General features: G+C 41.2%; 6 protein-coding genes across 8 annotated transcripts in view; 3 read left to right on the forward strand and 3 right to left on the reverse strand.

Moving 5' to 3' along the window:
• Positions 1–4,132: 4,132 nt before the first annotated feature.
• Positions 4,133–4,829, reverse strand: defbl2 (defensin, beta-like 2). The gene is made up of 3 exons (XM_085363679.1): positions 4,652–4,829; positions 4,261–4,372; positions 4,133–4,154 (listed from the first exon to the last, which is right to left on the reverse strand). The coding sequence occupies exons 1-3, from the start codon at positions 4,827–4,829 to the stop codon at positions 4,133–4,135; spliced, it is 312 nt and encodes a 103-aa protein (XP_085219805.1).
• A 960-nt stretch (positions 4,830–5,789) lies between these two features.
• On the forward strand, positions 5,790–9,081 carry spag7 (sperm associated antigen 7). The gene is made up of 7 exons (XM_085363680.1): positions 5,790–5,874; positions 6,848–6,915; positions 7,023–7,111; positions 7,228–7,312; positions 7,398–7,487; positions 7,862–8,018; positions 8,106–9,081. The coding sequence occupies exons 1-7, from the start codon at positions 5,790–5,792 to the stop codon at positions 8,219–8,221; spliced, it is 690 nt and encodes a 229-aa protein (XP_085219806.1). The 3' UTR covers positions 8,222–9,081.
• Positions 9,082–10,820: 1,739 nt separating this feature from the next.
• On the forward strand, positions 10,821–17,294 carry chrdl2 (chordin-like 2). Its single transcript, XM_085363681.1, has 11 exons — positions 10,821–10,887; positions 11,321–11,433; positions 11,526–11,619; positions 11,729–11,874; positions 12,537–12,630; positions 12,811–12,872; positions 13,406–13,568; positions 13,691–13,879; positions 13,974–14,147; positions 16,416–16,508; positions 16,630–17,294. The coding sequence occupies exons 1-11, from the start codon at positions 10,821–10,823 to the stop codon at positions 16,761–16,763; spliced, it is 1,329 nt and encodes a 442-aa protein (XP_085219807.1). The 3' UTR covers positions 16,764–17,294.
• Positions 17,295–32,949: 15,655 nt separating this feature from the next.
• Positions 32,950–38,646, reverse strand: xrra1 (X-ray radiation resistance associated 1). Its single transcript, XM_085363682.1, has 17 exons — positions 38,535–38,646; positions 37,722–37,867; positions 37,568–37,639; positions 37,404–37,476; positions 37,202–37,299; positions 36,893–37,041; positions 35,430–35,534; positions 35,102–35,211; positions 34,975–35,024; positions 34,797–34,886; positions 34,624–34,717; positions 34,423–34,538; positions 33,899–34,033; positions 33,652–33,781; positions 33,398–33,513; positions 33,197–33,302; positions 32,950–33,104 (listed from the first exon to the last, which is right to left on the reverse strand). Exons 1-17 carry the CDS (start codon positions 38,644–38,646, stop codon positions 32,950–32,952), a joined length of 1,857 nt encoding a protein of 618 aa, XP_085219808.1.
• Positions 38,647–39,290: 644 nt separating this feature from the next.
• Positions 39,291–40,985, forward strand: LOC146624094 (sialidase-3-like). The gene is made up of 3 exons (XM_085363683.1): positions 39,291–39,349; positions 39,531–39,770; positions 39,885–40,985. The coding sequence occupies exons 2-3, from the start codon at positions 39,546–39,548 to the stop codon at positions 40,884–40,886; spliced, it is 1,227 nt and encodes a 408-aa protein (XP_085219809.1). The 5' UTR covers positions 39,291–39,349; positions 39,531–39,545; the 3' UTR covers positions 40,887–40,985.
• Positions 40,986–47,138: 6,153 nt separating this feature from the next.
• The window catches only part of LOC146624095 (voltage-gated potassium channel subunit beta-3), a 14,345-nt gene continuing 533 nt past the window's right edge, over positions 47,139–60,950 (reverse strand). For all 3 annotated transcript variants that reach the window (XM_085363687.1, XM_085363686.1, XM_085363685.1), the window contains 13 exons: positions 51,983–52,026; positions 51,851–51,888; positions 51,500–51,579; positions 51,188–51,232; positions 50,715–50,759; positions 50,569–50,612; positions 48,757–48,843; positions 48,518–48,603; positions 48,282–48,402; positions 48,097–48,191; positions 47,865–47,985; positions 47,342–47,430; positions 47,139–47,228 (listed from right to left, as the gene is read on the reverse strand). In XM_085363687.1, the coding sequence (XP_085219813.1) occupies positions 47,139–47,228; positions 47,342–47,430; positions 47,865–47,985; positions 48,097–48,191; positions 48,282–48,402; positions 48,518–48,603; positions 48,757–48,843; positions 50,569–50,612; positions 50,715–50,759; positions 51,188–51,232; positions 51,500–51,579; positions 51,851–51,888; positions 51,983–52,026 (985 nt within the window). The remainder of the gene's footprint in view (positions 47,229–47,341; positions 47,431–47,864; positions 47,986–48,096; positions 48,192–48,281; positions 48,403–48,517; positions 48,604–48,756; positions 48,844–50,568; positions 50,613–50,714; positions 50,760–51,187; positions 51,233–51,499; positions 51,580–51,850; positions 51,889–51,982; positions 52,027–60,950) is intronic.

Raw genomic sequence — 60,950 nt, forward strand, 5'->3', positions numbered from 1 at the left:
TTAAGCTTAACAACCGATATATGGAGCCACTGCCTCTTCTCTCTCCCTCCCTCTCCTGCTGCTACTTCAATCATGAAACTGATTAATGATCAGCTGATCGGCTTTTCTGTCATGACTCCGTCTCTCTTGTTTGTTTTTGGCCCACTTTGCACCAGAAAGATGAAACCAGCGGCTGAACAACAGCAGCACGTTTAAGCTTGATAAGCTGTTGTTAGAATTTATTTAATATTACTTTCTACACCAGGATCCTTTTCCACGCAACTGACGGCTGGTAACAGTGCAGGGGCGGATCTAGCAAAGTTTAGCCAGGGGGGCCGATAGGGCATTAACAGGGAAAAGGGGGCAAAAGACATACTTTTCTTTCTTATTCTCATTTAAAATGATTAAATAATAAGTATTAAATAATTATCTGAATCTTACACCCAAAGTTTTAATTTTATGTAAAATGAATAGAAGTTCATTACTGTATATAGTAACTATTAAGTCTAATATACCCTAGTAAGCTATAGTACTTTTTCCTTTGGTAAAGGTACCATCTGTGCAGTCTGCAATTCTGTTGAAGAAAGATGTTGAATCTATTTAATATTTCTTGGAAAATAATTGATTTCTGTGCATTTTTTTTCCACACTGCATCAAATTAAGGTTGATTACGTCGATTAAGCATCATGAGGTGGAGCGTGAGGGGTGGTTCCCTATTTTTTTTTTTTTTTGTTGCTGGGAGTTGGAACCCTATTAGTTAGGTTGCTTAATATTTACGCTAAGTACTCTTTAAAATACCAGAATAGGGAGGATGGTGTAGGCTTAAGTTTATTAGACTGATCAGTATTGCTGAATTATGAAATATTTTGGGTGCAGTGTATTTTTTGCATACAGGTATAACAGAATAGCCTTAGTGTTGTTGTTGTTGTTTTAAAATTTGAGTATGAACTTATACAAAATGCAGCAAGATATTAAAAAAACAGTTTTATTGATTAAAAAACACTATATCTGTTACGTTCCCCTGAGGGGTCTAGGTGGTGAGGGGGAAGTAACAAAAAGTGTCCGGGTCAGAAAAAGGAGTCAAGGAGGCAAAAGGGTTAAATTAAAGAGTTTTATTAAAGTAGCTCAACTAAAAGAGACGGACAAGCCGCTATCACCATTTAAGGAAAACAAACAAGATTCAACCGTTGGTCAATACAGTAAAAAATAAGTCAAAAAGAGAGCAGCTCACTAGCTGCAACCACACAAATGGCACTCTGGCCCAGAGCTCACCTTTCCCTGGGCTTAAATACTTTTACACAGCTGACTCACATCAGTCAGGATATCAGGATTCATATCGGTATTGGCAGATATCCAAATTTATGGTATCGGTATCGGTGGTATCGTGCCATCTCTAGTAAGTTTTCCAGCAGTTTGTTCTTAATTGCCACAGTCAGGCTGAAATATTGATTTTAAGGATGCTTTCAATCAAACTGACATAAAGTCTGTCTAAAACTTTGTGGCCAACTCCAAAGTCGCTTAACATCCTATAAAGAAACTGTGATTCTTTGATTATTTTCTTGCAAACTGAGTCAACATTAATCACAGAGTTAAACTTGTCATCAATATATGTTCCCAAATACTTCAAGCTATTAATGACTTCTGCAGACTGACCAGAAAGTGAAAGACCTGTTACGGTGCATGTGTAATAAGACCAGCTCTTTTGTTTTGTTGTTATTAATAAACAAATGACGTGATTTACACCATTTTTCCAACATATGTACCTGAAAGAAATAGTTAATGTTAGAGTTCCTATAAAAGAGATCAACAATAGCAGTATCATCAGGATATTAAAGTTCATGGCAATTAGAAAAAGACTGAACAAGTATGGCTTGTGTGGAAGGGTTGCTGGGGGAAAGCATATTCCCTCCAGAAAAACATGACATCAGAGGCTTAGGTTTGCAAAATTGCATCTGAACCAACCACAAGATAAAAACCAAAGTGCAGATGTTTAGCCATAACGCACCAGGCAATGCTTGGCAAAAAACCCAAACATAGGATATCAGAAGCCTCATAGCAGTTATCAAGCACGGTGGTGGATAGGTGAGGATGTGGGCTTGTTTTGCAAGGACTATGCATCCAAGCATAGCAGCAAAACTACAACAGAACGGCTGAAAAAAGTCCAGATCTCGACCCAACTGAAATGAGAGCTTTGCATTAACAAATACCAACAAACCTCAATGAACTGAAGCTGCTCTAAAGAGGAGTGGCTCAAAAATTCTTTCACAATGATGTCAGCGTCTGATAAAGTCAGCAGAAAACAAGTTATTACTTCAGCTTATTGCTGCTAAAGGTGCTTCTGCAAGCTACTGAATTATGTGATGTAATTAGTCTTTCATAGGACTCCATTGAGTCCTGTGTTCTCATTCTTCATATTTAGCAATGCTGCAATTTAGTTCACGCACTCTCTGATCAGCATTCCCGCACTGACTACTCTTTGAGTAATTCTGTGAGTTTCTTCTTAACTGCATATTGTTTAAACTTCATTTCACTTTAATCATTAATGAAACAGCACCTGCATGCTTAAATAAAACAAACCAAGACTGGCACCAATAACCATACCGTGTTCAAAGTCACTTTCTTCCCTCATTCTGATGCTCAGGTTCTCTTGACCATGTCTGCATACCTAGATGCAATTAGTTGCTTCCATGTGATTGGCTAATTAACAAGCAGTTGAACTGGCCTATCCAACAAAGTTGCCAGTGAGTGTTTTATTCATGTTGTTAAAAATAAATGTATTTCAACTTCAAAGACACTGCAGGAATTTGAATTGTTAAAATCAGATTTCAGCTCTCTGACTTCTTCACTACATTGCTCATTCCTCCCATTATCACGTGATTAATGAGTGTCAGTTTTTTGTTTTGTTTTTAAAAAAACAAGTGTCAGGTTTTTAAAAGTACCTCAATACTCCCAGCAGTCCATTGTGAAACACAACTTTCTGTTTTAAGCTGTTGTTGTCAGCTTTATGAAGACAGACGGACGTATAAACAGGTCTGGCTGGGGGGTGGGTTCCCTTTTGTAGTTTGATCACGCTGTGCTGTCTGAATAGTTCACCCCAGATGACAATGCAGGGCACAATACAGTGGCTCATGTTTACAAATATCATCCATGCCTTTAACACCTACAACCCCAAAGCAGTTATTGACCACCTTCGGATCATGGCTCATTTGACTCTACATCATGACCATATGGATAAGTTAATGTTTCAATCAGCTAGTTGCTAAATATCAGTGTTGCAAAATATATGATGGCAGCCTTTTTGCAGTGGATTAGTGGTGAGTGCTTAAACATAACAGTTTAACGTTTTCGTAAAATGAAATCGATAATGAAAACCACAGAGCCAATCAGCAAGAACATCTGACCTTACGATCAGAGAGAGGCAGATAACATGACAATGAATTTGCTTTGCAGTCGTGACTGGTGGATCCTGACATTGCCTGTCTGTTCTAGACAATGTTGTCCAGACAGACAGAATGGTGAGATAACATAAACACAGACAAGAGACATAACACTTCATTCACAAAAGCTCTATTCCATCCATCACAGCTATTTGGGTCAGTCACTTGACCATTATTGTCTCCTGTCAGTACAGGGCTGGGGTGACAGCATGCCAGACTCAACCCAGACTGCTTTCTATGCTTTTATTTTCCCAAGGTCAAGCCAAGTTGGCGTAATTGGTGGAATATGGAAATTAATTGTATATTTTAAATGGTTTTCAGATGTAAATTATGTTTAGACTGACTGGGAGCATCCCAACTTAATGGCATCAACAAACCAAACATCAGCACATTTATTTTAATGCATTTATTGTCAACACTGCAGACCAGAGAGGTAAAGGTGACAGCTCAAACAGTTCTGTTGTAAAGAATGCGAGGTACATGGCAGATACACACCTAAGAGCTGCAAATGAGCTTTGTCTAGCTACAGAAAGTCCACTTCAAAAGCACTCATTGTCAGATCCCACAGGATGCTGGGAGGCCAAGAGGGGTCGAATGACAGTAAAGTTGTCATAGTTTCATCCAGGAGCGTTACTATGACCACAGCTGCCTGTACTGAATATGTCAGAACTGATGATGTGATAACTTTCAGGCAGCATTAGGCAAGTGGAGCGCTGCTAGTATCTCATAGCACAGCACCTGGAAAAATAGAAGAGTAAAACTTCAGTTAAACTTGCAATTAGAGATAATTTCTTATGGGTTTGTACCTTTAGCAAAAGCACTATAACAATCGTTCCACGCCTACCTGTATCTTCGGGGGCAGCCGTGATGACCAACAATGTATTCTTGAGCATAGCAGAACCGTCTGCAGAGTCCTCTATACCCACAAGTCCAGTACTGCGTTTCTGGATCAGTTCCTGTAGATAATTATTTAAAAATGACATTCCAGCATCCCTGATGAATGTTGGCTTACTGGCATTTCCATAAGCTATGGTGGCAACGAATCCTTCAGATATTTACAGCACCTAAAATGTATCTGACATAGAAAGTTGTATCGTTTTATGATGTCTTACTTCTCCTCAGTTCAAACACAAACAGGCCCAGTACACTTACGGTGTAGTTTGAGCATATGCGACACTTTGATTTGCTTCATTTCAGTCTCTTACTGTGACAAAGCGGATGCATTCAATCCTTACCCTCCCCAGCTGCGAGCATCAGGAGAAGCACGAGGAGAACCAAGCTCAGTCCCTTCATGTTTGGGTACCAATGAGCTTTCAGACACTGCCGCTGACGCGCTGGTGCTGCATTTATACAGCAGTTGAAGCACGGGGGAGGAGTCCGGCGTGCTCTGTCCAAATCACAATAGCAGAGCATCACTGAGTGATGAGAGTCTGAGGGCTGAAGGTCAGGACTGTCGGTTCACTCAGCATAATCAACAGCTGCAGCCTCTTGAGAATTTGAAGTTTCTTTTTGTTTATTATTCAAAAGAACCATCCCTGTAACTGTCTGTCAATATGCAAAACACAAACTAGTTCTTATAGGATATGCCCCTATGGCAGAGCAGAGCAGTTAATTTAGACGAGAGTGGACTCTTTCAAAAGAAAATGTAGCATTTAAAGGTAAAGGACTATCTAATATATTTGTATTACAGAAGGTAAGCAGAACAGTTCTGTCTGTCCTGCTGCACGTTCAAGCCTCTGTGCACGTACTGCTCTCCCCACCTCTGAATATGGCAGTAGTTCATGTGTTACTGCTGATGCTGGGAAACTCCAAACTGCACAAAACATGCTGGTCCAGTGACGCAGGGAATGATTGTTAACAAAACAATAACAGAGACATATATATATATAATTGGACAGCATGCCCTCTACTGCTCATGCAAAGTTATTTGCTGGCATGTTTGGCCCTCCCAAACAACACAAACAAAACAAATATTTATATACACATATAAACCTAGAAACTGGGCCAATCAAATGAGAAATGGGCTTCGGCTACAATTTTTCAAATTGAAAATAAAATTAAAAAAAAAAGAATGAGCATGAGAAGCCCAGCAGCATTACGATTGTCTGCAACAAGATGAAGCACAGAGCAATTTATGTATTTCAACGCGCTTACTGTTTTTGGTCTGGTAAATGTAATTGCGATTTAGAGAAACAGAAGTCTAAATCGATTCCACTACAGTTGTGCAGTACAACCTTCTGGTAGAAGGTGGCGCTGTGTAATTGAAATGCGGATATTTTGCCCCGGCGAAGACGGCTCAGTTCATCCGCGCCTGCGCAGCCTGTACAGCTGCAGCTAAAAACAGCCTTTACAGGTCTGCGCTATCATTTCAAGATGGCGGACCTCCTCGGTTCAATCCTAAACTCGATGGAAAAACCTCCTACAGTCGGCGACCAGGAAAGCCGACGAAAGGCACGAGGTACATATTGTATCGCCTAAACAGCGAATAGCGTCAAGCTAGTCTGAATCCGTTTAAATGAACGTGACGCGGGATTTAAACGTATGTGAAAATTGAAAGAAGAGGCGAACCAGGCATTTCTTGAGCTGCCATTGGTCAGTTCAGCTTTCAGTAAACGGCGGCTGACCTGGTTGAAGAGTTAGCACCGCCTCAACACAACATGCTGCAGACTGTCGCAGACAAGTCTGAGCTACGGGCAGCTGCTGAAACGCAAACCTGCCGAGAACAGTCCGTCTTTGCCATCTGATTAAGTTACCTCTGAGCTTTCACAATGCTCGGCTTTCAAATGCAGTTTCCTGAAAACCCAAGTTATTCGAATTCACGGTCATTAACCGGTCATTAACCCTTTCTGTCTCCCAACATCTTATCAAAATCTTAACTATTAGGTCTGGGAATGTGCTTCCTACCTTGGTTCCCTTTAATTGATAAATACTGTGTAGGCTGCTTAAAGCTTACAGTTACAGTCAGCAGCTATAACAAAAGCACATGTACTAAGAACTGCAGTAACTCTTAAGTTTCATATGGCTCCAGTAAAAATGGGATATTTGTTTGTGTAGATGCACTTTTAATGCTTTCAAGAGTCCTGCTCAAAACACTGGCAACACTGAGTGGAGTGTTGGTACAAATAAACAACAAAGAAATGTCTTTTCAGTTGTAGTGAGGACATGGGCACAACCAAATCTCTTTAATTAACTTTAGAGAGTGTGCATCTGTATAAAACATCACAGACATGCAACAGATAATAGGATCTGATGCCTGGTGATTTTGGGATTACAGGAAGCCCGTTGTTTTACTATCCTTGGGTCATTAAGGAAAACGACCAGTTTTTGCAGTAGGACTAGATGTTCTGTGTTTAACAGCGGGGCACTCTGAAAGTTTTCAGTACTAAAATGCCTGAGTAAACACATTAAAAATCAGTTGTTGTTCTTTGAAGAGCAAGCAGCAAGGCTCAAGAAGATGGAAGAAGAGGAGAAAAGAAAGAAAGCAGAGTTCAGGAAAAAGGTGAGACCTTTAAGTGTCTTATCTAAGACAAAATGAATTTGTGATGCAGAGCTTTTCTGACCGCCCTAAATTAATCCTGCTATTTATCACATGCATCTTTTATTCAGATGGAGAAAGAGGTGTCAGATTTCATCCAAGACAGTTCACAACAGAAAAGAAAATACAATCCCATGGGGAAGATTGAAAGGAGTATATTGTACATACTATTTTTCTTTCATTACTAAAAAGTAAAACAAGCATTTATCTGCCTTGAAACACATTTCTCCCCCACTTGTCGATACTATTAAGATTTCATCTCTTCCTGTCTCTCAGACATGATGTTGCAGAGGTGGCTGGTTTGACGTCTTTTTCTTTTGGGGAGGATGAAGAGAGCCGTTATGTCATGCTTTTCAAGAAGGTACGAGTGCTTTGAAATCCAGTGTTGGATCTGAAAACAATCTTTTTAGTTTTATATGACTGATGGGAAAATGTTGTTGTGGCAGGAGTTTGCTCCATCAGATGAGGAGCTGGAAGCCTATCGCAAGGGAGAAGAGTGGGACCCCAAACTGGCCGAACAGCGGCGCAGACTAAAAGTAAGACTGGTGTTCCTCTGTTTATATTTATATATATATATATATATATATATATATAATTTTTATTTTTTTTTCTTCTTGTCTAATGTTATAATTCCTATATTTAAATATTTAGAAACTAAACAAATGTACCTTCTAAGAAGCTTCCAAAAAACACTTCCATACATATGCAAAGTTTGAAACAGTGATAATGGTAGTTGCTACTTATGCTACTTCTGTGTTAAAGTGGAAGAGTGGAGGCACTTTATGGCTCTGAGGTAAAGAAATTAAGTTGAATTTAAAAAAAAATTAACTTCTTGATCACATTTCACTTTGGTGCTTGATGATGATTACCTTGAATTTCTCACCATGTTGCCCTTTCTTGTCACTTCTAGGAACAGGCTGCACTGGAAGAAGCAGCATCCAGTCAGACAGAAAAGTCACAAATATGCCCCAACTCTAACTACAGAGACAAGTACAGTCACCTGATTGGCACTTCAGCTGCAAAAGATGCTGCACATACACTTGAGGCCAACAGGGCTTATGGCTGTGGTGAGTGTAGAGGCCGGCTTACAGAAATGAAACACTTTGCTTTGTGTCATTCTCTTTGGTCATTGTGTTGGTTGTTTTCTGTCCCAGTGCCGGTGGCCAACAAGAGGGACACTCGCTCCATAGAAGAAGCCATGAATGCAATCAGAGCAAAGAAACGGCAGAAGCGCGAGGACGACACGGGGGCGCACGGCAGCAGCTCTTGAGTCTCCGGCACGTGTGCCGTCTGTCTGTCTGCTGTTTGCGTGTGCGAGCACGTAAGTGCGTTTATGTGTGTCTCATTCATCCTATAATGCAATATCCTGTACTTCAGATGTACAAACGTTTAATTTATGTATCAACAAGCAAGTGTTTTCTCATGCTTTGTGACCAAGACTGTGCTAAAATTATAAAAACTTGCTCAGTGGAGGATCTTCAGGTGTGCTGGTGTCTGAGAACTGGGTTGTTAAACACATTTAACATTTGCCTCACACTCACATGTGAACTGTATAGTATAAACATGTTATATGAGTGTTCAGATGCATAAAACCATAACGGCAGAATATTTTTAGCAGATTTAAGCACGGCTGCGCAGGATGAACTTTAAAAATCCAGCTGTTAGGTAGTTAAAATTGAACTCTGCACTGACAGTGTCCAAAATGTCCAGTACAGTTTTTTTTTTAAAGCCGTAATCTCATATTTTAACAAGGTTTTGGTTTGGTTTGTTGAATTTTTCTTTTCAGTCACATTGTAAAGATGGAAGCATACCATTTTTGTCTGTCACATGAGGAAACCCTCTTTTAGAAATCTTTCTGTAAACCTGCACTGACTGTGTATTCTTTAACTCCAGTGTAAATGTTTTATTAAAAAGCCATGTGATTGCTTACAAAAGGCATCATAATAGGAGTCGGAGTACCAGACTTCTTCTTAGGATGTTGTGCTCTCAGTTTTGTTTTCTGGTTTGTTTGGGTTTGTTTTTTTTTTTGTTTTTTTTTTAAATTTCATGTCTTTTGTTTGTTACAAACAAGAATTCATGCAGGTGTTCCCAGCATCTTAGTGTCTCTTTTAACATGGTTGTATCGTTTTATCCCCAATGTATTAATAAATGGAGAAAAGTATTAGTTCTTTGTATGTTTGATCCCGTCTCTATTCTCTCAGCAGGGCGAAAAGCTCTCACTCAATACAGCTACATGCATAAACATCTTATAATCAAATCAGCAACTGTGATACATCACTGTCCAATCATAATGGCAGTTACAGTGTATCTACTTGCACTAAATTCCTTTTTTACATTTTCTCTATTGATGTCTTGTTTTATATCACACACGCTGCCTTGGCTTGAGGTCAGGGGCTGCTGCTCTGACATCCTCCGGTAATGTCTTTCTCTGCAGTTCATCTTGTAATCGGAAGGTTGCCGGTTCAAGCCCCAACTCTGACAGTCTCGGTCGTTGTGTCCTTGGGCAAGACACTTCACCCGTTGCCTACTGGTGGTGGTCAGAGGACCCAGTGGCGCCAGTGTCCGGCAGCCTCGTCTCTGTCAGTGCACCCCAGGGCTGCTGTGGCTACAATGTAGCTGCCATCACCAGTGTGTGAATGAGTGGATGACTGAATGTGTAAAGCGCTTTGGGGTCCTTAGGGACTAGTAAAGCGCTATATAAATACAGGCCATTTTTTACAGTTGTGAATTTATTGTTTCCTTGATCATTGCAGCCACGAACTACAATACTCCTTCCACGGTTGGTATGAGGTTTTGGCGTTTACTATGTCTTCTGTTGCAAAACTGACATGTAAAGCGATGCTTTGATTTACTGTTTTTCTTTCATATAACTAAATGCTAAAACAAAAAAAGAGTTGTGCAGATATTTTGCTGTTACCAGTGGGTTCTTCTGATAAATCTTTCAGAAGTATGTAGATTTTGCCAGGAAATATAGTTTTTGTATGTAAACTTAATGGCCACTCCACTTGTTCAGCCTTTTGATAATATAAACATCTAATTAGCCAATCACATGACAGCTGCCCAGTGATTTTAAAAATGTGGACAAGATGGACCTGTCGCATTAGAATGAGTAGGAAAAGTAATTTAAGTGACTTTGAACTGTTGATCTGCTTGGAAGTTTTGCCCAGCCATCTCTGACGATTACACAGAATGGTCTGGAAGAAGTAAATATCCAGTGAACAGCAGTAGCTTTAACACGTGACTCCCAAGCAGCTTTTGGAAAGATCATTTGCACAGAGGGTCACTTTTACTGATTCGTTTAATAAAAAAAATACAAACATCTTTGTTTTATCACTTTATGAATAATCAAAGCATAAATCCTGGTTCATAACCTCTTTGCTACAACTCCAGCACACTGTTAAAGATTAAAACAGTTTAATCCACATTTTAAACGGCGCCTGTCTCAAACAGCTAAAGAAACGCTTTTAGGGAATTCCTATTAACGCTGATACAAATACATGAGTGCAAGGTTAAATTATTTAAGTGCTTTTATTGCCGTAATTTTGGTACTTTCTACTTTCTAAAGAGAGGAACTGACACTTTTTCTTGAAACAGTGACATTCTTCCACTTCTGTAACGCGGTCGCTGTTTAAGCTGTTTCACTTGTGATACGTCCACTCTAATGCCATCCCTGTTTGTCTCCTGAAGAAGGCGCCATAGATTATCCAACAAAAAAAAAGTAGGATTTTTTTTAAAATTCCTGTTTCACACTGTCCTGCAGTTTCTGTCCCGCAGAAACACATATTTATTGCGCATTGAAGAGTCAGTCGGGCACATGTAAAAAAAAAAAAAAAAAAAAAAAAAAAAAAAAAAAAGAAGCAAGAAAAGAAATGAAGTCCATGTTTTTGTTCATTTTCATTATTTGGTTTGCAGCTGCAGAGCTAAAACCCCGGAAAGGTAAGAGCAGACTGTTGATGCTTATTCTTTCCTGATCAAACGTGTCTTTGAGGGGGGCTTTAAATGTTAAGGAGGGGGAGAAAAGCATGAAAATGCGACTCAAATGAGAAAAGTTTGCTCGGATTCCGCGACTCGTATATTAGGATTAACGTGTTTGCTGCACAGTTTTCTTTCTCTTTTGCTGTCACAGAAGTCAGCAGAAGTTAAATCATGACTTCTGTTTCTCTAAATAGTCTTAGGGAACAGTCCGCTGTTTGGCATCTGATACGTTTTCCACGTTTTAACCCAGTTTACACAACTCAAAGGTGACAGTTGCTTTGGAAAATGTTTTATGCAGTACTGAAGTAGTGTGAATGTCTTTATTTTCTGCCGATCCGTTTATCTGCGCCATATGCGTTTCTCAGTAGCTCATCTTTTTTTGTTTAACTCTCAGGGTCCGGTTTGGTGTGTACTTTCAAAGACAAGACATATATCCCAGGAGACAGCTGGCATCCTTATCTAGAGCCTTTTGGGTACATGTTCTGCATACGCTGCGTCTGCACAGAGGTAAAGTTGATACATTAAAGGGATATTACACCAAAAGAAGCCAAAGTTGCTTAAATAGCAGCCTATAAATTCTGGGATTTGCTCTCTTTTAGACAGGCCATGTGAAATGTAACACAATCAAGTGCCCTGTCCTGCCATGTGAAAACCCTGTAGCTGAGCCTCAGCAATGCTGTCCGAGATGCACAGGTAGACTGACTCGTCACACACTGTCAGCTTAAGCTTTTGAGAAAAACTACTTCTGTTGTGGTTTTTAAAGCATCCCGTCCTGCTTGGTGTGTTCTCCCCCCTCTCCCAGACGAGCCGAGGATTCCTGCAGGGCTGAGGGCTTCGGTGAAATCCTGCAGGTATAATGGGAGCATTTATCAGCCCGGGGAGACATTCACCAAACACAACCTCTTCCCATCCAAGCAAAGCAATCAGTGTGTTATGTGCACATGCTCTGTGAGTTCAGTCTAATTTGATACTTTCATTTCTTAGTTTCTGAATAAAGAGTTTTCATTTTTCAGAGAGAGTTTGATTGTAAAAAGGATGTAAAATGCAAAAGAAATAGGAGAATATTCAGAACCTTTGCAATGTAATTCATATTGAAATGTTAGATATGTAAAGAAAAATCATTATATACATGTGTGGGGTGTGTTTTTTTAAAGTATAGTGTTATTGCATGTATGAGAAGAAGTAGCTGCCAGTGTTATGCAGTTGTAAGTGAAATGCATTGCTGTCTTGCTTTGGCTGTGACATGCACATAATACAAAGTGTACTTTACAATATAGAGCAGCATGACAAGCTAATGTTTAAGCTTTTAAGTGCTTTTTGCTTAAAATGTTGTACAAAAACAGAATAAACAGCAATTATTTAACCAGTGAATAACTTACAGGTACAGGTTTAAAAACAGTGAAAAAAGCTTTCGGCACATTTCTTTGCCGTGCTGTATCTGAACAAAGGGCAATTTGTTTTTTTGGTAGCGATATGATGTGCTGTTAAAATACATTTTGCTATCACAGCATGGTTATTATTATAATATTATCTAATTCATTCCACTTTTTACAATAGATAGTTCTCGAATGTCATTTTTTTCTTAATATTGGATTTTTTTCTTATGACAGGATGGAAACATCTTCTGTGCTCTGAAAACCTGCCAACCTATCACCTGTTCCTCCCCGGCGTCTGTTCCAGATACCTGCTGTTTGCTGTGTAAAGGTAGTCAATCTTCTCTAAGCTGACAAAATGCCTTTATTCAGTTTCCAAGATGGAATTCACGAAGCAGTAAGGAGCACTATTTTAGGATTTTCACATATAGGTTAGGGGCTGAGCAATGTAGCTGGTTAATAAGAGTGTTTTTTTTTTATATTGATCTACATTCCCCTTTTTTTCTCTTAGATCATGGCGTCAGTGGGTCCTCATCAACTGAGGATGGAAACCATCAGCTAAACAGAGGAGTTGTATGTATTTTGCTGATTGCTTTCGTGGGAAATTTGCCTGCATTTGAAAATTATATTTAAATTTAGTTTAAGACTGCAAAGTGGTCTCACCAGTTTAGTAGCTGCAGTTTAATTATAGGGCTTGAAATCTAACAGGATCTGGTAAGCTGTCCTCGTCCGTGTCACCGTGATCACGACAAAAGTCGGAGCAAGCAGGCTGATTTTTTCCCCCTTATGCAGTTATCCGCCCAACTTGGCATCATATTGTTCAGATTCTTTGTGAATCACCCATTTGCTGTGATTGTTAGTGACAAAGGCACAATCTGTGGTTCATTTGGCCCAATCACTGCGCAGCACTGAGCTGCACTGTCATCCTATTTAAAGGGGAAAAAATGAGCTAAAAGCAGTGACTCAGATGTCTTTAGCAATGTTATTAACTTTAATGATTTGGGGCATATTCTGATGTTCCTTCAGTTTTCACTTTGGGGGCAAAGCAAGTAACTCCAGTAGCTAAATACATGAAGGATAACTGCATTGTCTTCTGTTTTACATAGAGGCATTCGGTTGATCAGTGCTCTGGAGAACAGAGCAGGGTGCGGTCCAACCGCGCCACTGCACCCAGGACCTCTCCTAGAGGCCCGAGTCTCAGTAAACTCAACCTTAAAGGGGCTTCAGAGACCACCGTGAAGATTTTGTTGCAGAGGAAACACCAAAGAGGTGAGACTTTGTCAAAACAGAAAGATCATTTGTAGGCATTTTATTTTATGTACATGCTTCTCACAACTTTACAATCGTTTCCATATGTAGCGCAACACTCAAATGTTTTCCATTTCTCTCAGCGTGTTTATACAATGGCAAGACATACTCTCATGGAGACATGTGGCACCCAGTTTTGGGTAAAGTCCTGGAATGCATCCTGTGCACTTGTACTGACGGGATATCGGACTGCAAACGCATCACATGTCCTACCCAGTACCCTTGCCAACATCCTATGAAATCAGCGGGAAAGTGCTGCAAGACTTGTCCAGGTAGTCAAACAATACTTTGGCTGTTTATACAGATCTGATGTTGATGGACTGTAAACATCATCCATTCAACCGCTCTCCTAATTGTTTTCCCCAGAGACTAAAGCTGAAAGTAACCAGACCCAGTGCTATCTCGGACATAAAAATAACCTCTTGGTGTATAAAGTTGAATCAGCTCTGAATGTTGACTCACCCAACGCAGTTAGGATCATTGCTGTTGAAAGACAAAGTACTGCTGAAGTTGAAGTACAAGTATGGAACACTATAGAAGGTACTGCACCCGCTCCTCTGAGCTATATTATAGGAAAAGTTAACTTTTTTTTCAAACGTGCTCATTTTTTCTTGCCGAGTATTAGATGAGAAGATTGTGAGCATGTACAGGTTTCCTGACTGTTCAGTATCATCACTCACTTAGCATACAGAGTGGCTTTCATTCATTTTAGAGGTGCTGGTCAGCAGATTCTCTTACCTGAGCCAAGCTATTTTCTTCATATTTCCAGTCTTTATGAGAGTGTAACTTAACTCCCTCCAATAGACTGTACATAAAAGCTGCACCACTGCTCCAGCTCTCAGACCTGAACCTCCAGCAGAAGTGCCTTAAATCTAAATTATTAATAACAACTTCTCTGATTTGTACCAAAAACACATGAAAATCTATGAGAAAAAGAGGGTCTACCTTGTGGTTCAAGCTACCACGTGAGGATGGAGTGCCTTCAGCTTTGGTTTAAAAACAAGACAGCAATAGAAGAAATCCTGAACTTGAGGCTTTAAATTGGTAGTTCACAAACCCTAAAGTAGCTTTATGGTGGTTACATCCATCTTTGATATACAGCTTAGTCGTACCTTTATATTAAAGATATAGTGTGTGTCACGACTGTCGTTCTTCTCACCTAACACTTGACAACAGAGCAAAAAAGAATAGAAAGCCAATTAGAACAAAGTGGGAATGCTGTGTAAAATGCAAACAAAAACATCATGCTGTGATTTGTCTCATAAACCCATATTTTATTCACAATAGATCACAGAAAGCATCTAAAAGTGAAAACTGAGAAAATGTACAGTTTTAAGATCAAAATATATTCTTGATGGTCGCAACATGCCTCAAAAAAAGTTGGGACAGGGTAATGTTTGCCAGTGTGTACCACCTCTCTTCTTTTAACGACAGCCAATAAATGTGTGGACTTTTAAGAGAGGAATCTTGTCCCATTATTGTCCAATATAAAATTATTGCTAAAACAGTCTTCTTTGTTGTATTTTTAATTTCGTGACACGCCAAATGTTTTCAGTTGGTGAAAGGTCTGGACTGCAGTGGAGTATGCGGTTTAGCATTGTTTTGCCGAGATGCAAGCCTGATGGTGCCTTTCAAGCTGCCAAACTCATAGCCACTAATGCACCTCTATACCTCTATACTTCAGAGATGCAGGCTTTTGAACTTTTGGACAACAAACCGAGCTCCTCCTGTGTAGTTCTAAGGATGCGGCATCCATGTTTTCCAAGACAAATTTCTGATTTTGATTCATCTGACCTCAGGACAGTTGTCCACTTTGCCTCGAGAGTTTTAGCCCAGAGAAGACAGCGATGTGTCTCGATCATGTTCACATGTGGTTTCCTCTTTGCATGACAGAGCTTTGACTTGCATTTGTTGATGGCACAGTGAACTGAGCTCACGAAGTGATTAATGCAATACCGAAGATCATAGGCTTCCAGTACTGATTTTTGGCCTTTTCCTTTGAGCACGGAAATTTCTTCACATTCTCAGAATCTTTTGGTGATATTATGTACTAAGATGATGGAATCTTTTAATTTTATACCAAGAAAAATGATTCTGAACTTGCTCCACTATTTGCAGTTTTTGCAGATTAGTGACTACCTTCAGTTCAATTAGTTGTTTTTATGTAGCACCAAGGTAAAAATGCTGCAATATTAGAAAGACACTCCTACACGTCCCCCTATGGCAAGTGCTTGGAGACAGTGGCAAGGAAAAACTCCCACTGAGCAGGAAACAGGAAGGGACATCCATCTCTTGTGATTGGTTGGAAGTGAGGGGAGGGAGAGAGAAACAGAGTTTCATAACTATTAATGATTAAATGCAGAGTGTTGTATAAACACACAGGGAATGAAAAGAGATGACTACGTCTTAGAAACTCTGCCTTGGCTAGATGCTCTTTTTACCCAGGCACGTTACTAACCTGTTGCCAATGAATCTAATTAGCTGCAAAACGTTCCTCCAGCTGTTTCCTTTTAGTACAACTTACTTTTCCCACCTATTGTTGCTCCTGTTCCAAGTTTTTTGAGACGTGTTGCTACCATCGAATTTAAAAATAAGCTTACTTTTGTAAAATAGTCACATGTTTAAACGTTTAATGTTTTTTCTATCGTTCTATGAAAAATACATCATTTAATTCCGTTTTTATTTATTTTTGTTCCCCTCAACTCTTCTGAAATTGGGGTTATAGTTTCCAAAATGTGAAAAGCAAGACAAACATACAGCACGGCTGCACCTCTGTGTGATTCTCCTCTGAGTCCTTTATTCTTACAGGCGTTTTGCAATTAATGGAAATTGGCGACATTCAAAGGAAAGACATTTTGGATCATCCAGAGAACTGCACGTTGCTCACAACACTCGATGAAGGTTTGTTTTTTGAAGCGACTGATTTATGTGGCAGATTTTGAAATCATTATTTTAGACTTATCTTACTGTGATTTTGTGTGTGTGTGTATCAGGTTTACATCAGTTCTCATTTATTTTTCAGAGACATGGAGAAAATTTAAAGAGGAAGGAGAAAATCTGAGTAAAGCTCCTCAGACCACGATTTGTGAAGATGGCATTCGGGAGATTGTGACTTTCCTAAATCCTAAGCAAACCGAAGGCCTGTGTTCACCCTAATTGTCGCTATATGTATCATTATTCAGAATAACTACTTGGATGTGCAAGTCAAATATATTATCTATACTGTTTTTAATCCATCATTGACCATCATGTTTAATCATCACATATTTTTAGTTTTAAACTGTTAGGTTGCACAGTCTGTAGCAGTGCGCTCGACAGCTGACTTGCTTATGATGTGTACTTGTAATAATTCAAAAACTATCATGAATTTAGCTAGGTGCTGTAATTATAAACAAAATGTGAACATGTGAATAAGAAATGTAGATTTCTTAGCAGCTTCATTCAGTTGTAATTTTGGGACGAAGGCTTCAAAGACTGTTTTGGCATTCACTCAGTGGGATCAGTATTTGTGGAAGAAGGGAAAGGCTTTGCTTAAGTACATGAAAGGAACTTGTATTTTAATATAAGTTGGGATAGAAGCCACATTTTGTTTGTTTGTGTGGTCATCAAAGTATTTATTGTAAATACAGCAAGTTTTTGTCACCTTATTTAAAGGGTATTGTTTCCTATATGATTTCTGTGTATACACATGTGACTGCTTGAATGTTTTTCTTATTTTTCTTGAAGTAGTTTCAGGCATTACATGGGAGTAAATGCACAGCTTTTTACAATTGTGCCTTTTCTGTTGTTAGCTAAAGACCTATTGTAGCTTCTTTTTGTATGCAGCTGCACAGTTTGTTGTAATATCCTGATATTTTACTGCTCCACATACCTTTTGTGTATTTTACAGTGGCGGATGTAGTTGAATGCACTCTGTACCACCCCTCATGGGTATAAATACCTTAAAGTTTTCTCTGATTTGTGTCCTGCTGTTATGTATGAAATGATGCATTTCAGTCACAGTAGGAATCAGGATTTCTACTTGAGGCAGGGTGTCTAACTGTTTTTGAGAATGATTTGCTGATTCATCAGTGGTCTGCACGCCAGCTACAGCAGTGCAGTCCTAAGACCTTCATCGCCTGGAGGCTACCAATAAATCGAGCTCCGGAAGGCCGGATAAACTGTGTTCCAGCTGGAAATTAAATGTTATCAGAGGCGTGGAAATCAAAAGCAGAAGCTCAAACTAAACCTTAAACTCATATTTTCTGATCAGCCACAACATTCAAACTACCCATATAGTTTGTATATTTGTGCCACCAAATACAACTCAGACACATTAAGACATAAACTCTGAAAAACCACTGAAGGTTGGTTTCAAGGAATTGAGATGTTAGTGCCCTGAAAACATGTTTGCCTTCTTCCATAGTCTTAGGTTTTTGGTTTTTTTTTTGCATATTTATCATACTTTACACGTATCTCTGAGCATTAAAAAATGTAATAGTAGACAAAGATCATTCAGGTAAATAAGAGAAAAAAAGCGATGCAAACCTGCCTGGCCCTGTGTAAAAAACAAAAATGGCCCTCCTTGTTAATTAACCGTGATTAACCACATTTTTTGTGGAAACCAGAGTTCAGTTTAACTAGCCACACACATGCCTGATTAATGCCAGATCGGCTGAATCAAGAAATCACTTAAAGAGAACCTATCTGACAAAGTAAGGTAGGCTAAAAGAGTTAAAACAAACAAACAAAAAAACACATGCCACAAAAGAAAGAAACAGCTGAGAAACAAAGTTACTGACATCTGTCAGTCTGGAAAGAGCTACAAGGTCATTTCTAAGGCTTTGGGACTCAAATAAACCACAGTGAGAGCCAACCTTCTGATTAGTAGATGACCTGCTCTGCCTCCTGAGCTACAGCCACCATAACGATCACAGCTTTTTATGTATGGGTGTAGGAACAGCTCTTTTCCAGATACTTTGGACCAATCCCACAACAAACTGACAGTTTTTACAATTGGATTTGTGAATGTGTTTCTCAAATTTGTCATCATTATATTGTGTCCTTACCAAAAACATCCCTTGCTTGTGAAGGTCGCAATAATTTCATAATTTTGAACCTCTAATTCTGAAACATGCTTAAAAATAAAGGTTAGCTCCCATACTGATGTCAATTTCTTAAAATCCCAGAGCAATGGTGGCTACTAAATGTATAAAATAGTGGTCAAAAGATTCTGACACTTTCACTGAAATATACATAAAATTTCCATTTATCTGAATTTAATATTTTTTGTTGACAATATCATCCTGTCATCTCATTTAAGTGATCCCAAATTAACATTGAGTTACCCTCTACTTTTTGCCCTTCAGCTGTATAAGGCTGATGGGTATTGTTGTCACTCCACCAGGTCATCGGGCAGCTGGGTGGGCTGGCAGGCGGTGTGGCCGAGAATGAGGAGCCATGGAGTTCGAAATTGATACCAAAGGTGTATCTACCAAAACTCAAATTTGAGACTGAATCCTTTCTCCTAATAACAATTAATAATAACAACAACAATAAACCAAAATGACAACAATTAATTTGTTGCACTATATGTCCACTTAATAGTAAAATCCTCCACTCCAGTAACTTCTTTCTTAAAATTATTATACAAATGTATTTGCCAAAAATCATCTTGATGAGCCGCAAGACTGATGATATTCTGTGGATGGACAAGACAAAAGCAAACCTTTTTGGAAGCTTTGAGTCCCATTACATCTGAATTCATAAAAAGAACACCAACAGTCAAGCACGGTGGTGGTAGTGTGATGATCTAGGGCTGCTTTGCTGTTTAACAACCTTGAAGACTTGCTGTAATCGATGGAACCATGAATTCTGCTTTTTATCCATCAGATCAGACCCTGAAGCTTAAGCACAATCAGGCTATGAAGCCCGACAATGATCCAAAACACACCAGCAATTCCACCTCTGAATGGCTAAAAACCACAAATAAAAGAAAAAACCCAAACAAATAAAGGTTTTGCAGCGGCCTAGTTAATGTCCAGATCATAATCAGATTGAAATGTTTTGGCATGACCTTAAAAAGGCCCTTCATGCTCAAAAACCCCCCAGTGTGCCTGAATTAAAACAAGTCTGCATTCTTCCACAGTGATGTGAAAGACTCATTGCCAGTTATTGTAAATGTTTGATTGCAGTTCTTTATTTGTGCCAAGGCCAGCACAACCAGTTATTTGGTTAAGGGGCAATTATTTTCTTCCCTTAAGAAATGAAATCATTATTTAAAAACTGCAGCGTTAACTGTCTTGAACTGTCAGCCCCTCCAAGTAAGTGATGCATATGCACCTTGTGTTTAATATCCTAGACAAACTAAGGGCTCATTGAATTTATCACTGTAATGTTTGTAAAGTTATAAATAGGGCTTAATGGTTTGAACAAGCATAACTGAAGTTACATCCAAACCAGCAAGAACAAAGGGTTTATTATTCAGGGAATAACTCTCTAATAAATAATTCTCATGAATAGAAAGGAGTTTTTAGGGGTTTAATCAATGCCAGGAGAGGAATATTCAAATAAAATTGTTAGACTTTTCACAGTGTGCCAAAATTTTGCAGGAGGTCGGTGATGCTTTGAAGCTCTAAGAGATTTTGCATTGTTGCCTAGAACTGGGGGGAAAAGGGCCCTATTAGCAAGTCAGCATACTAATTTTTTCTTGTAATCTTCTAAGATTCATAGTGAATAACTTAAAGGAATATGAGGAGAAATTCAAAATATTGTGTGAAATTAATCACAGTAAATCTTACATATTAATCCCATATTACACAGATGTGGGCCAGAGGAAATTATGGCTTATTAAAACACAATAATAGGAATAAATAAATAAATGAATTATTAATACCATTTATTTCTATAGCACCTTTCTAATCCAAAGATACAAGGTGCTTCACAGAATTTCCAATGATCAGTGGAATTAAAACATAGAATGAGTCAAATAAGACTGAATCATAACCAACATGGACGTAGCCACTGTGAAGTCTTCTTTGGTTTGTTGAAGCCTCAGTGTTAGTGTTTTGTTTTCTTTAGAATAAAAAGTTACCATATTGGACAAATGAGTGGAGTATGCTCTCCATGCTGGTGACCTGTCCTCTGTGCACCCTGCCTCTCGCCCCTTGGTAGCTGTAATAGGCTCCAGTCCCCCTGCAACCCTGAACTGGATAAGAGGAAGAGAATGGATGGATGGATGGATGGATGGATGGCGCGGAGTAGTTATGGGTTGACGCTCTCAGTCAAACTGCAGTCTTAAATTGTATGGGTGCAATGCACAGACACACACACTTGCTCATTAGTGCTAAAAAACAGAAAAACAAAAAAATTAGAATTTTATTGACCGAGGATGAAAAGAAAAAACTTTTTGGACAGGCTGGGAGATTTCAGTGACTTCACCTACAGAGGATGATGTTGTGCTAGCACACCTGTCAGGCAAAGTGATCACCCCTAACTTCAAGCCTCACTATATGAATGAAAAAAAAACCAGCCTGTGTTATAGACCATCAATGGAGGATTAATCAGGTGTTTAACATTGATTAATTGTCTTTTTTCCAGAAGGAAAAAAGAAAAAGAACAAAGAACAAAGAAAAAAAAGAAAGAAAAAAGGTGGATTTTGAGACAGGGCCTTCCTGCTTTGAGGCAACAGTGCTAACCACCACAGTGCCATGCTGGTGTGCTGTTTACCACACTGGGTTTTTTCAAATGGTCTTTAGTTGGCCATTTTAACATGGCAGCCTATGGAAGGAATCACTTTTGTTGCTGGAAATACTTTTTTAAATCATTTTAAAATGCAAAAATGGTGCAGGCACACCAACAACACAGTTGCTATTTATTTCTGGATCCACGCTTCAGTTCTTGGTTTAATGAAGAACAGATAGTCAAATAATTAGAATTTATGTCTGTTGTTATAATCTGATGAATGACTGCAAGTATCTGTTTTTATAAAAATGGGGTAAAGGACATCAATGCAACAACAAAACCACCTTTTAGTGAGAACACCGTATACAGTGTAACCTGCTCGTGGAAATAATGAGCTACAAAGCAGATCTGTGGGAGCAGCAAAGGTTTATTTTGCTCAGCAGCACTGTGTGCAGTCTTTCTACAGGGCAGCTTGATCAACAGGTGTCAAATTATTACTGCCGGTTCCCATGCTTCAGTCAGAGTGCAATTGCTGATTTGGTAGACTGCATGGGCGCTTCAGAATAATATTGCTTCCCTTCTCTGTGAACCCCCGACATGCTCTCTCTGTCCCCTCCCCTCAGACAATGACTCAATTGTGTTGCTGTCCATCTCTCACTAAAGGCATGAAACAATATTTTGAAAGCAACGCACTTCCCTTGTGTGCCTTCATTACTCTCACAAAAAAACCTGTCATATTTTTGTGTTAGCTGTTAGACCTGACAGCTAACAACAGTCTGTCTCTAAGTTGCCCAATCAGGCTGTTCCAATGAAAAGTGTGAGAAAGGGGTGTTCTACTTTGATGCTGCCAACTCAAATTAGCAGCATTAAACTTAAACGAACGTTTCCATGTGCCCTCCCTTCCTTTGAGCAAGTCAGTTGAGTTGCAAGTTACTTTTTACCTCTAAAAGACGCGCTGCAGCCTAGTCAGTATCAGATGTTGTGATATGTTTTTATTTTTAATGGAAATCCTATCAGTCCACTTTTTGTGGATGTTTGAATTCGTCTCGTGGGTTAATTCAGCTATGCATGCTTAGTCTTGGCTCTTGCAATTGTAACAGCTGGGGGCAGTCAGTAGGTATAAATCATGCAGTCGGTCAGCTCCCTGTGTATGTGTACTCCACCCTGCTGCCCATGCAGCCCCGATTCAGTGAGAAGGGAAGAAAATGTGAGATTCGGGGTCACGACTCGGCCCAGGATTGGAGTCACTTCTTGGCCAAAATTGTGATTATTAACAAATCTGATTCGCTGTTGCTTAAAAATGTGAGTTCCTTTGTGAGAACAGTTGGTGCACGTTGCAGAAAAGGCTGCATGTTTGTGCAGAGTAACTATATGTGAGCTTTTTAAGCTTGCAGTGTTGACAAAAAGAGCAGCTTAGTAGAGGTGATTACATTTACAAAAAATCAAATATAGCATCTTGTAAATGGCTGCAGGAACTAAATCCTCACAGATGCGTATGGTGTTTTTGAGGAACTGAAGCATTGCAAATCAATCAGGCAGTCTTTTGATTCAAAGGGAGCCAAATTGTGTTGAGTTAATTAAGTCTGATAGATGTGTTTGCTTTCATAGCTGATTAAGGTGCTCAGCAGAGTCCCTGAGTTTATGCTTCTTCAAAATACTTCCGAAATCTATCAAGGGCTCTGTTTTTTACACCCTTAACCCTCCTGTTAATTAAGTTGGCCCTGATCATTTTAGCCGATGCTTGGAGTCGGGCCAAAAAAATACGGACAGTATGAGGCTACATGTCACGAACGCTTAAATCTTCATTCCTTTACCCCTGAACGACGAGGGTTAAAGGTCAGAAATATTAATGCATGCCTGCAATGGCAATAAACTATTAAAGACAGATCGCAGCGGGGCGGAATACCCCACCACCCCCCACCTCGAAATAAGTGTCAACTTTACAGTTATGATCTATAATTAACAATGGCCTCTTTTCAAATGTCAGCCAGAATATCTGAAGCCTTTCCAGGATTACATGATAAGTGTGTTACAGTTCAATTGTCCATCAAAGGAAATAATGAATAGGTTCAGTCCGCAGTGAGCTCATTTGGCACTTGAGTAATGAGGAGTGTTGATGAGGTATTCAGGCCTATTCTTTCCGAGCCAAATCTGGTGTTTGAGTCTCCACAGGGTTCTCCTCAAAGCTTAACTGTTGGCCCTCAGTTTGAGAGTCAAACAAACCTTACCCAAACATTTCTCAGGCTTGATTGCTGTGACGACTGCTCCAGATGTGAAGCTGTGCCGCGTTGAGACGTACAGAAAAGAGACGTATAAATATGTAAACAGATGTGCCGTGCCTAAGACATCAGCGCCTTTCTTCGCCATGTCTTTTGTTATTTTTCTTTTTGCGTTTGGACAGAGTATCCGACTCCCCTGCCAGACTCTGTTATATCACCAAGAGCGCGGATGAAATGTGTTTTCAGTTATTAACTCAACTCATCAGTTTTTCATCGTAACATCAAAGAGGTTACAGAAGAAGTCGCTTTTATGTGTTTATTCTGCGGTTAATGTTAATGTGAGGAAAAATCCAATGAAAACAGAGAGAAACAGGGTTCTCTATTGGCTTTGGTCTGCAATCTAAAGTAAAACTAGCTTTGTGTGTATTACAATAAGCTATGTGGACTATGTCTCCAGTCTTGAACATAGACATATGTTTTCCAGCTCCTTATTTATAAAGTTGGACCCTGCTATAGGAGTGTTGCATGAGTCACAGTGCTGAATAATGGTTTTTAGTTTGTTCTGGGCCTTAGGGCAGCATCTCACTCAAACCACTGTGTGAAACTGGCTTTTGAGACCACCCTCCCTTTTAAGCTAGCTTCATGCCTGGCTTCCACTTTTAAAGAGAGCTTAAACAGCATGTAGGAGGGACTTTAACATAGAGATGAAGGTATACCTTCATCTATATATATATATATATATATGTATATATATATATATATATATATATATATATATATATATATATATATATATATATATATATATATATATATATATATATATATACATATATATATATATTAGGGGTGCAACGATATTCGTATCGATATTGAACTGTTCGATACAGTGATTTCGGTTAGGTACGCATATGTATCGAACAATACAAAATTTGTAATTTATTTTATCAACTTTCCTTCTGACGATGCTGTCTGTGTTGAGCGCTCAGTGAATCTGCGTTCGACTACTCCGCCTAGGCTGCACTGTCGAGCGCAGATCCACTGAGCGCTCAACACAGACAGCATCGTCAGAAGGAAGAGCGCAGGGCAAGCTAGCGAGACAGAAGTTAAGCTCTCCTTGCAACATGGCAAATTGAGCCTCCCCCACCCTCATTCAGATCTGGCGTTTGGAACTATTTTGGTTTTCATGTGACGTATGACCCTGAAGGTAAGCGCGTCATGGACTAAAGTAAAACAGTATGTTGGATGTGCCACGCAATGCTTAATTACATGGGTGGGAACTAGTGTGTTAGCGCAGTTAGCTTGTTAACGTGTTGGCCGTCCAGCCCCACGCACGGGCGATCCGCGGTAGCTCGTTAACGGAGATTTGCCGTGTTGTGGCGTTAACGTCATTTCAACGAGATTTACGCTGACAGCACTAGTGGGAACGCAACGAATATGACTGCACATTTACTCCGACATCATCCTAGTGCAAAGACAAGTGGAAGCAGACAAAAACAACAAGCATGCTACTAACTTTAGCCGAGTCATTTAGACAGCTGTTAGCACATGATTCTCCTTATGGGGACCTGATATGTTTAATATGCTGCTGAGAATATAGCCCAGAAGAAGCGTATAGTATAGCTTTTATTTTGGAAAGAGCTATTTCTCTGTAATAAACTCTCTTTTCCAAAGATGAGTGATTCCTCAATCAGATACAGGGCTTGCAAAATCGCCTGCCCAACGTCCCGGGGCTAGCGATTTTTCCAGTCGGGCTACCAAAATCTATCTCCGCCCTGCCCATCGGCTTATCGTAGGAAGGAAAAATATATGTCAATGCTTTTGCATTCTTTCGGAAATGTAGCTGGGTAATTATGTCATTGGCATCGGTGAGCCACTGTCAATATGTGACATATTGAAATCGCGTTTGAATTTGCGCTTGTTTTTTGCTTTCACTTTGCAATCGTGCGAACTGTGTATAGAGAGCGACAGCACTGATCTGTGAGTGATGATAATTTGCGCACCAATTCCTCTGACATCGTCTTATTAATCGTTAGCTTACTATGCAAACATGACAAGTGAACTCACCCGCAGCAAGCTTAAACATGTGAGAGGTTGATCGCGCAGAGAATCGCTGACCGTTATGTGTGTGTGTGTGTGTGTGTGTGTGTGTGTGTGTGTGTAAAAGCAGCAGGATATATATTTCAGTTATGCTGAGCCAAATAAGACAGGTCAGGGTGAAGAAGTGACAGCCAAAGAAAAGCTTACCACAAAACGGAAAAGTTATGACAAATGAGACTATAAGGCAAAAAGAAAGTGCAGCTTTATGGTTTCATGGACAAAATAATTTCTGTGGCTGCAATATGACGAGCTAAATAACCAGGGGTGCACATAAGTGGTCCGCAGGTGCGCATTCGCTGTCAAAATAAAAAACGCGCACAAGATAAGAAGTTGCAATGCGTGTTTGTGTCACGGGGTGGAGAGGGACAAGTTACCTAAGATATTTTTATTGTGCATGTTTGGTTGTGTTTTACTTTCTTTAATATTGTATAGTGTTGTATTCTTATGGGTTTTATTGCATGTTTTATGGTATTCATCGGTGACTTGTCCTGGAAAGTCTCCGCCCCTCCTTGATTATGAACCCAACACACCTGTGAGGTCCCGGAGGCCAATAAGAGTGATGGGAGACGAGAGAGAAGACACTGATGGTGGAGTGAGGACTGGGAGAGTGAACGGTATCAGGCGGTGGCGGCGGCCACAAGCCCAGACGGGCTGGTGCTGCTTGGTTTGCCACAGGAAAGCGGTGGCAGAGTTGAGAGCTCTGCCCATTCGGGAAACCGGAACAGAAACATTGATAGGGCGGCGAGACGCCGCCGGGTTTTCCCTTGGCGGCTCCACTGCTCAATCCGTCTGGAGGAAGGTTTCCTTCCTTCGCACAAAACCACTGTGGAAGTAGAATCAGCCTTCCGCCTCCGTTACATAATTGGCGTCGTCGACAGGATCCGGTCAAGAGCAGTTGGGGTAGCTGAGGGAATAGCAACTTTGATGATGTATGTGTATTCTGGTGCCCCGGTATTTTTGAAGTTTAAAGGGTTAGACAAAAGAAGAAGGATGGATTGTTGGAGCCAAAGCCAAGGACCCCTGAGCAGATGGGTATGGATAATGTGCGCAGGTATGAGTGTTGCCCACAAGAAGAGTAAATGAGGAACTTTCGACCGAGGTTGCCATGGGAGGTCAGCTGCAGGGTTGCGGGAAGTGGGGTTATGGGTTGCTGCTAGGCAGCAGTGCTTGGGATGAAGCACGAAGCCCAGGTTAGGCCTGGAAGTATCCCCACAGTGGCAGCGAGGTGCAGCTTAGGACCTAATGGTTTCCGGGTAGCTATGCTATGGAATGCGAAATGGTTCGCTTGTTGTGGAACTGGACAGAATGGCGCACTTTGTATTTTTCCTTGGGGGCCGAACAAAAAAGAAAGAAACCAGACTCCAAGAAGGTTGCAGGACCGCAAGTTGGGCCTTAGCAGGGACTGCTAATATTTTAGTGTGGGGGGATGTCACGGGGTGGAGAGGGACAAGTTACCTAAGATATTTTTATTGTGCATGTTTGGTTGTGTTTTACTTTCTTTAATATTGTATAGTGTTGTATTCTTATGGGTTTTATTGCATGTTTTATGGTATTCATCGGTGACTTGTCCTGGAAAGTCTCCGCCCCTCCTTGATTATGAACCCAACACACCTGTGAGGTCCCGGAGGCCAATAAGAGTGATGGGAGACGAGAGAGAAGACACTGATGGTGGAGTGAGGACTGGGAGAGTGAACGGTATCAGGCGGTGGCGGCGGCCACAAGCCCAGACGGGCTGGTGCTGCTTGGTTTGCCACAGGAAAGCGGTGGCAGAGTTGAGAGCTCTGCCCATTCGGGAAACCGGAACAGAAACATTGATAGGGTGGCGAGACGCCGCCGGGTTTTCCCTTGGCGGCTCCACTGCTCAATCCGTCTGGAGGAAGGTTTCCTTCATTCGCACAAAACCACTGTGGAAGTAGAATCAGCCTTCCGCCTCCGTTACATTTGCGTACATAAGATTTTCTGGAGGAGGACCGACATTTGTTTAGAACTCTTAAAGATGTCGAAGAAGCTCCTTTAAGCAATTACTGTGATGTTCCTCCACCTCCAAAGAAATGTCAGGAGTCCGAACCACAAAAGAAGCACGTATTTTCGGAAAAGTAGTTGCAGGAGGTGAGCTGGCTTCAAACAAATGATGAACGCACAGAGATGTGGTGCGGAATGTGCCGTGAAAATTTAATAAATGACAAATTAAAAAGGCATGAACATTTTTTTCTGTATCGAAAAAATATCGAACCGAACCGTGAATTTTGTGTATCGTTGCACCCCTAATATATAGGTATACTATCATGCAGAACTAAAAGTCCAAGCATCTAGACTGCTCTGGCGTCTATTTACTGTTGTGCAAAAAACAGAAGGTGTAGACATTCCCAAAACTCTACATGTTAAGACCTATTACAAAAAGATTTAGTCCTTTATAGGTTCTAAAATTAATTAAAGAAAATCTCAGATGAACATCAATATGAATCAATATTTATTTGTCACAAACTAAGTGAAAAAGAAGGCGCTCTGTGGGAAAAACAAAGTAGGCCTACAGCCAGTTATTCAGTAGCCTGTAGCCTTTAGCAATAACTAAAAGGAATTGTTTTCCATGCAATTTTATCAGTTCCTCACATCGTTTTAGAGTCATTTGTACCACTTTTCTTTGTGGGTGTTTATTTATGCACAGCTTTCTTAAGGTCCTGCCACAGCATTTTAGTCAGGTTGAGGTCTGAGCTTTGATTCGACTATTGCAACATCTTGGTTCTTTTCTTTCGTTTCCTTTGTAGAGTTGCTGCTGTGCTTGAGATTTTTGTCCTGTTGCAGTCTGAGTCAAGTTTTAGTTGTTGACAGATAACAGATCGCCTCACGTTTGACCCTCGAATGCTCTGGTATACAGAAGAGCTCGCGGTTGACTCAATGACTGCAAGATGCCCAGGTCCTGTGGCTGCAAAACAAGCCCAAATTTTCAGTCCTCCGCCACTGTGTTTGACAGTTAGTATGAGGTGTTTGTGCTGACTTGCTGTGTTTGCTTTTCACCAGATGTGAGAGTACTTTGTTTTTCATGTGGCTGCATATGTGGTAGAAAATAAAGAGAAGCATAAGAGGTCCTCTTTTAAGCACCCCCATGAGGCGTCTACAAGTAAATCAATTATATATGACAACAAAAAATAATGCTCATGATATCACATTGATGTCATCGAGGTTATTTATGCTGGGAATGTGGGGTTTAAGTGCAAACTGGGTAAATTGCATTTTGGGAAGTGTAGGATCCAGAGGTTTTGAAGCCATTCGTACCACAGGGCCTTTACAGCTTTGTGTCCTGCATCTGTCATTATTTATTGACATAGCTGATAAATATAAAAACATCTGTTAGTATAAAACATCCCTTTGTATTGCATTCTTGGGGTATTTTGGGGTACTGTTTATGTCTATATAAAGCAACTGCTCACACTGAAACTGTGTTGGCAGATTCAAGCACAACTGGCTGTGATTAATTACTCATCGACTGATCAGACTCAAAGGGGAATTTGTAGTTGCTTTGGTAGTTATCCTTCTGACTTTTTCCTGATAACAGATTCTTTTAGAATTGCAGAAGGAGCCTGAGGTAACAGCATGAAGCCAGGATTCATCGCCTGCACAACGGTAATGCGGGAAAAGAAATGATCAGATTCATCTGCTTTATTAATTACATAATCTAAAATTTGCACATGTTGGCACAAACACAAACAAAGAAAAGGAAGGTGTATGTCCCAAAAGAGCTGGTGAAAAAAGTGGAAGGTTTACCAACTAAGTGCATCTGAGTTATTTTTTCACAATCTCGTGAAGAGTTCTTGGAGAGATCTCCAAGTTTGTGATGAGGTCAGTAAACGCCTAGAGTGTACTTGGAATAGACAGCCATCAGAGGGACTGATTATTCCCAAAAATGTGGAAAACTAACATGTGTAACAAACCTCTTGCACAAGAGTACATGTCTATTTTTCTTCCAGCATTAAAGAATTACAACATGACAGCACTGGACTGCAAGTACTAATCATTATCATTTCTAAATTACTTTGTAACAGCAATCTGGTCAAACAAAATAAGTTCATGCTAGGACTTCCTGGCTGCAGAACAAAATCCATAATGTTAGTGAAAGCAACAACAAGTCTCAGGGCACTTTAATGGAGTCGCACCCAAGCCTGGATAGGGAGTAAAAGTGCAGTTTGAGAGTCAATAATGAAAACAATCTGATCATTTATAATCTATTTAGCATCGAGGATTTTCAGCAGCTGTTGTGTCCAATACTGTGGAATATCGCTGCAGCTCAGACAAGCTCGGCTGTGTGGAGCTGAGCTCCACTGGACTGGAAAAGAGTATTTCTGTAGAAGGGTGTCTCTGCCATTTGGCACAGGCTCCTCATTACCAGCAAAAATATAGTTAAGGATGAAAAGACCTGAACAAGGCCATCAGACTGGAGACCAGGTGTTTGCCTGATAGCACTGAGCAGCACTGTACCGATTGTTTTCACTGTGTCAAACTGTTCATCCATCAAGACTAACTTTTTAGTGAAAAAATAATAGAACACTGCTTTAAACTAATTACAATGCTGAAAGTTGTTTATCGCTAAGATTTGTGTGACACCACAATGACAGCGATTCTCATGCTAGAGCTCAGTGATTGATTTCATTAAAACATATCACTGGAACCCAATGCTGACTCTTCCACACACAAAACTAAAAGAGTTCCTTCTGCATGCACTCCATTGCTATGGTGAGCAGCTACTGTAATTTTTTTCACTGTTTTTATTATTAGGCATGTTTCCCGGGGGCAAGGTTTCAGAAATTCACAGTAGTTATACAACACAACCACAACACCATGTTAAAGCAGCGCACGCCCAATCATGCAGACACCCCGGTTTCAATAACTAAGCACTATCTTCTGTTGTCAAAGGAGCTTGCAAAGAAAAGCGTCTGGACTTCTTTAAGTTACTTGAAGACGTTTCACCTCTCATCCGAGAAGCTTCCACCAGCGAGGGAGGATAAGAAGGACAGACGCAACAACATTGTCATCCCCTATGTAGCCGGTGTATCAGAAAAACTCAGGAGGGTTTTCTCCAAGCATGACATCCCGGTGCATTTCAGACCCAGCAACACGCTCAGACAAAAACTGGTTCACCCGAAAGACAAAACGCCAAAACACAGACTTAACAATGTGGTGTATGCTGTACAGTGCAGCGAGGAATGCCCAGACCTCTACATTGGAGAGACCAAGCAGCCACTTCACAAGCGCATGGCACAACACAGAAGAGCCACCTCCACGGGACAAGACTCAGCAGTCCATCTGCATCTTAAGGATAAAGGACACTCTTTCAAGGATGCCAATGTTCACATTTTGGACAGAGAGGACAGATGGTTTGAAAGAGGAGTGAAAGAAGCCATCTATGTCCACTGTGAGCGACCATCTTTGAACAGAGGCGGGGGTTTACGACACCAACTCTCTGCCATCTATAATCCAGTTTTGAGATCCCTTCCCAGACGCCTTAACGCCCACTCACATCCTGGGCCATCTGATCTCAGGAATTCGCATGATAAGGTGGGGCCAGGTTTCACAATGAACTCACCCGAAACTCTGGCTGATTGGGACCCACACCCAATTTCACACCTTGGCTCAGGCGATTAGAGGACCATCAGGGGGTCCTTTTGTCCCTCTGTGGGGGGATACTCCCACTAGGTTTATATCTGGGACTCTCCACCATTTGACCTTAGAACTGAAGAAGCTTCTCGGATGAGAGGTGAAACGTCTTCAAGTAACTTAAAGAAGTCCAGACGCTTTTCTTTGCAAGCTCCTTTGACTACGATGACCTGGATGACTGAGAACCTTCACAGACATACTATCTTCTGTTGTGTTTACATTTTTGATCAAACTGAAAAAGACAGTGAAATGCAGAATTAAATTATAACCAAGCTGCTTTTATCCTAAAGATCCTGGAGCAGCATGTTAACCCTCAGAGTACATCTTACTTGTGGTTCCCACTGTTTCCGGGAGCATAATGAGAGGCAGAACCAGGCTCCAGGTTTGGGTTTGGAAGGCAGACTCTCTCTGTTCTAACATTAGGCTTCAAAATTTCCTTCTATGGCTGGATCAGGTGACTCTGATCCATTGTTTGTGCTGCATTAGGCCCATTCTGCCTGTTCTTCGTCTCTTCTGTGTCTTCCCCTCCCGAGATCAACACCTCAGCTGTTCCTCGGCTCGTTCCATAAAAGTTTATCACCTTTTTCCCTACAACCTCCTCGCATGTTGAATCTGGGTCCCGTCTTAAACCGAACCCCCTGCCAGAGCACGCTTTTTTGTTTAGCGTAAGAAATGCATAAATGTTTTATGATTCAATCCATACAGGAGCAGAAAAATGTCCCGACATGAATGTAAAAACCCAGAATCCCTGCACCCAGTATCTTCAGAGTGCCAAGTGATTTATTCCACAGGGGCTGAACATGCATTCCACATCTGCACGCTGCACTCGAGACAAATAATCAAAATCATATGATGGACAAGACCATGAAATCAAAAAGGGAATGAGCAACGAAAACAAACAACTACCACTCTCAACTTGTAGTAATACCGCACATTGGCATCGAAACCTAAATCATTCTGCACTGCAGAAGTCTGTTCAAAGTTACGAAAAGATAATAATCAGCCACATAATCATTTTTGAAAATCTCATATATGTGTGAATGTGTGTGTGAATGGGTGGATGACTGGATATGTAAAGCGCTTTGGGGTCCTTAGGGACTAGTAAAGCGCTATATAAATACAGGCCATTTACCATATAAAAGGTGAGTGAGAGGGTGATGCACAATACCCATGGAGAATAGCTGATTGGGAACCATTAGAGGGTGTACAACATTTTCAAATACAGCAGGGCTTGATGTGGACTTTGTTGCACTGTTAATCTACCCCAGTGTTCCTTCAACAGAACAGGGTGTTTGCATATAAATGTGCACAAACAGTCTAAAACACCTCTCCTCACCCAAAACAAAACAAAAAGAGAGAAAAAGCTCTCTCTACTTTCTGTTTTTGCAATGAGCTCTACTGACAAACTCCTAATGAATACAATGCATTCATCCTGGATGGATTCTGGTCACAGCCGTGGCGGCACAGCTGCTCAGAACTGTCAGGCTTACGGGGAGCAGACAGTGGCACACTTTTTTAGTTACAATTAGACACACTTGCATCTGCTACAGCTTTGTGAACTCTGCACTTCAACTCTAGAGCTGATAGTCGAGGAAAACATTGCTCGATTTACTTATTTCTACTCACAGTAATACAAAGAAAACATTTCAAGCCAAAGAAAATCTGCTCGGCTAATTATTTGGATGTGACTGTTAAACAGATGGAGATTCAACTCAGATTTGGTCAGAGTCTCTGTCAGACTTGATGGCGGCTTCTTGCTCCATTGTTTTCGCGTGGACCATCTTATATGTTCTTTTCATGTCCCTCATCAGCGAGAGAGCTTCCTTATATTCTTGCTTACTGACACCTCTGCTTTGTAGGGTAGTGGCTGGACAGAAAACAGAGTGTTATTTAAAGAAAGAGGGCTTTACAGGGGAAATATGTTGACATTCACTGCGTATAAGTAGGAAATGTGCATACCTAAAGGGACCACTTTTACTGTTTTACTCTCTCTGATTTCTTTGATCATGTCCTCTACCCTTTCAGTCAGCTGCTTCACAGGTTTCAGAGGTGGCAGCTCCTTAATCTGTGTGCAGTAATTAATAAAAACGTAGTTAAAGTCGCTCGGTTTATTGCAATTTACGAGCCTGCAAATGAAGTTTGCGTGGCTAAACATCAAACCCTTTTCTCTCGCTCCCTGTACGGCGTCTGGATGCTGTCGAGCTTTGGTTTCGAGTCCCTGTAAACATGGAGATTCTTCAGTGTGTGCTCCAGCATCCGAACAGCTGTTTGAATTCCTGCACAAAGAAAGGAAGAGAGAAAGAAAGCATCAGTATTCTCCACGGTCCCGCTGTATAGCCAAACTTTACTGGCTTTGAAACAATTGACAAAAAAACGAAATGGCTGCAGATGAAAATACATTCCTCCTTCCTCACCATTGAGCTTGAGCACACGAGGGTTCGGTTCGACATCCATCAAGAAATCAAACTGCTTTCTCTCCTTGCTGTCTGCAGTTTCTTTGTCTTCAGGAAGAAGACCAAATTCAAACTCAGGTCCATCTGCTGCCTGAGCATGAAATAACACTGACTACGTTAAAATGCTGCGGCATTAACTAACATTTAAAAAACTTGGTAAAATGATGGATTTTTATATCCCAATGAGGAAAACTACTGAAGAACATACCTGAGTAAGAAAGAAGGGTTTTCTTTTTTCATGGAAGGTGTGGTTTCTGCTGTTTTTGCCTTCATTTTTGCCAGCCTGGCTTTGTGGATTCAGCAGTATTAGCTTCTTTGACACCTTTGGTATTTTTTCATCCACCTCCAATATGAAAACATTGAAAACATAATGATTCATTCACTGAAATGGAACTTTACAGTGATTAATACAAAAGCAAAAAGCTTGATAACACACACCAGACTTATTTTTATCCATTTCTGAGCAATCAATCATTAAGTTGGCCTTGAAGACCTTAGTGGATGCAAATCCACTTTTAATGGATTGTTAGCATGACCCCACTCTACGCCCTTACAGAGTTTTATCAGAATTCATAAAAAACGATCAAGTTTAGAGGCAAACGCTACCAAAAATATGACCACCTTGGAGTCAATCACACGTCCTTTCTGCAAAATCACTAAACCTAAGACTCCAGCCTGGACATTGATACAGCAAAATTCAACGGATCGTGATCAAACACAAAAAAGTCCAACCTTCCATTTTGGTTCAGTGGACACTTTCAGCGGGCGCTTCACAACCTCCGGTGTTTTCTTCTGCTTTATTGTTATTCCAAGTCTCTCCTGCATGTAGGCCAGCAAGGGAGGATCTCCTGTATTTAAACAAAGACATGATGAGGTTGTTTCTGAAGCCCCGAACACCTATTTTAAAATGATTCTTTACAGGAGGAATATTACCTCTCCTCCGCGTGGTTATGGGGTTGAACTGAATATCAATTTCACGAAGCATCGGGAAAAGAGTGGCAGCCATCAGTGCTTCCTCCTTAGCAACCTGATGAGAAACCACCGGTGTGTCACGCTACCTCGTTTCCCAAAAATAGTGGATTTATTTATAAAAAGCAGCAGCACACCTTGTTGTCAGCTAGGTTGAGGTACTGCAGCGCTGGAAGAGGTAAACTGGATTCTTTGCGGTTCTGCTCCCAGTTGTGTTTGCGAAAGATCTAGAGTGACCACGAGACACACAAGTTTAATGGGAGAATAACACCGAGCTACAGTGATGACACATCTAAAAGATCATGGACGAATTACCTCTGAGATTCTTGTCAAATACTGATCGGAAGGCTCCGAGTGAGCGAGTGCTGGATCGGGAGAGATATTTTTAAAGGAAATTTTGGACACACATGTGAATTACACAAAGCTGATGCCGAGTATTTACCCTCTTCCTCCTCTTCTTCAGTGGCAGTCTGCACAGGTTTGGAAAAACCCACCAGTTGCATGAACGGTATTTCAGAAATGCAGTTCCCCTGTAGGCTTAAATGCTTTAGCCTGTAATCAACAATTAAAAATGCTTAATGAGCGTTTCCACTAATTTGCTGTGCCTTGTGATAAAGGAGTCCATGTTAAGAAACACTTTTATTTAAAAGTGCAATTTCTCACTTGCACTGTGACGCACAAAGGCTGGCAATATGCATGCAGACTTTTTAAAAGTGCATTTATAATGAATATTTTGTATGCAAAAAGTCTTTACAGGAAAACTTACAGACCTCGTTAGGTTTTTAAGGCTGCTGAAGACTCCAGAGGTCAGTTCATTATCATCAAGCATCAGGACTTCTAGAGCTTGAAAGCATGTGTCTTCATCTTTAGCCGGCCTACACGTAAACGAAGAAATGCTAAATGTGTGTGATGATACAATTAAAGTGAAATAAGATTTTATGTATCTATTTTCATCAGTGACTTTGGTAAACCATTCAACCCCTCATTTACACAAATCAGCCAATCACAGGGCAGCAGCTCGCTGCCTCTAGCCATGTGGTCATGGTCAAGACAACCTGCTGAAGTTCAATACGAGCATCAGAATGTTTACAGAGGTTGACCTCAAAGAGAGAAAACATCCCTTGACTGGCAGGTCTCTGGGAGAAAGTGCTGTTGATGGTGGAGGTCAAAGGAGAATATCCAGACTGCTTCGAGCTGATAAGAAGGCAAGGGCAACTCAAATATCCACTCTTTACAACCAAGCTCCTGTGAGCTAAGAGCAGGAAAAAAGGGCTGTAAGTTAAACAAGTTCACCAAAACTGGACAATAGAAGACTGGAAAAAACATGAAAGCATTGATCCAACCTGCCTTGTATCAGTGGTTCAGGCAACTGCAGGTGGTGTAATGGGACATTTTCTTGGCACACTACCTTAGTCTAAATGTCACAGCCTACTTGAGTATTGCTGCAGAGCATTTTCATCCCTTTATGACCACAGTACCCATCTTGTGGTGGCTGTCTCCAACAGGATATGCCCTGTCTCCATCTCCATCTGTACCATGGAGCTTTAAGGCAGTTCTGTAGTCAAAACACTGTCCAAACTGGTACTAGCAAGGTGTACCTAACAAAGTGGCCTGTGAGTGCAGGTTTACCGGCTCAGAAGTGTGAATTTGGAGCATTTGTGCTCCCCCTTTTGGTGGGTTTGAAAACTACATTTGTGAATGTTTCAGGAATGAAATGTGTCATGAAATCATAACCAAGGTACTGGATAACTTCATGGATCATGATAATCATAACACTTAAAACATGCTGAGTTAACACAGATTTTAAAAGATAGCCATAAATTATTTCATCTTGGAATATTTTACTAATTATTTATGGGAGCTGGATTCAGCCAGTTTAATGACTACCACTATTGGATTTGTAAATTTGTAAATCAGGCAGCTTTTTATACCTAAAGTTTGTTTTGTTGTCAGTCATTTAACACAAAGCAGGGCAGAACTGTGTGTGTATGTGTGTCTGTGTGTGTGTGAGGTGGGGATAGAAGACCAAGACTACACTCGCAAATTCTGTTTTTGCCCAGTACCAATGTGCACATACTTCTGAAGTTTATTCATTTGAAGCTTTTCAGTATAAACGTACATCAAAGTGGGCAGGAAAAACGAGCAAATTCATCATCTGAACTGATGGACGGCTAACGTCTCTTGATCGTGGATGAAACGTGGTAAAAAATAGATTGCTATTTCAGGCACTTACAGCTGAGTGGGGTCTTGGTGTGAGGAGCCCAGATTAGGAGGGAGACGCTGAAGCTGATTTGCAGTTAGATGAAGGACCTTAAGACGTGGGAGCCGACCGAGAGAATCAATAGCATCAGGTGATAAGCAGTTGTAGGACAAATCCAGAACCTGCGAGGATTAAAATGCACTGTTCGGGTGAACTTAACCACATTCAAAAGAAGAAGGAGAGAAGAAGAAGAAGAAAAATGGCACACATTTAACTCTTCCTCTGAATGTCAGCATCTCTTTTGCACATTCACAGTTACAAAGCACCGCCGAGTCATCTTACCTCGAGAAGAGGGAAGGCAGCAGCATCAAACATCAAGTCGCTAACCTCATTTAATGACAGGTTGAGTTCTCTTAGAGACACAAAACTACTGAAAGATCCTGCAGCAAAAACAATGGACAGCCTCTGATATGACTTCATGAAAGAGGCACACACAGCGATGCTAGAATGAAATCTGCAGGATAATGTATACATGCATATTCACCTAGAGAGAGGGAGTTAATAGATGCGTTGATGTAAGCCACGTTATCAAACACCTCGAGTTCTTCTGGTTTGACCTGTGACCCCCAGTATAAAGGAACTAATCACAAATGATTTTAACCAACAGGCTGATAAAGGTAAGTAAAAGTAGGAAAAGGTGGCTCTTACAGAGCTTAGTTTCTGCTCGCTGATGTCCAGAGAACAGAGCTCAGAGGGTCTGTCAACATGATGCAACTGGAGCTGAAAAAGAAAATAAAAAAATATCACTGTTTTTCTAACTTTTGTCAGATAAGCGTTTGTGTGTTGAATTCAAGGTTCATACCAGGAAAGCTCTGTCTAATGTGACTCCATGAGAAGTATCAGCCAGCTCGCTCTCACATTTTTTATAAGCTGCTTTTGTTCTCCTACGTTGATGCCTGTATTTTTGCTCCTCTGCCTCCCTGTAAGCTGCAAGCCAGTGCCCAGCACCTATAAAAGCAAAGATGGATGACTAAAACCACGCCAGCAGGTGTTTTCACACAGGTAAACACTCTTCATTATTGGTTAGTCTCTTCATTCTGGATCTGTCAGTTCTTTTCTCACTGAGCAGTGCATCTGCTCACTAATGCAAATATCTTATGAACCAGTGACATGGCAACAACCCAGTATATTTTGGCTTAGACATGTCAAGATGACCTGCTGAAGTTTAAACTGAGGATCAGAAAGGTGATTTAAGTGGCATAATTGTTGATTCCAGATGGGCTGGTCTGATTACGGATATGTGGGCATGTATGTTCAAAATTAAACTATGATTTTTGCCAACTATGATTTCTCTCAACTAAACCCTCCATTCATACACCTGTATACAGACAGACACATACAGTTTAATACAGTGTAGACAGCTCAGTAGACCAAGCACAAATATTATTTAGGGTATGGCCCAAATTCCATTCATAAAAGTGCCCTTTGGTACTGCTTGAACTTCTGGGCCCCTTTTGATAAATAATATTTACTTTGTACTGTACATAGCAGTAGCTCACATTACAGCATTTACAACATTAGAGTAACCAGCTAACTTGGTTTTGGTGCTGTTCGTTTTCACTATATTTATTTCACTAATATAAGCTAGTTACAACCTTGCTTTATTTCAACATACCGTCTCGTCTTCTGTGGTGTGAAGTCCCGGCAGGGAAACAATTTACAGGATAGCTCCGCCCTGCGTCAGCGGTGTAGGACTCTGAAGTCATCCTGACTGCAGCCAAATCCATTTATCACCACACTATGTCAAAAAAACTGCTACAATGTGTTTGATCCCGAGCTTCAGTGTAGCTCTCTGTATCTTAGCAACAGCACGTAAGACGAGTACCGCTTCTCCCGTCCAGCAGGGGGCAGTAACATTTCTTTTCTAAGCTAAAGGCGGAAGAGACCGGTGAGTTTAGGTGTTCAAAGATTAACTAAAATGGCAAGATAATACTCCGCCGGGCCAACCTGAGGCATTCAAAGACATTAAAAAATCACGTTTACAACCAGGAAATGCTTTATTTTGTGTATTGTTTGGCAAATAATTACTCTCGGAAGATTTTAAGCCTGACCTGTGTTTGTTTAAACCGGCTAGTTAGCTAGCTTCTGTGTAGGGCGTCCCTGCGGGGGAAGGCCGTTTTAGAGCGGCGTAGGTAGTGACAGCCATAACTGATATGTAGTCATTATTGCGGTAGTGCTAGTAAGAAAAACACAATCAAATACGAAGGTGGATATATTCATTTGCATAAAGTCGACGTTTAGTTTAGCTGAGAAGCGAACGCGGAAGGGAGCGTAAAAGTCTCTCTCGGTCTCAGGTACGGCTTCGTTTCTGATGAACCAACAGCATCAGTGTCGTGAACATCAGAGGTCTCTGGTTTCGCGTGCGATTATAGACGGTATGATGTTCAGACAAAGATCACGAGTGGGACCTGTGAAGAGCGATCAGTGAAGGTAAGGGCTTTGCTGTGCATGCACGGTGCGAGCTGTTTGTGGCAATGCAGCGGTCTGTGTTTATAGGGAGCTGCTGGAGTGTGAACTCTTCACCGAGTCTGTGCTTTGAAGGTTGTTATAACAAGACTATAAAAGAAGCTGAGGCTCTGTCATGCATTTTAGGACATTTTATTGCTCACAGGAGCTCTGATCCACCATGGGAAACACGTCGTCGAAGGGAGACAGCGGAGAAGAACCTCCTAAAACAACTTTGTTTGAAAGGGAGCCAAGTGGGATAACATACAGAATCCCTGCTCTCGTCTATCTGAGGCACTGTCACACCTTCCTCGCCTTTGCAGAGAAGAGATCCTCACCCTGTGACAATGACGCCAAAATTTTCGTTATGAGGAGAGGCACCCTGAAAGAGGATGGATCCATGCAGGTTACCATTGCCACATGATCACTTTGATTTTCATAGTTGAAGTTAACATGATTTGTTGTCCTCTTTTCAAATGTTGCCTTTGTCATGTTTCTGGGATTTTGTTTTTTTTTCCAGTGGTCGTCCAGTCAGGAGCTGTCTTCGGTGTGCCTGCCAAACCACCGCACTATGAATCCTTGCCCGGTGTATGAAAAAAACACCAAAACGCTCTATTTGTTTTTCATCTGTGTGTGGGGCACAACCACGGAAGCGAAGCAGATCCTGACAGGTAAGAACAAGACTCGTCTTTGCTACGTCAGCAGCCGAGACGACGGCCAGACTTGGAGCCAAGTGACAGACTTAACTGACAGCGTGATCGGCGAGGCCATTCACAAGTGGGCCACATTCGCCGTGGGCCCCGGCCACGGTGTTCAGCTTGAGAACGGCCGACTGATCATCCCTGCGTACGCCTACTACATTCCTTACAGATGCTGCTCCTTCCCCATCCCTTGCACAGTCTACCCACGTGCACTGTCAGTATATAGCGAGGACTTTGGACAGACGTGGCACATAGGTAAGATGCTGCGGAAGAAGTCGTGCGAATGTGAAATGGCCGAGATCATAGACCACGAGGGCAGGAGCCACCTCTACTGCAATGCTCGTAATGCCGGGGGCCACAGGTGTGAGGCTCTCAGTGAAAACAGCGGCGTCTACTTCGACAAGCCCCACATGGCCCCGGAGCTGGTGGAAACGCGCTACGGATGTCAGGGAAGCATCATCGGCTTTCCCGCGCCGGAATTTGTCCCAAACGACGACGCGGAAAGCAAAGCCTGCGGCACGTCGCTCCTGTCACCAGACACGCAAACCTGGCTCCTCTTCATGCACCCGACGAGCAAGTCCAGAAGAAGGGACATGGGTGTGTATTTGAACCGATCCCCCCTGCACTCATCCGGATGGGACAGACCCAGGATCATCCACAGGGGGCCCAGCGGCTACTCGGACCTGGCTTACAACGGGGACAAGGATCAGTTTTCGTGCCTGATGGAGTGCGGGAAAGAGAGTGAACTCGAGCAGATTGCCTTCGTGTCGTTCTCCCTTAATGATGTCATGCAGACAGGCGGCAGGAAAGAAAAGCGTTGAGCGGTCTAACTGTGGTCGCTTTTATTTCTGTGTTAGCAAACGAAGCTCTCTGACATTCCCCCACAGCCTAAAAACAAAAAAAGGAAAAAAAAAATAGAGAGAAAAACAAAACAAAAAGCCACTAAATATGCTGTGCAGTAACATCCGTCTGTGTTTACTATTGTTCCACATTCTGGAGATGATAATGCATGCATGAGTCGTGTGTTTCGCTGTCTCCTTGTTTACATAAGAAAAAAAGTTATTATAAGATTAAATATTATTAATATGCAACAAGCTGCATAAGGAAGAACACTATTCTGAATAGGCTAGGTGGTTTGTTTCAGGCATGCTGTGCTGGACTGTCACTTAGGGAAAAAAAACTGGCTTTGCGTGTAGCATGTTTGATAAGCACTTCATCCCCGTTTGCATCTTATTAAACTGCCAGTGTTTTCTGAGCAGCAGAGACAATTTGCCTACCTCTTTTTATTTTCATACGAAGATCATAGCAGGCCTTGGAAAGAGTTTCCTCCATGCTCAGTCTCTCCTTTTTTACACGTCATGTGCTCTGATTCACGTATGCCTTCTCCACTGTTTGGAACGTGGCCTGTCAGTGCTTCCCCCCCCCCTGCAGGGTCACAGTCGGTGCCATAAAGGTGGCAATAAAACTGGAGGGAAAAGATGCATCCAGCTGACCAACTTCATCTAAGTTTTTCTTGGTTGTTTGTTTTTAAAACGTGATAGATTAAGGCTACTTTTTACCGCACACATATTTTTTTATGACATTAATTTTCAAAAGCAATACAGCACTCCGTTATTGTTGATTTCCGGCGCATTGAGCATGACTTTCTTTTCCCAGCGTAAACTGCGTCGCTATGACCAGATACATCTGGCTCGCTATTGGTTCGCTAATGACGGCATGTGACATCAGATGAGGACTCGCTATTTATGAAGCCACTAGGAATTTGCACATGCGGAATATTGTACCGTGTGACTTTAATGTCCCTCTTTGCCTGTTGTTGTGCGGCAGACAAGAAAAAAACATTTAAAATAAGAAGCCCCGAGGTGGCATTAGTTTAGGTGTGTTTCTGTTGTGGAAAGTGACAAAAAAAAACCCTGCATGAAACGTGTATTTTAGTAAAATAAAGGTAACCTGTGATCACCTGGCTTCCTTTTTTTTCTCTTTTTTTCCTTGTGACAATGTAAAGTAATTGAAGAGCTTGTAAAAGCTGACTCAGAGCAGGAAAAGTAAAAGAGATGGTTGTGTGCGTGTTGTTTTTTTTTTTTTTAAGCAGTTATAAAAAACACTTCAGATGCATTCCCATGGCAGCAAACAGAGGCTGAAGGGCTCCAGCTCGCTGAAATGATGTCGAGGACTTCTGTTGTGAAGCGGCCTGTGGGGAGTTTAATGTGATTCAGCAGATGTGCAAACAGAGGGGGAGGAATTAAGGACAAGCGGGAGCTCTTTATTTCCCCCTCCACTCTCCCAACTTTCCTAAGTAATACATTTCTACTAATATGGGAGTTTCTGATATATATATATATATATATATATATATATATATATATATATATATATATATATATATATATATATATATATATATATATATATATATATATATATATATATATATATATATATATATATATATATATATGCATGCACTTGCATAACCTGAAAGCCAAACACGTGAAAATACAGCAATAAAAAGGAAGTCCACAGTAGCTTAGTCCACTTCATCCATTTATTGTATGGTAGCAGGTGGGGTCAGATTAAAGGAGTCGAGATTTAACTGGCTTGGCACAGTGGAGACAGCATACATTAGGAGGATGAGGGTTGTATGTGTCCTTGAAGCAAACGATCTGCATGGACTCTTTTTGAAATGTGCGAAGGAGGTTATTCTATTGGAATAAGTGCATGTGAAACGCTGTCCTGTCCTTGTCTTGGCGAGCCCACTGCAATAACTACAAAGTGTTCGAATTATCAGCAAAGATCCAAATCAACATTATTTTTTAGCTTGTCTTCTTGTTTCTGACTTCCATATGGTGTCTGTGTAAAACAAATCTTTAAAAACGGTCCCTAAATTAATAAGAACAAAAATGATTTTATGTCTTAGATACTGCAGGGCACTGTAGTATTATCAAATGTTTCTACTTCAAACAGCGTATAGTTCTTCTTTCTGAATATTTTAAGCAGCAGATTGTTGCACATTTTCATGCTGTGCTAAGTAGCAGGAAGCCATCCTTATTGTAACAAAGAGATATCACCCAGTGGTCTGTAACACAGCAATAACCTTCATGAGGATTTGGCTGCAGAGGCGAGCCTTACGAGAAACACTGAGCTGGGCTCATTCTCAGCACTCTGATGGAGGCTGAAGGATTTCAGGCTCTTTATTGACACAAATGCAGTAAATGTAGTCGGTGCACGAGTGCTCAGCTCGTGCTGACATGGGTTGCTTTGCTCCACTGCATTATTACATTTGTATTAGGATTTTAGTCAACACAGCAGAAGCTACAGGTTACCTGGGATTTCATCACCGGGTCTGACCTCTAATATAATCGGCTCACTGTAGGACCAAAACAACAGCATCTGGGTAAGGTATGAAATGTGCTTTATTAGATGTGGGGGCTTGTAGATCTCCAATGTGCTTCTGAACATCTTTCTCTCTGTTTTTTCTTCTTTCTTTATAACCTTATCCCCAACTTGTTTCACCGCACAGAGGATGAATCACGTGGCAAGACCTGTTTCCTTCTTCTGTGTTGGCGGTGAGGACGTCAATATTTTTCAGCACATGTGTTTCATCTGTCGCTCTGAGGGCACCTGGGAATCCAGTAAGAGAAGGCCTACCGGTGCTGGCGTCACAGATGTTTTCTGCTCGCTGTAAACATGTGTGGCGTCCCAGCGGGCACGGCACAGAGCGCCGGACACACGGCTGAGTTATTGTTCTCGTACCATCCATCTGAAAGAGTCAGGGGTGAAGAGCTGGCACACATTTAACAGGATGTAAGCAGGGAAATAAATGCAAGGCTTCTTAACTCGCACCTTTCTTGAATTTGTGAGCTTTTTAGTGTTTTAAATCCACCTGCGATTTAGTGCTAACCAAACCCCCAAATGTAATTGTACAATAACACTACAAGGTGCAAATTTCTCCTTTGGATGTGCAGCTGAATATTTGTGTGGCTCATACTGTAAGCCAGCGCTTGCAAAGTGATTAATCAGATGTGGACTTTTGTTACAAATATAGTCTGTTATTGCACGCAACAAAGCTGCCTGTCACAAACGTCACCATCGTCAACATACAAGAAAAGGAAAAGTTTGATCAACTCATTGCGTTTCTTCGCAAGAAGCGCTAAGGAAAAGAAGGAGCTGATTAGTGTAAATCCACATAAGCACAAACAGTCTTAATGCCAGATTTCACAGAGGGACGTTTTTCCCCCTCTCAGAAAGAACAGTCTGAAGATCCACATGAATAATCAAAGTTTTTTACGCTTTAGTGAGGAGATTTCGAATTTCTCTGAAACAACACATCTCCCTGAGCCTTTTCACACACAAAAAATCACTATTTCCACGGTCAGCACCCGTCGCCACGCTCGGTCAACTCGTGCTGTTTTGGTGCAACACAAAGAGGCTCTGTTATATCAGCAGCAACACAAAGGTGCAGGCTAACCTCAAATGGAAGGAACAAACGAGCTTTGCAGGTATGCATTATGCACTCAGTGTTATCTGCTGGCTTCTGTTGAATTTAGTTAAGAACATTCCTCTGCCAGTCACTGCTTAACCACAAATAAAATAAAAATCTGTAGCTGAAAGCTGCTTTATTTTCTATCTGCATAAAATTGTCGAACAAAATAAAACAAAAATCTGAAGCAATTACAGGTTTAAGTGTCTTAGTCATCTAAGTATGTCCATCAACATTGTGTTGATCATCAAAGTGTACATAAGGAAGCTAAAACCCATCAAGGGAGCACATGATATGCGAGAATGAAGGTTGTGACTAATCCTAGTGCTCGCGGCCCATATGCCGCCTCATATGCAACTCGTAAAATTGCATCGCACATGTACACAAATAAAAGGTGGTCCAAAAATGAACGTGGAAGAGTAGCTAGCAGTTGGGGGTTTAGCGTCACACCTGTGATTAGACTACTCCGGGTTTTGGAAGTACAAAAATCTCATCTGACTTTGTATTAACAGCTGAAAGAAGGGGGTGCAAGAAGCTTGAGTTGGCTAATCCCAATGTAAATGTTTGCACGTTTGCAGGTTCAAAAACCACTGGACTTCATGGAACAGGGTATGTGCTTTGTCCCTTAAGTAGGTTTGAGCAACAGACATGATACATTCAGAATCAGTTGTCTCTTCTCTTATTATTATTATTTTTTGTTTGTGTTTTGGTTTCTCTTTGTTGCAAGACAGTAAAATATAAGTTAGGCAGGCAAAGTTACATTTTCAGGGTTTGATTGAAGGACCTATGTACACAGGAAGCTACGCTCAGTCGAACTGTACATCATGACAGACTCACGGAGAGCCACGTTTCAGCGGCTCCTTTAAGAAAACCTTCATGAACCACAGACTTGAACTCTCTCTTGTTACGTCACCGTCAAAACACATGAGCCTATTTACAATATATTGCAACCTCGTGTCTGCTGAAACAACTCCGGTGTATCAAAAACTCCACCTCGGAGATTAGTTTTCATGGCAAATCACACAAAAAAGGAGAAAAACAAAACAAAAGACACCCCCCTTTCACATTACAAAGTGTTGAAGTCATTACAAAACTAAAGGGAAAAAGACAAAGTGCACAGTATAAAATCTGTCGTGCGTGTGTTTGAGAATGGGAACGAATTTGGAGCGATGCAGAGAGAGAAATGAGCAGAGAAGCTGTGTTTTCAGGCTTCCACAAACAAAAAGAAAAGTTAACATTAATCGAAATCTTACCCTAAGTGGTCTGTGGTAAGACTCGTATCACATTTCATAAACTCAGACTTATTGTTTTTATTTCCCATCTTTTTGAAAACGTAACGTTCACCACAATATGTCCCAATCTTTGTGTCAGACACCCAGCAACCTTTCCGCTCAGTCCAGCCATCTCAGACCTGCGACTCGAGATCAGCAACTCGGCACCGCTAGAAAGTGATGTCAGCATCTTTTGACATAGTTTAGGACGATGCAAAGATTATATGCAACATGAACACACAAGCCGTGTCTGCAGACTGCTGAGAGCCTTTAAGGCGAGCGTGCCCAGCAGGACGGTTATGTCGGATAAAACTATCTGACCGCTTAGAGTTTAAAAAATAAATAAATAAATGGCTTACAAGGGTACTGCAAATCTACATAAGCCGTAAAAAAAAAGAAAGAAGCCATGCCACATTTACACCCTGTTAGGGCTATTCTGTCTTAAAGGGACATGCGCACAGAGGAGGCAAACGGACCGCTGAGAAAGCAGCAGGGTTGGGAAAAGTCACTTTGCAAAATGTCACTGGCTTTTGATTTCTGATTGCCAATTTGACAACGTAACAGCACACATAAGTTATTATTATTATTTCAACATTTCTGCCAGACTCAGTTCTAACTCTGTAACCTTCATGTTTGAAATTCATTTGCCAATTTTTCCTTTTAAATCATGTGATTTAAAAAAAAAAAAAAAAAGTAATACCAGAGTGGCTTATTTGCTGTGGGTTTTTTTTTTATTACTTCACAAGTAATTCATTGTTCCCAACCCTATAAAGCGGTGAGTGTGGCAGAGCAGTCACATGCACACTACGGGAAATGTTCGGTTAGACACATAAGGACTAACCTTTAGCTCTCTGGCTGCTGGGTACTAAACATCACACAGAATAACAGGCAGCTGTGAGGGGAGGAGACTCACACGTCTAATGAAAGCACCGTTCACGCAGTAAAGTTGCATGTTAGGGCAGAGGTGGCCTTTTTTTTTTCTTTCTTTCCTCATTTTAGGATTGACATTTGATTGACCAGCTTTAGCCTTCCTCTATGTTGAAATAATTAGTCTCTGAACAATCAACAGTGAGCAATATATGATCGATTATGTTTTTTTTTCTTCCACAATTGAGAGAGTTCTCTTTTTCTTTTTTCCTTTTTTCTTCTTCTACATGATATAATGTACTGCGCAGAATGGATATGCGCACATACTGGAAGCATAAATGTTGCCGAGGACATGCAAGTTGTTGAGTATACAGCAGAGCAAAAAGCGATGTTTCCCCAATATCAAAGTCTTCTTCATCTTCTCGGAACATCGTCCGTCGCTGAGATTTGAATCATCAAGCGCGTGACTCTTTCTTCGAGTGTGGCTTGTTTCCCAGCAGGGCGTCCATCTCAGTAACGGTTTGAGGGGTCATTTGAGATAAAATCTGAAAGAAGGGGAGGGTGGCATCAGCTTAAAGTGTCATCTGCTGTTTTTTTGGGTGGTTCTTTTTATTGCGCACAAAACATAAAAGCATATTTGAATACAGCACATATTTACCCGGAGGGCACCCAGATTCTCAAGAAGCTGGTCTGTATTAGAAACACCCAGAAGTACTGAGCTGACTCCCTCACTGCGCAGACACCAGGCTGTAAAAAGAGCAAACCAGGACAACTTTATTGCTGGAGGAATATCAGTTTGTAACCGAAGTAAAGTAGCTGATTTTTTAGACTTCTTTTAAAAAAAATGTTAACAGATTTAACCAGTGGTTGGATTCCATTTGAAAGCCTTAATGCAGACCATACATATACAAAGCACTTAATTAACAAGATCACAGATTATGTAATGTTATTTTCATGCAGGAGACATAGATTTTCAACACTTCTCCCAGAACCGTTACAGCACTTCCTACCTGCGTGTGTACAGTAAGATTAAACATAATGAATCAGTCATTTAAGGAGTGAAAATCATGCAAATACGAATCAATTCAGTCTTAATCTGCAGTCACATGATGCGAAAACAAGCAAAGCTGCATCTCTGTATGTCTGCACTAAAAAATTAAGGCCGTTTGCTCGGATCATACCGATGGCTAACTGTGCAGCAGTGCAGCCCAGTCTGTCTGCCAGTAGATGGAGCTCCTTGATTTTAGCCAGCTGCCTCCGACCCTCCTCACTGTTCACTCGCTCCTTCAGCCACTGGTACCCCTTCATCAGGACCAACATGGAGAAAAGCACTGATTCACACTGTATGCCGATAAAATCAAGAACTATAGTGAGGCTGATGTGGAGCCAGAAGAAGTGGAAGATCAAACTGACCTTCATTGCTGCTCTGGAGCACTCCGGTACACCATCACTGTACTTGCCTGTGATTAAACCACAAGCGAGCGGAGACCAGGTCATCGCTCCAACACCTGACAGAGCGAGGAAAGTGTGAATGAAACTAATGAAACTTAATTAAAAAGAAGAGATAAATGTTGCTGTGGGGTTTTTGGATGCCTGACCGATCTTGTGGTAGAGTTCAGGAAGCTGCACTTCCACTTTGTCCCTCTGGAAATAGTGATACTCTGCCTGCTCGCACACAGGTGGTATCAGGTTGAACTGGCGTGCCACTGAGTATGCCTCCTGGTGCCGCAGAAATGGAAACACAATGCAATGGTAAGTGATCAGCGTTATCTGGAAAAAAGCTGACACTCGTGAATTTGTGAAGAGTAAGACTTTAAGAGTGAGAGCTCAGCACCATGATTTCCATTGCGCTCCAGCGCGAGGTTCCCCAGTACATAGCCATACCCTGGTTTATTACAAACGTCATGGCCCGTACAATCTCTGCAAATCACAGCACACGACATCTCACTTAAATTACATTCATTTGACAACTCTAACGCATCTGATTAAAGCTTATTTCCACAAATAAAACATACTACCATACAAAAACCCTCCATATTTGTGCTACAACAGTAATAAGCGGTTCAAACTGACCTTCCATCGGACTGTTGACATCATTTCTGTTGGCAAAAACGATGTCCACATAATCTAGCTGGAGTCTTGATAGGGATCCTCGTAAACCTGTGAGAAACACGAGTCAATTATTGGACTAAGGGTCATAACTTTAAGGCACAGTGATGTTTTGAGCCACTGCTACACAACAGAGAGTCTAATTACAGTGTCAATAGCTTTGCAGTTATTTGGCAATAAACCAAAGTATCAGGCTGCATTATATTGATCTGGTAATCATGCTCAATGAAGCGTAAGGGAAGGACCAAAGTTATTACATTTTTTCCTGATTGAGACATGAGTGTGTGTTTGGAATTTCATGGAGTTTCATCCAGTAGATCTATAAATACAAACTTCATGCTGGTGCCTAATCTTAGGCCAGATCACTAAAGTGATTTATTTTTTACATTTTAAGTTTACATGGCATCAAAACAGCATTCAGCTCCTCCCAAGATATTAATGATTATCCTCAGTACAGTGTGCTGGTGGAGGGTAAAATGAGTGATTCTGTTTTATGTTCGATTTTCTGCTTCTCAAATGTTCTGGGCAAGCGTCTAACCTTGGGTAAGTCAGCAGTTGGACTTTTTTTTCCTGAGCAAAGTGAAAAATAGTGCATAGAGTCGAAATCTGAGCGTTGACCCTGCACGCGGTGCAAGCCTTAAGAGCTGCACGTAGTTCACTCATTATGCAACGGCCCCAAATCAAAAGCTTCATGACAATGACATAAAAAAGTCATTCAAGTCCAAGGTAAATGGTCATCCTGCGGCCGTGCTGCTTACAAAAGGAACAAAGACCACCACCATATCCTTTAGCTTTTTTAGGATTATTTTTGGAACCGATGAAATGGCTGGAAAACAGCAATCAAGACATGTACCTTCACCTGACCTCTGTATTTTCTTTGACCCAACAAATCTGATGACAGGCCTCTGAAACATCCTACCCATCAACATCTGTACTATAGCTTCAAAGTGAATGCACCTCATATCCCAATAGTGTCCACTGACATCACAGTTAAAAATGAAGTTGTGCTTACTGTGACGTGTAACACGGAGCTGACTGAGTGAGTCAAACAATGCTCACACTAAAAGGTAAAGGGGCCTCCGAATGAATGATAGCAACCACATCATTAGTGGTTGAAGTAACACACAGGAAAACATGCCATACAAAATAAAGATGCAGTGCAACCTAATAAAGCAAGGCTTTCATTTATAGTCTTTAATGTATAATAAGCCTAAAGCTAACGCAGAAGTGCCACAAACTGCAGTTTGTGGCACTTCTGCCTTTTTTTATATATGTAAATCACCACTTCATTTTATATCAAAGTTCTGCCAGCTGTGCGCTAAGTTTCACCTCAGCTAATTTGAGTCATTGAGTGAGAGATCCCCACAGTATCTATGGTGATGTTGTGGTCCAGCTCCAAATGACCCATTTTCTATTTTAAATTGTCAGTTTAAAGTCAAGCTGCAGAAAAATATTTATCCAATGTCTTCTCCTCTCACCGCCAACCAGTTGTGGCAGATGGCTGTCCCTCCCTGAGTCTGTTTCTGCTGAAAGTTTCTTCCTGTTAAATGGTAGTTTTTCCTTCCCACTGTCGCCAAAGCACTTGCTCTGTTCGTCTTCTCCGTATTATTGTAGGGTATTTAACTTTCAAAATAAAATGCCCCAAGGCAACTGATGTGTGATCTGTTGAATTTTCTATAAATATAACTGAACTGAAATTTATTTAAATTGCTTTCAACTGGACCAGAATAACCCCTTATTTGGTTTACACTTTGCAAATACATGAGTAGACTGTACCTTCAATAATGTGCTTTCTGGAGAGTCCTCTCTCTGTCTCTGCCCTGTGAAGTTGTGAAAATACAAATCATTGATCCTCAGTTAAAATGATGAAGAGGCTGGGTTGAAGAAATGTGAAGAGTCTAGTGTTTTAGTCTTATACTTACTGGCCTCCCCAGTAGATTTTTGTCGTAATGACAAAACTTGAACGTCTGGCAAGGACAGGAGTCGTGAGTATTTTGATTGCAGCATAACATTTAAGTTAAGGGAATCAGCTCATCCTAAATCTAATAGTACGGACAGTCTTTCTCTCTTTCTGGTGTTAAAATTAAAACATTTTATTACCAATATGTGTCTCTTAGGCAGCTGGGTGAGTCAGCCACCATCTCTGATCAGGGAATTTAACATTTTTATCCTTTTTAGTCTCTCTGAGGATAAAGCTCTACATTTTTTCCCCAAGTATGGCTTTCCCTTGAGAGAATTTAATGGTGTGCCGCTATCAAAAGTAATAAAAACATGTAGTAATGCATTTCATCTCAGGAAGGGATTATTAGGGATTATTTAAAGTAAATCTGTGATCTGGTCGAGTTAAAAAGGTTTGCATGCCTGTGAGTCAGTTAGGAAGAATGAGTAATCTCACCTCCAACCTTTCTTCTTGATGATGTTCCCTAGAGTAATTTCCGCCCTGTGGAGAAACACGTCATTGGTTGTGACGGGCTGAGGCTAATAAACTTTATTTGTATGTAACGTTTAACGAGATAAATAAATGATAAAGACACGCAGACCAAAGAAAACCAGATTAATGTAGAGAAGAAGAATGGAAAACGGCAGACAATAAAAGACGACGTCACATAAAAACAGGTTTAAATTTTTGTATTTGCTGTGAGAGAAATAAGACGATTTTTTAAAAAAAAGTTTAATTGAGGCTCAGGAGAGGAAAGTGAAGTCTGACCTTCCAGAGGCGTACACCTCCGCTGTGTCAAACAGGTTCACTCCGTTCTCATAAGCTACGGTCATCAGGTTCTCCGCCATCTGAGAGAACACAAAAACTGAGACTGAGAGAAGCAGACGGCGGATAAATTCCAATTACCCAGAGGTCGTTCATGAAGGGCACTACTCAGGGAGGATAATACAGACAATATCTCGCCAAGCTACAGCAGTCTTAAGGCCTGTCACACATATTCCTGCGATCGTGAACACTGAGATTTGTTTACAGTGCGCCGAACGGTGTTACACAAAAACCAAACGAGTGAAGGTGTGCGGGAATCGATTTCTCATACAAACACAGAGAGAGAATGCTCACTTCATCAGAGATCTGCGATCCAAATGTCACCCAGGTGCCTGAACAAGGAGAGAGAGGGAGAGACAGACAGACGGATTTTATTTAAGAGTTTGAAGCTGAGCTGAATATTTCCCTGCCTTCATCCCAACTTACCTAACCCGAGACAGGAAACACGTAGGCCCGATTTTCCCAGGTTCCTATAGAAAGGGGAAAAATCAGGAGGTTAGATGAGAAATGCCTGTAAAGCGCACACACACACAAAATGTGTGGGCAGTTGGAATATATCTGGACATACAATCTTCAAACACAGTCAGTAAGATGTACGCATGTGAGTGATGAGCAATCCTCAGTAGGGAGACACTGTGGTTAAGCAGTGATGAGACTAAGAGATACCTAAGTGGAGTTTAAAAAAGATGGCAGCTGCAATGTTACACTGTATTTAACACACATTTTGTCTTATTTGTTTCTACCCAAGCCTCCGAGCCATCTGAAGTAGTTTCGGTTTATTAATAATCACATCCACTCACAACTACATTACAGCGTTATAAACTATTTATTCACGTCTATGAGGGAGCTGGCTCACTGCTTTACTGGACACATCAGGATTTGAAAGCTAAACGTCGCCTTAATATGGCGATGTTGTTGATGAGATCCTGATTATTCTGTAGCAGCATGTAACACAAACCTGGTGTCACATGTAAAACATAAGTACGACACAAAATTAAAAACCGGACACAGATGTAATTTATTTCTATCGTAGTCTCCGACACTTCACTCCTCCACTGCAGCTGCTGAGTGAAAGTCTTTCTCGCCTCTGGTAAAATGACTTCCTCTGTCTAATTATTTCTGAACAATTGACCTTTCATCCCTCGTATGTTAGCAGTTCAGTGTATTACAGTGGGCCAGTGAAACACCTGGAGGGGACGGAGCTCAGCGCAGTTAGAGAGTCCTGGCAAAAGCTTCTTTGGTCTGCACCATAAATGGCTCAAAAATGCTCTGTGAGCTAAAGAGGAGTCCATTAACTGACATGCCACATCTGATTATTCAGACAGCTGAATTTTGAAGGGCAGGCGGGGGAGAAGCAGAGAGCTGCATTTCTGACCACAGGAGCATGTACAACTGAAAATGATGTGGGCTTCATGCTTTGCTCTCCTGTGTGCTCTCCCCCATTCTAATTAGCCGGGGAGCCAGCTGGAGAGCCGGCAGAACTGCAGTGCACCTCGCTGCTCGCCGTCTTTTCATCTCCAGCGCCTCTCCCCTCTCGGCTTGTCTGCCTGCGTCCACCGCGAAACAGCCAAATGCACAAAGACAGACTGTCAGAGCATTTAGACTCAGTCGAACAAGTCCCGCTTTTATTTTCCTGGTCTATTTTCTATTCCCAACCTTATGCTATTTTTAGATTCCTGCATATGTAAGCATTTGTTTCACGATCTTTATGTGTGTGTGTGTAGTGGGGGCATCAGTCTTTATGTGAGCACTCCATGTGGGTGTGAAATACATATTGTTTGTGTCATTACGTTAAACTGTTAAAAAAGCACACAGGTGGAAGGTCAGGAAAGCTATTTAAAGGGAAATGTGTCTGCGGGGTTTGGATGTAGCTGATTCCTTGTATGGTAAGCTGGCTTTTCTTCGTGGTTCGTCAACCAATGACAGCTCTGTCAGTTCTCTCACGCTGACAGCCACTTTGAACACTGGGAGTAAATTTAAATGAGGCACATGGGAAAAACATATTTCAGAGACTGGGTTATTTCAAATGAGCTACCTGAATATTTTACCATTTGTTTTGTTCGTTTTTGTTGGCTCTTCTTTTTTTGTAGTATCCATCAAATCAGTCCTTTTTTGTCTCAACTTTATTTGGATGAGAATAAAGGGGATTTTATTTATTTTTTGTCAAGCAACATTTGACAAGGTGGGGCCAATAACAGCATCCGGAAAAAATATTCCCTACAGTTTTAATCAGCTTCTAAAGCAAAGCTTGAAACTGATTCAAAATTGCTTTTGAGGTAGCTTCTGTATCTGCACACCGGGAGCAAATAAACGATATGGTTTATACCCAACTTTATTTTTGTTTATTACCTTCTTTTTTATTATTATTTTTAGGGAACTTGAGAAAAACTCATTAGAATTATGCATGATGGCTTTGAGCTGTGAATTAAGGACAATAAAAATCTGTTCCCCAGCTTAGTCACACACCTTCTGTCCATACTTTCCTTTTCACATTGGACCAGGACGGCAAACAGAAGGCTTACGTGTGAGGAAAAAACACATACCACCAAAACATGAGTCAGCATTCGGTGGAGTGTGTCAAGCATCCAGTGGTATACGGCTGTTACGCAAATGTTTTCTTCTCCTTCTTCTGTTAAATGCTCTTCTATCCGATATGCTTGTTAAAGATGAGTGCATGAAGCTGACAGCCTCGTGTTTGGTGAACGCTGCTTGTGAACGCATCATGACAGGGAGCAAATTTGAAACCGGTGTGCATTACTGGGCGAATTCCACAATTGCCGAGCCACATAAAAATCTCATTTTTATGTCTGTGTGTGCGCGTGTGCTTCTGAGCAATAGAGGATGTCACTGTTTCCATGTGTGACAACTGGCCGCCCCCTCCCTTGCGCTCAACTCCGCCGCTCTCTGCAATGCTGCAGTCTGCTAAATTACTATCAGTGAGTCTGGAGAAACACATGCTCTGTCTTTCCTCGCACTATCTCCCTATTGACAGTCTTTTCCCACTATCTCCCGCACGCAGTACACCCAGACGCTCGGCCTATATTTCATCTGAGGCGGATGTGAGGGACGCTGTGCAATAAACCGAAAACATCTATGCTGTGCATGTGTCATTATGGGGAGGGGTTCGATGCTTTCACGTGAATATTCACGCTTGATGGGAATTGCATTGGAACGCAGGCACAGTTCCACATGCAGACATGCATGAATGCACTCTTGAGCAGGGCACACAGATGCTTCTCTATAGCCTTTATAAGTAGGTCTTCCAGTGTTTTCTTCTCTATTTTTTCCATTGCCATAAATCATGATCTCCAAACGAGATGATTGTAGCAACTTGGCTGCCTCGTCCATACATTATTAACGCTGGAGAGAGAGAGACAGAGGAGACACACAGGTGCTCCGTCACGGTTTAGTCAGCATTTTAACCTGTGCTGACATTCACAGTTAGTATTCACCTGAGACAGGAGGAAGACACTATATACAGATGGTTAGGTGCTAATGGTGGACTTTTTTTCTCCCCCTTCCCTCTGCAGTTGTCATAAAATGCCACACACATGCTGAGCAGGCTCTTCTCCAGAGGGAAGACCTAGATATTAATAACACTCACGTCAGTTTTATGTGTATGCTTAGACACACATTTTCTGAGCACAGAGTGTGGGAAGATGGTGGACTGTCTGTTCTCTTTCAGTAATGCTGCACACACTGTTTTGTGGCTTTAAAGGGTCACTTCACCCAAATTACAGAGAACAGATTTTTCTCACCTGTGCCTGCCTAAATACAATCAATGGAGTGGGCAGAAGTTATGGCACTAAAAAAAACGCCACCACAAACTTTTACTTTGCTTGTCATTCTCAATAATCCAGAGACATGCCAACAGAGCTACATTTTTGGGTTTATATGACAAATGAAACCAAATTAGCCACATGGCCTGGCACTAATCAAAACCCCAGCATCTAAGGGTGTACTAATTATTGATGTAGCTATTTTTAAAAGCATTAGCCTAAACAATGGACCCTTCATGTAAATGTGATTTTTTTTTTAAATTCAGCTATATTAAAACAGTTAGGAAATCAGGTCTGTCCTAATTATAAAATACACATGCTGTGCAGGGAGCGAATGGAGAAAAAGGGGCACAAAGACACACACACGCACAATCTCAGCTGCTCTCCTCCAATTCTGCGTATCAGCTGCTGACACTTTATTAGTGGTCCTGACTCTCCCGTTAACTAAAAATGCATGTAATGAAGTGGTGCAGGAAAGAGCTCACACAAGCTGAATTTGACACAATGCGCTGTCATTACTGTTTATTCCAAGTTTGGGAACACACGTGACCTGCGACAAAAAAAAAACCCCAAAAAAATGTTCACTCGCCCCAACATGTAATCAAATGTTAATGAAATTCGCTCGCTGAGAAGGTCGCTGCACTCTGCCTCTGTTTCATGTCCGCTGGCAGACGGATAAAGACGAGTATTTGAGGGATGTGGCGCTTTCCGGATCTCATGCCCCCGTGAGTGACAGCGCAGTGAATTCAAAGTGATTGAATGCAATCGCGAGCATGTTTTTGAGTATCGCGCCGTCCTCCGGTTTTCTTTGGTGTTCCTGTTTCCCTGTGATTTAAAACAGCTCAACTACTTTGCCTTAATGAATTTTGCAGTGTATTACACGGCAGGCAAATGAATGCTACCAAGATTTATTTAAATAAATGAATATATTAAAACACTGAAAAGAGTTTCAAATAAAAGTAAGATTTTAAAAGAAGAAAGAGGAATTGATATCATCTAATTAAATGCCTTTTGAGTCTTTTCCAGAGCATGCGGACACTTGTTCATTAGGCTGCCCTCTGCTCTTACATAATAACAACATGCGGCCATGATGGCTCTGCCAGAAGACAATACCAGTCTTTGACTTTGATGAGACAGCCTTACTCCGAGGACGTGATGTGGATTTTCTGGCCGCGATTACGATGCCTCTCAGTTAAGAGTAAGCCGCCAAATGCAGTCAATTATTGACAACTCTGAGCTTCATCAAACAACACTGACACGCAGGTCACTTTGCATTTTGAGAGGATTAAGTTGCCCGCTGCATACACTTAATCAAGTCCCAACAAGCAGCTGCACACATAATAACAGCCTAGATATTGTTCAGATGCACGATATATGCAGTAATTATAACATTAAGCACCGTACAGCGTGCTGTAGTAGTGGGTGGCAGATGAAAATAAGCAGCCACAGTTTAGCAGACAGTAAACAGATCATGGTTTGGATTATGTTTTGGTTGAAATCAAGCAAGTGAACACCCGGCGTTACTTTGCCTAAAACTTCCCAGACCTCAAAGTGAGTCACTAATCTGCCCAGTCAACTGGAACCCCTCCTGAAAATAAATAAATAAATAAATAAATAAATAAATAAATAAATAAATGAATGAATGTCCCAGAGCGACAGAGGGGAGAGCTGAAGGTCAAGGTTTTTGCAGCCCGCAGTCGTGTTCTCCTCCCTGCCACACAGGCCATTTATTTCCCGTGGTTAATCATGACAACAGCGTGAGGTCAAAATCACTACATTATCGCTTCACCTGCCGGTTACGATGAATATTTTAGTCGCTGCTGGGGATTTGTTACACTTCGCTTTGCCTTCGGTGGCACGCGTGTGAACGGCGCGTGGAGTGAAATTAACAAAGCGAGCCGGTGACGCCGCTGTGCCGTCAGAGCGCATAAACGCGGGCGAGATAAGAATCTGAATGCTAAGAAGAGGCACGCAGCGAGAGTAATAACACTCAGGGTAGGTCACCGTCTCGCAGCACTAAATGAGCATGAGATGCGTGTTTAAAGTCGACAGGGCCGCTCGACGCCAAAGCTTCAGCTGCTGCGACTACGCTACTGAGATTTCCACCTTCCGCTCCTCCAGACAACGACACCTCTCTGCATGGCTGAATGTCAGAACACTTCAAATCCTCATGAAAATACATGAAGGCTTTGTTCTCCAGTTTAACATGCGACCTTACCCAGTATCAGGTATTATTATGAACGCTACATCTTCTTTTTCTTGTTTTTCTCTTTATGGTACAGCTGAGGCTTTTGTTTGTCGTCTGCTTTAACTGGAGCAGCATGTCCTAAATGTTTAAAAATGTAGAAACAGCTTGGAAATACATTAGTTTGGCAAAATAATCTGAAATCAGGGAACTTTTGTAGAGCTTAAGATTTTGATCTGTAGCACGAGTACAGCCACATCACTAACAGAGAGCGGTTGCTTTGCACCAAAGCAGATGATAGAGGTCAACTGGTGCACCTAAGGTGACAGAACTTAAAGCTCATTGATTAACAAGGTCTCTATTACTTGATTAATCCTTGCAAAAGCCAAAGTGCAAAAACACCACAGCAATTCCCATCAGGTCACAGACTCTTCATGGAACCAGCAACAGCTCCTCCTCTCCAGTCTTTGGTCTAAGCTGCTGGCTGTGATGTGAAACATCACGTGCAAGTGTCATCAATAGTTTGTTCTCACTCTTCACAATCACATGTCTTTAAGTTTAACTTGAGTTCTTTTAGATACAGTAGAACGGCATTCTTGGGTAATCGCTCCTAAACTCCTTCATGTCTTTCCAGCTGTCCTGAACTTATTTTGATTTTCTCACATCCTGGCTCTTTAACAATAATACTTTGTTTCACAGTTTACTGCATGTCAGTGCTGAATGTTTTATCTGAGTAGGGCTTCCCTATTCACATTCTCCATCTCTCAAGCATGCATTAAGATTTATAGGCATCCGCCACAGACACAGCGTGCCCCGCGGCCATCTGTGAGGAACAGCGGTGGATAGATCTATGGTCTTCTCCAGTATTAATGTAAATCAAATTCCCTTTTCTTTTTTTTAAACTCATACCAAAAAAATGTTTTAAGAAATTCATGATGCTCAGATATACCATATTTTATTCTAACTCATGTGAATTTTAATTTGCACAGACAACTTTGTGAATGATGCTTTTAGATAAATTCTCTTTTGAAATATTTAGGTGCAAACATGACAAAAATGCGATTCCAGAGGAAAGTCGAATCATTTTTGGCGTTGTCTGTGAAATGTGCATTATCTTGTCATATCTTTTAATTCAGTTTTCTCAAACTTGAGTGTATTGTGCCAAATGGAACCTTAAAATGGGCCATCTGGACAGTTTGGTGTTGAAAACAGAAGGTTTAGTTACTTTAAAAATAGACGTTTTGCTGAGTGACAGAACTGACCGCTACAGTCACCTCTCCATCAGCTCGAATGCATACCCTGTGGCCACACTGAACACCCAGCATATTGCACACGCACACAGACACAAACACACACACAAACCAGAATGCTGCAGTGCACTGTGAGGGAGTAAAAAAGGGCAGCATTTGAAAAGAAAACAGTGAGCTTAAACAAGATCAAAGAAAGAAGATAGAGAGAGTCGCAAAGAAAGACTCTGAGCATCTGTGACCTGCCTGTGAGTGATCAATACTTGGGTTAATGAGACAGAAGGGCCACAAAGATGTGGTCAACGCAAGCAGCAGCATCCAGAACTGGAAATAGAAACCAGCGCTGGAGTGCCAAAAAATGCAGTTCCTCAAATGGCCACTTGAGGCTGCCTACAAGAGTGACTCAATCTCCCACTGCGTTTAAACAGCATTATAGGGCATGTTTACAGCCTGGCACATTGGTCTCCTTAACTCATTTTCACCATCTAAATATATAATATAATATAAGTTCATTTATACTCAACGTTATCACCATTGAGCAGAAGCTGGGAAATGTTTCGTCACCCATCGTGACCTCTTCTGTGTGTTTGTGCCCCCCTGGAACATTTTTAATGCAATCATCTGACAAGTCACAGGACTCACTGTGTGGTTAATGACACCAACAAGAGATCTGTGCTCAGGTGTTTTTTGCAGAGTAATATTCTTTTATTCTATTTCTATGTTACTTAGCAATAATTAGCAGATATCTGTTTCTGCGCGATGCAGTTACACAGTCTCTGGACACACCTTTGTATTCCAGCCATTCATCCAAACATGGTCAAATCCGGGACTCCACAAACCAGTGGATGACACCACAGTGGCCATGGCCCACTTTTCTATATATCTATATAGTTCACGGGTGGTTTAAAGTGAAGGCAGAAGCCTGCTTCCTTCCTGACCTCTGTGTAATTGTAATAACGGTGTGAAATGAGGAATGTGCGGCCACCACGACGCCGCCACAACCAGACTGTTGTGGTGCAGGTGGTGGAGCTTTGAGCATACTCAGTTAAGGAAAGGACTGATAAGCGACAGCAGTGCTGGCTGATTAGAAAATAAGACAAAAACTAAAGGCAATGCCTGGGGTGTTGCCAATGGCAACTGGAAGTGGCCATATGCTGTATAGACTTATTGTGCTGCTGCACTCCCTATTAGTGACACTTTTCTAGAGACGACAGAACAACTGGAAAAATCCAGCCCAATCATAAAGTCCTGTATGTGTGTGATTCTAAAGGGAAAAAATAGGAGTGGAAATATCCTAGTTTTGTCCTGTGCCTTATTCCCTTTTTAAGCATCTTATTAAGTGGAAACTAAATTGACTGAAGAGAATGGCAGCAATTCAATCAACCTGATTACCAAGAAACCAGGTCGTTAAAACTCTCCTCCTAGTTCTCGAATTTTACAGCCCAAAGATGGAAACACAGTGTGAGCCTGTGGAAGTCTGCAGCCTAATGTTAAAGTGCATGCTTTGTGCTTTCCCCCCCGTTTTTTTAAAATATTTATGTTTATGTATAAATACGAGCCTCCTTCATGCATGAGCTGTGCATGAACAGCTGTCCTTGTTTAGCTTCAAGCTCTAATCCATCAAAGGTAAACCACAAGTTTGCCAACAAACTAAAAGAGGAAAAACATACATTGCATTCTTGTCTTGTTGTTTATCTGGTTGGATTTCCTTCCTACTTTATGACTCAGACCTGGTGTGTGTGCAGCAGAGATTTTCTGTGCATACGATGGTCTCCTGCAAGGCTATTTTATGAAAGTACATGTGTTTAAAACCTCTAAGAAAAGCCGGGCGTCCTAGTGTGGTTTCAGGAGAAGCTGTTATTGGAGGAAAGCTTTTTTTGTATTAATAATCTGCTGAAATGAGAAAGAGGCTAACGCAAAGTCTGTGGCTAATGCTCCCATATGCATACTGTCTGAAATATTGTGATAGCATTAGGGCTATATAGTATGACTTATGTAAGCATTTTTTTATTTATATCCATAAGCGCTTTTAGGAATAAATGTCATATTTTTGTAATGTCAGAGAAGTCATTGCTCTCACTGAGGTGTTTCTCATCTGGCTAATGGATATGTAGGCAGTCTGCACAGTCTGCTCACTGGTGATATGTTTGGTGACAAGCTAACCTCGAATTCACCTCACATCT

Source organism: Diplotaxodon limnothrissa, linkage group LG10 (assembly GCF_057381915.1).
Source record: "Diplotaxodon limnothrissa isolate DT_005_m linkage group LG10, D_limnothrissa_male_GT1.1, whole genome shotgun sequence".
NCBI classification, from domain to species: domain Eukaryota; kingdom Metazoa; phylum Chordata; class Actinopteri; order Cichliformes; family Cichlidae; genus Diplotaxodon; species Diplotaxodon limnothrissa.

Excerpts from the sequence above, each read along its gene's own strand:
- defbl2 (XM_085363679.1), bottom strand. The coding sequence starts at position 4,829 with ATGCTCTGCTATTGTGATTTGGACAGAGCACGCCGGACTCCTCCCCCG. Across the intron at positions 4,373-4,651 it reads GATGCTCGCAGCTGGGGAGG|GAACTGATCCAGAAACGCAG; the intron begins GTAAGGATTGAA and ends AATTATCTACAG. Across the intron at positions 4,155-4,260 it reads GGCTGCCCCCGAAGATACAG|GTGCTGTGCTATGAGATACT; the intron begins GTAGGCGTGGAA and ends CTATTTTTCCAG.
- chrdl2 (XM_085363681.1), top strand. The coding sequence starts at position 10,821 with ATGAAGTCCATGTTTTTGTTCATTTTCATTATTTGGTTTGCAGCTGCA. Across the intron at positions 12,631-12,810 it reads CTGCTGTTTGCTGTGTAAAG|ATCATGGCGTCAGTGGGTCC; the intron begins GTAGTCAATCTT and ends TTTTTCTCTTAG. Across the intron at positions 16,509-16,629 it reads GCTCACAACACTCGATGAAG|AGACATGGAGAAAATTTAAA; the intron begins GTTTGTTTTTTG and ends TTTATTTTTCAG.
- LOC146624094 (XM_085363683.1), top strand. The coding sequence starts at position 39,546 with ATGGGAAACACGTCGTCGAAGGGAGACAGCGGAGAAGAACCTCCTAAA. Across the intron at positions 39,771-39,884 it reads AAGAGGATGGATCCATGCAG|TGGTCGTCCAGTCAGGAGCT; the intron begins GTTACCATTGCC and ends TTTTTTTTCCAG.
- spag7 (XM_085363680.1), top strand. The coding sequence starts at position 5,790 with ATGGCGGACCTCCTCGGTTCAATCCTAAACTCGATGGAAAAACCTCCT. Across the intron at positions 7,488-7,861 it reads AACAGCGGCGCAGACTAAAA|GAACAGGCTGCACTGGAAGA; the intron begins GTAAGACTGGTG and ends TGTCACTTCTAG. Across the intron at positions 8,019-8,105 it reads CAACAGGGCTTATGGCTGTG|TGCCGGTGGCCAACAAGAGG; the intron begins GTGAGTGTAGAG and ends TTTCTGTCCCAG.
- xrra1 (XM_085363682.1), bottom strand. The coding sequence starts at position 38,646 with ATGGATTTGGCTGCAGTCAGGATGACTTCAGAGTCCTACACCGCTGAC. Across the intron at positions 35,025-35,101 it reads TGAAGAAGAGGAGGAAGAGG|CACTCGCTCACTCGGAGCCT; the intron begins GTAAATACTCGG and ends CTCCCGATCCAG. Across the intron at positions 33,105-33,196 it reads AGTAAAAGTGGTCCCTTTAG|CCACTACCCTACAAAGCAGA; the intron begins GTATGCACATTT and ends TTTTCTGTCCAG.